Here is a 72,089-nt window from a genome sequence, read left to right on the forward strand (position 1 = left end):
TCAAGTCCCTGTACATCTTTGTGCTCCCTGGGTGCATTGCTAATTTGGAGTTTTGAGCGGCATCGAGGACTTCTTTCCTCAGCTCATGGAGGTTTGGGATGCACAAGCGGCCATGGTACCGCAAACCTCCATCGGAGCCAACTCTCCATTCTGACTCTTCACTACCATCGGCTCTTTTTTTCATCCCCATTAGTAATTCATCCTCTCCTTGGGCTTCAATGATCCAATTGTCGATTAATAGCTGAATGCGAAAGTGGGCAACGGTCTCATATGGCTCCTCTGTTAGCTTCAATTTGAAGTCCCGCACAAATTCTACCATGTTCACTCCTTCACCATCAACAGGGTTGCGGACTCTAGGGATTTCTCGTCAACTAATAGGTTGGCTTTGCCCGGGTTATAAGACACCTCGAATTTGAAGTCTTTTAGCATCTCCATCAAACGACGCTATCTCATGTTTAGGTCCCTTTGGGTGAAGATATATTTGAGACTTTTGTGGTCACAAAAGAGCTCGAATTCCTCGCTATAGAGGTAATGTCTCCACAACATCAATTCAAAGATGACTGCTGCCAATTCCAAGTCATGAGAGGGATAGTTTTCCTCGTGTTTTCTCAGTTACCGCGAGGCATAGGCGATAACTCTATCCTTTTGCATGAGTATGCATCCTAAACCGACCTCAGAGACATCGGTGTAAATGGTGTACTTAACCCCTTGCTCAGGTGATATGAGTATTGGTGTGAACGTCAACTTGTCCTTCAGCTCTTTAAAACCCGCCTCCGACTTCTCGTTCTAGAAAAACATGACATCTTTCCGAGTGAGTTGAGACAAAGGCTGGACTATTTTTGAGAAGTCCTTAATGAATCTGTTGTAGTAACCCACGAGCCTGAGGAAGTTTCTTACTTTTGAAATTGAGCCAAGTTGTTTCTAATTATATACTGCCGCCACCTTGGCGAGGTTTACGACTATGCCTTCCTTTGAGACTACATGCCTCAAAAACTTGACCTCTTCCTTCCAAAAATCACATTTTAGGAATTGCGCAAATAGTTGATTTCGCCTGAGTGTACTAAAAATTTCTCGTAAGTATTCTTCATGGTCTTCCTGACACTTTGAGTACACTAGGATGTCGTCGATGAATACAATAACAAATATGAATAGGTAGGGCCTAAAGATTCTGTTCATAAGGTCCATGAATACTGCTGGCTCGTTCGTGAATCCAAACAGCATGACCAGGAATTCATAATGTCTAAACCTAGTTCTAAAGGTTATCTTTTACACATCCTCCTTCCTGACCCATAACTGATGATATCCGAACTGTAAGTCTATTTTGGTGAAATATTTGGCCCCTTTTAACTGATTGAACATATTGTCTATCCTAAGTAAAGAATACTTGTTCTTAATTGTGACCTGGTTTAACCTGCGGTAGTCCATGCATAGTCACAGCGTTCTATCCTTCTTTTTCACGAACAGCACAGGAGCTCCCCACGGCGAGACGCTCGGCTGAATGAAGCCAAACTCTAGTAAATCATCGATCTAAGTTCTTAATTCCTCCATTTCACATGGGGGCATGTAGTATATTGGTAGGGAGATAGGTGTCACGCCTAGTGTGAGGTCGATAGTGAAATCGATCTCACTTTGTGGAGGCAGTCCGGGTATCGGCCTGAACAAATCTACGAACTCTCGAACCACAGGCGTGTTAGTTAGTGAGGGACCGTCGTACCCATCCAGCAGAGAAGCATAACAGTGAATTCGAAGTGGGTGGCGGACCTGAACCGGGAATGTGAAGGAGGCGCCCTCGATCTCGTGGATTGTGACTAATCAGGTCTCCAATCGATCTCTGCCATCACCGCAGTTAACCAATCCATGCCAAGGATAACATCATAATGGAAAAAAAATTTCGCGATCAAATCAATGTGCACCTCCCTACTTCCCAAGTCTATGGGGTAGTCATGACAAATCTCGGAAGCATCATAGAAGGTCCCTACTGCAGCGATAATCCTAATCCTCGACATAGGGGTGGTGTCCAACTTCAGATACTTAACAATTGCACATGATATCAAGGAGGCAGTGGACTCGGTGTCCACTAAGAGGAATATGGGAGTACTTTGTATGTGGGTTGTGACCTCGAACACAAATGGCACTGCGACGGCAGCATCAGTACCCTCTGCATACATTGTATGCACTCGTGCTTGCTGCGCACGGTTTGGTGACGTAATCATGGGCCATTGAGGCGGCCACTTCAGATGCATAGGAGGCGATGAAATTGTTGTGCAGGTTCCACTACTTGTAGAGGAGGGGTAGCAATCGCCTCCTGGGGTGGGCGGTTCATTCACTGAGGGGGCATGTAGTCACTATATCTCATCTTTGTGAAACAAAAAGGGGCAATGTGGCCCACCTTCTTACAATAAGTACATACATGGTCGGACCTTACTTGGAAAGCTGGTGGAGCCATGAGTCTTGGAGGCGAGTCCATCCTAAGCCTTTTGCCTAGGAGTGTCGAGGGTTGAGCCTCAGCCCTATGCCTTGGGCCCAATTGCAGGTGGACCTAAGAAACACTTTCCCCATTCTGCTCAGATCGCAGGAACATCTCAACTAAGTCAGCGTAAGTGCGAATGTTGGTGCAACACATTTTCGTGCAGACGCCTGCTCGCAGCCCCTCAGAGAAACGTCACATTTTTGCGTGCTCATCCGCCACTATTTACGGCGCATACCTTGATAGCGTTGTGAAGCAGTTCTTGTACTCCGCCACTAACATCCCTCTCTATTGTAGGTGGAGGAACTCGCTCTCCTTCTCGTTGTGATAAGTGAGCAGATAATACTTATTCAAAAAGCATGTTTCAAACTCCTCCCATGTCTATACGAACCCAGTGGGGAGGTCATCAATATGTTTTGCCTTGTCATGTATTGAGGCATGCACAATTATTCATTCAATCCCTGAAACGCAAACTTTAACACACAATTTAGCAAAATTGGAACCATTTCATTTATAATGTATTGTTCCTTACAGTTAACACTTTCTATTACAAAGGAAAAGAACACCTATATGTGGAGCTAGGGTCCCTATACTATTTCTATCCAATGCACTCCGGCTAAACTAGGTTCCTAATGATCCTCTGATTTGGGTGAAGGAGGTGGTGCTTCGTTCCCTTGGACGCAGCACAAAACCCGCTTCATTGTCCGATACATCTCCTCATTACAACGGTTTTGGGTCTCCTTCAGTGCGGCTAGGTCTGAGTGGACTTCAATAAGTCCACTACGGACTTCTGTCAAACCTTCATCAAGCTTACCCAAGCGTTACTCCACATTGGATTGGGCCTGGTATTCCTCGTCTTCACTCTCACCTTCTCCTTCTGTTTCTTCTTCTCCCTCGAAGTGGATGTCTTCTTCCTGCCCTACCAGCTTCATTCGCTCTAGCGTTCGCTGGTTTATCGCTTAGTACGTTATGAGGCCGGATGTGGCCACTTGCAGTTGGCATTGCCTTGTGATCTTGAAGGCTAGGCGGCCAAACGGCAAAGTCATCTCTTGCATGGTGGAGACGGGCTTCGGCATCTAGCTAAGGATGATGGACGGGAGGCAAATGTTGTTCTCCCGTCCGAAGTAGTATAGTACCTCCACCATGTAACGGGTGAGTTCTATTTGATTACCTGCTTGTGGGTAAACATTAAAAGTGAAGACATGATGTAACATTCGGAACACCAGAAGCATCTTGGAGGTACGCAAGCTGTTATCCGACTCCTAGGGCATGTATCCCTAGCAGACGAAACTCGTGTGCTCATCTCGGTAATGCTTCCTTGCGGGATCCTTTTCTGTAATGATCACTTCGTCATGCCGACACCTATTGCGCGAGATATGAAGACCACGTCTACATTGTGGACATGTGTCCACTGTGACCTTGAAACTCATTGGGTTGTTGCATGACTCTCGGATGGCGGAGTAGAACTGCCACACCATCTCCTTGTTGGGTTGCTCGATAGGGTGCAGGATCGGGTCCCACCCTAGCATTGTCATCTATTCACGAGCTGTGTTATTGATGAACACGTCGTCATCAACCCTTGCCTCGAAGTATAACCTCCACCCCAAGAGCTCGGGCACGCCCTTGGTGCATTGCGCACTTCCTACCGATGTGGAGGCCCCCGACACCCCCTTTTTCTTTGGTCATGGCCTTTGACTTGTTCTCACCTCTTTGGCGGGGCCCCTCTTCTTGCCCATCAATGGTAACACGATGGGGAGGAGGAAGAAGGAGGAAATGACAGAGATGAGGGTTGTCATATGGTCTCTAAGGTTGGAGCTCAAAGAGAAATTTGGAAGAGGAATCTATTTGGCTTGGAGGAAGGATGTTCGACCTTTACGATTTGATCGAGGGACGGTAGGTAAGGAGATTTGAGGAGAAGAGGAGTGAAAAAAGATTTTCGGGTTTTAGGGAGTGTCGGATGAAGAGGGAAAAGCGTGGAAGTGACGGAAAAATGAAGGGATTGGGGTTTTAAAACACCCTAGCCCGAGTATTCACCGTCGGGCTCGGTGTAACCGACTAACTCTCGATGCGACCAAGTAGGTCTTGACCTAATTTCCTTTGGAGGGTGCTTGGTTGCTCGAGGTCTACTCAGTGCAACTGAGCCCCTCTGGACTCCACTCGGTGCAACCGAGTGGTGTTCAGTGCAACCGAGTCTCTCTGGACTCCACTCGGTGCAACCGAGTAATGCTTAATGCAACCGAGTAAGCTTAGACTGGATTTCTTCTAAGGGGTGCTTAGTTGCTCAAGGTCTACTCGGCACAACCAAGCCCCTCTGGACACCCCCCCCCCCCCCCCTTAACCTAATCACAGTACCCGCCGCATGACCCCCCTTAGGGGCAATTTTGATCGCTCCCTACCAAGAGTAGTCGAATGACCTAAAGCTTTTAATTCCTAAGTAGTAATCTCGTCTAAGTACATTTTCGGGGAGTTTGCCCTAGGGTCTCTTGTCGCTAAGTTTTAGAATCCTATTTATATCGGCGTATTCATTATATTTAATCCTTAGCTCACAGTCCAGTTTGATCGTATAACCCACTCTGATACCAACTTGTAATGCCTCGAACTTCGGGAGGCGAGCCATACTCGACTCCCAAGGTCCCGAGTGTCACTCATGCTTTTATGAGAATGAAAGTATTAGTACATTTAACCTGGTATCGCAGTGGACATATAATCAAGATAGACAGTGCAATATACACTAAAATAAATAATCCAAAACATCCTAATTAATATAAACAAAAAGCTGTATTTATTCAAAGTACATGGCGGAAGCAGAGCGGTATATAAACATACTGTCTTAAAAAAAATGTGCCAATCGTAAGATCTTGTCAATTGTCCGATGACGTCCTACATCGGCCCTCCCAATGTCTGGAAGTATAAAAGCTCCTCCTCTTAGTCTACATATGCCTCCTCCAATGCGTCACACTCCAGGGTACCTGCATCTAAGATAGGGTCTGGTTGGTGTTTTAAAACACCGTCCCGGATTAGGAGTGAGTGATCAGCTCAGTGGTTCTATTAACATCAAGTTACACATATTATCAAATTTCACAAGCACAATTAATAATAAAGCATCTTAACACCTAGTTCTTAAGTACTCTTATTAATGTATGTGCATTCTGTTATGAGATAATACATGTCCTCACGTTCCAACACTCTTATAAGCGTCACTGACACCTCATTCGCTAATGTTAACACTCCCTCAACAAGCGACCACAACGCCTAAGTTGCCACAACTTATGCTAATACAATGTGATGAATGTTCATGTTAGTCGAGTATTTAGTTAAGTTCGTTCAACCAGGAGGATTGGGGAAGCTGAAACACCTCCATTTTATCGATGGCCCTATCCAAATCACTTCGCCCAGGCCAGCAGTAGCAGCCTCGTACCTATGATCCTTGATCTATATGGGTTCGTCACTCATAGGTGAACTCATACGATAGGAAATTTTATGAAATGGATTACTCGAAATCACTATGTGAAGACCCGTCACCCCAGCATAGGCCGACAACACAGGCACAGTATCTCATACCACTATGCCTGGCTCCCAAGTCTCAAGGATCGTGCCACTAAAGGTTAATAGTAGGCCCTTCAAGGATATAGGGTGCCTTAGATTCAAGCAGGAATGATCATAAATGGTGAACACACATGATTGGTCGGCCGTTACGCTAATTTGGTTGACTTAAACTAATTCCGGCGTAATCGGCATCAGGTGTAGGCATCCCGTATATTCTGACTACTGCCAATTATCCGTGTTCGGCCCAGATCAATCAGACTAGTCTAGAGTGGCCAATACAATTAGGCCGCCCTCGTGGATTCGCGGTTTGTCGGCCAACCTGACTACTCATATGGTCTTGGTCACACAGTATACTTCATACATTACTTGTTGCAAGAACATGAAAGGAATACATAACAGTAAATCAGGGAGGTTCTACTTGATTTGGGCATTTTATCGAACATGCGGGAGTGATGCCCAAATCATCGCAATTCGCATGAGGTAAGGCAAAATTAAGTGCAAATGTAGGGGAATGATATGAAGCATGAATATAAATTTTTTGAAATTTTGACTTATCCTAGTATGCAAATTAGATGTTCGGGCTACATTGCGCAGAATTTACAATTTAAGAAAGGCAATCAATTAAACGAGTACACAGTAGTTAGCATGTGATCATCTATTCACTACATAAACCATTAATTGTGACATGAGTTTGATAATTGACAACCTACGGGTAATGGTCCACACCTTGGAGTGATACATCGAATTTTGGGCTCGCTCCTAGGGCGGCATTGTAAGATCTCATGCATTTGATTCTAAAAGTCAAATCTTCATGAAAGGGTTTGCTAATTACCTCTAATCATTGCCAAAGAGATTCCGACAATGCGGATGCGTTGCTGGCTAGTGGCAGCAGGGTGGATCTTCCACACCAGCTCCTCTCCCACACTTTCTCCCTTCTCTTCTCTTTCGTGCAATAGAAATTCGTATGGGAATGAGAGGGGTGATAAATGAGGCTATATAGTGCCAGAAAGGTGCACAATAGCCCTAGTTCTCCTTTTTCTATTAAACTTGCCTTGTGAGAGGTTGATTTTGATTACAGGGTCCCTTCAGGGGCCACTGGCTTATCCGGGTCAGGGGAAAGGTGCCCCACTATAGGATTTATGGTTTATCAAGATCAGGCGAAAATCAGACACATCGATCAATCATGGGACCCCACTTGCGATGGACGGTCACCGATGATCGATCGGGGCTGCGGCTATATGGATACAAGTGTAAACATGTTCCCAACTCGTACCTCGAGTTTGGTTGTGATCAGACGGTCGAACGATCACAACTTCACAATAAAGTGTTGAGTCTATTTCACTTAAATTTTCAATTTCAGTATAGGAGATTTACACGTTTCAAGTACTTAACTTCTGGCCCAAGTTGAATAAGTCTGGTTTGTCGTCCACGATAGGCGTCAAGCCCAGTGAGACAAACGTTTTCTTATAGTTTTGGGCCTTATGGATCTCTAACGGACGGTCTAGGTCCAGTTTGATAGATCCTCGGCAGAGTGTTGGAAAACTCTCAAATTTGGACGGCAACAAGGGGCGGCAAAATCATCCATTTCGGACTCCCTATTGACGACCAGCAACCATCTACTTCGGGCCACAAAATGACATGCAACAGCTGCCAGACTAGGACCATTTTGGGTGTGTAAGATAAAATGAAATAAAAACTGCCCAATCAGGCCCAAATCGGACCAGTTTGACATGCATTAACAGGCTCAAATATACCAATTTGCACGTGCTCAGAAACCGACCAGTTAATGCAACCTTTATCTACACAAAACTGTTGAAATGCAAGACCTTTTGAAATGGGGCGTTAATATACCATGTGTAGACCAAAAAAAAAAAAGACGGGCAAAGCTAGAGACGAATGCAATTAACGGTGAGGTTTTTTTTGGGAGAGGACATGCGATTATCACATGTGGCAAGTGTGGTATTAGTTCATGTGATGAATGAGAACAGAACAATATGTTTTCACGTAAATTGAACTAGAGAGAAGCTCTCCTAGACTTTATTCCACTTTCTTATAAAGAGATGCCATCCTAGTTTTATTGCATCTTGTAGTGGACCATCCCAATTTTCATTAATTCCCATGTATAAATGGTTTAATCAAACAATGAGCTGCTTTGTCATGCATAAATGGTAATACAAACAACGATCCACTATGGCACGTCCTAACAACACTTTTTCTTGCATCTAAATACCATCTCATACCCATGATATCAGCTCTTTAGACCACTGAATCAAGGCTCCACTCCCCGCAACTTGAACAAACCACCACCATACCATGCGACCTCAGCTTACTGGGCCACCACATCATTGCCCCGCTATTGCCACTTGTATAAGCTAAACACCTGAAGGTACCAGGCAACCTTTCCCCAGAGCATTGTACAATGCCTCTGTACAAAGAGGCACCTGAAGAGAGAGATGAAGGCATAATAAATTGATAAATAAATAAACACCACAATCATATCATCTTAGCCTTATCCCACCCAGTTGGGTCAGATACCTGTTCCACCATTCCACTCTATCAAGGGCTACAACTTGAGTTAGACCACAGGTCACCGAGTTTTTTCCTATGCGTTTTATTAGAGCCAATATGAAAAAAAAAAAAAAGAAAAAAAAAAAAGAAAGAAAGACAAACAAACAAACAGCAACCATGATCTTATCTTAGAAAACCCTATCCCAATGCTTCTGAGTTAATAAATACATGGTTTCGAAACAAGAAGCATAATTTCATAGAAACACTTCTTGCCTTTTTACCTTTTGTTTTTTTCTCTTTTCCATTTTAATGAGAGAAACTGGTTTCCCGGGCATAATTCTGCAGCTTCTTGACGCCCAGTTGCAGATCTGTACACGGGGAATTGCAGGATGATGAAAAATGCTCAGGTAATCAGCACAACTCAATGAATATATGCCCTGGTCCAAAAATAAGGCCAGTCCCTTATCATCTGGGCCACATGCATGATGAAAATGGACACCAGAGAAAAAATGCATCAACCACTGGTCTACATTCAAAGTACATGAATGGCCCACCTGATTTCTTGCTGATGGTATGTTACTGCCTGATGAAAAGACAGGTCTTGTGCAAGTGTGCCATGCCAAGACATGGCCCTTTAATTGCCTCTTCCTGGAGGAAGATTGCTACTTATCATTCTTGCATCCCTCAAGGAAGATTTCTTGAAATCTGTCGGAATAAATGGTGTACTATGGCTGTGGAAACTATTTCCTATCCTCCCTTCTCCATACATATGACAACAGATTTGAAAGCATGATTGATGGCTCAAAGCTGATCAGATTGAAAGCAAGATTGATGGCCCACAGCCAATCAGATTGAAAGCAAGATTAATATGTTACTCATATAGGCAAAGAATACTAAAAAAACAAAATGGAATTTTACAAAAGATTAGTACCATTTCCTCAACTCAGACTGCTAAATGGCCCACACAGGTTCCAAGGGAGCCAAACCTCTGATGAAAACCTGCCCTTTTTCATAGCACTTACGATGGATTTCCCAAGCTCAAATTGCTATTTGGTGGGCCCTGATCGAATTCATACCTGCTCTTGCTTCTCTTCATCTTGGCTTTGAACCTCGACTTAGTAATGAGTGTCTGCACAGTGTTTACAAAGTTGCCCACTGCCATTACTAGCAGTAGGATCCCGCATACTATCACCTGCAGCATAATCAAAGAACATTGTCATGCATACAAGTAAAACATGTTGGAAGAGATCTTTGGAAATACAGGTATGCTAGAAATACAGTTATAATATAAAAAGGATATGACAGAATTTGAAAGTTCTTGGAGTTTTTCATCTTTATTCTTTTTCCTCTTTTCTTGCCTGCCACTCGGAGACGACGACATCAACAAATGCTATCTTCAGCAGCAACAGTCCAATGTATGCTTCAAAACCCTGAAATTAAGTTCAAACACCAAGACGTGTGACTACAAGTCATGTTTCCAGAGTAACTTAATCTGTCCTGAGAGTATACTAACTGCTTCCCATGTATCTTAACAAAGTCAAATACTTCCTTTCTTTTAAAAAAAAAATAAATTCTAGCTGTTGTATAAGCCTTAATAAATGAGCGTTTGCCATTGTTGTCATGTGTGATTGCATATGTGAATATTCGATCATGTATGCCATATGCCATTTTTTTAGAAGGATTGCATATATCTAGGAAAGTATGCGATGGCATCATTTTTTGTGCAATAAGTATGCAATGGCATACTCCATAAGCGATGGCATACTTTGCAAGTTGTGCCCTTTTTTTTTTTTTTTTTTTTTGGTAAATTGTAAATTGTATTTGTAAATTAAGTCGTAACTTGTAACTTATAAGTTGTTCAAGTTATCATTTATTAATACAAATTTTATGTTCAATTTTTTTAATAATTAATTCTTTTTTAATGTAACATGTTACTTGTTTTGTTAAATTTTATGTAAATATAATATAACTAATTAAATATATAAATTATTTCAAACTACAATGAAATAGGTAAAAGAACCCAATCCAATCACTTGTAGTAATTATGCATAGTTATTCCTAATTTTTTATATTTTTTCCTTTTTTTACGGTTTTTTTTTTTCAAAAAAAAGAAAAGAAAAAGAAAGAAGCCAGAGCAATATGCGATTGCATATGCAAGTATGGGATAGCATATGTGAACAGCAGACACCATATGCGTTTTGACAACATTGGTATTTGCCAAGCCCACACGCTGTTTTTCCAAATAATTTGTGTTTCTATGAAAACATATACAGAATAATGTTCACCTGCAACCAAAGTATTAGAAAATGGTTAGCTAACGTATAGAATAATGTTTACCTGCAACCAAGGTATTAAAAACAGTTATGTAACGTAATAACGGTGGTGCCGATCATGCAATATGGGGTCCATAACACCCAATAAAAAATGGCCCATAACGGGTGGATAGAGGGCCGTATCGAACCAATATGAGCCCATAACAAGCCGAAATGGGGCCAACACATTTTTTTCCTTCACAAAATTTTCGATCATAACAGGGTCGGCTGCAATGGCCATTATGGTCCATACAGTTACGGCCACAAGGCTGGCTGTTATGGCCACCATTACTGTTATTGAATACCTTGCCTGCAACCCTTCACATGGCAACTTGCCATGCATGCCCGATAGAGATTCAGGCTGGAAGGAGATTTGAAACTGACAATCTGTGGCTAACATGCATGGCCAGCTACCATGCAATGGATGGCAGGAGAAAATTCCTCAACACAGGCATGACTTCTATGAGGATCGGAATCAGTGAAACAGCAGAGAACTGATTCTAACCCTAACCATTGTTCAGTTCAAATAATTCTAACCGTGACCATTGTTCTGTTCAAATAACTGCAGAAGAGTTACGGGTTTCATGAGATGTGGGAGTTCATTCGCACATTGAATCTTGTTCCAAGGCAGGTTTTAGAACTGCATACGACTGCTTTATTTTTTTTTCTTAATTGCTGCACAGAGCAAACAAGTAGTTTGAACATTAATCACCTGCAAGATGAAAAGGATGGGGCATAAAAGCCACAATTGACCCTCTACACCAGAAGTTTCTCCCCACACAACATCCATCCGCCTTGCCTGCAGATATCAAATGAGATAGCATGCACAGAAAATAAGAACTCCATGGATTTTATCATATATAGGGATTAAGTTCCACAAATAGATGGTAGCAAAGAGAGTTTAGACATGGTAAACCATAAGTGACAAAAACAAACAGAGGACAGGCATATCCAAGAGACTTGAACAGGAATCCGAAACCTAGAGCAATGAATTCAGATTCCTTCAAGTTTATGCATTAATCACCCAATTCCTAACATGTAGGGTAGTGAATCCTACCCATAGATGGTCCTCTTTTGCCCTCTTTTGAAAAAAAGAACCAATCAGGTGATCCTAACAGATCAATTTTCCCAGTTGAACTTTGACCATTGACAATATTCATCTTTTATCATCCATTCAAAGGCCACTGATTAGATGGACAGTATTATCCAACCGTCGTCTTTTTCAATTGTAGGCCTTTCCACCACTCCACATGCAATGAGGAGTTCATGCATGAGCCATGAGTAGGCCTGAAGCAAATACATGATCCAAGTATGACCCACACTAACAGGAATTCCACTTTGAAGGAAATGGTTATTATTGCTGCCTACCAAGTGGGTCCCAACCAAAGAAAAGCCAAGAAGAATAGTAATTTCAGAATGCGACAAATTCATTGGTACAGCAAATAATTGTTAAGTACCTTTCCCAATGCAATACGAGTATACAGTCTTTGGCGCTGGTATCTGTTCTGTAGAAGCATTGCAACACCTTGCATCATAGCCCATCCCAAAAATAGCTGCACCCCTCTCTGTGAAGAACGGCAAGGGGTTAGATCAAGGGGAGAAAAAAAAAAAAAAAAACGTAATAATATGATGGCAAAGAAACAACCTGCTTGTGGGCACAATCAGGTTGCCCTTTAATCTCCCATGTGAGACTGACAAGTGCCATCAGCATAGCACAATAGTGATGGTATATCCACCTGAGGAAGCAGAACCATCATAATATTTTGTGAGTATGCACATCAGGCAGAAATTAAAAGAACGCTACAGTAGTCAAGATGCTACAGAGACGCCTAGAGAAATTTCTGCCATATAAGATGTTCTATTAAAGCAAGAAGTAGCCAAAAAAAAAAAAAAAAACACAGCACAGGGCTACCAGGACAATCTAAACTCTAACCAAACACGGGTAGACTTTATGTAAGGATATCTGAACAGAAACATCCATGCTGTCATCTGCAATCCAGATCACATGCCTGTGTTTATGTTTGTTTCACCTACATGGCATTACTTGTACTTCCTTCTTGTAGGGCTTCAGCAACTTTGTGGATTGAAACCAAATTTCATAATTTTTCAAATGCCTAGGTGCAGACATATTCCACATGGTTGTATGAGCCTGACATTTCTTGGTATATCAAACACAGTGGCAAGGCAAACCACAGTTACCTGGATCACAGGTCACTTCGGTACATGGTTCGGGAATGGATACATTGTGCACAGCTTCCTCATATATGTTGTACATTAGGGGTAGAATAATGTGGGTCACTCCAATCAATGTTGTCAATGGCAAAAGCGATCTTGTGTGACACCCAAGGGGGTTGTGTGCTTCTTGCATAATCAAATATGTGATGATGGCATAGACCCCCAATTTTGTATTTTCATTTTTGAGGAAAAAAAAAAAGAAATTTTATGTAAAAATACAAGTGAAGGGATTTTATTTTTTTTTTGGTACTAGACTATGACAAGTCAACTAACAACTAGTCAAATGAGTGCATATACTAAAAAATATGGGAAAAAAAACAATAGATGAATTTTATTGATGCCATTTAAAGAGAGTGCGAGTAATAGTGTGTGAGAGAGAGTATGAGACTAAGAGAGTTAAGAGACTAGAGAGATTGAGAGATGAGAGTATTACAGTGAGTTTGTGTGTGTGTGTGTGTGTGTGTGTGTGTGTGTGTGTGTGTGAGAGAGAGAGAGAGAGAGAGATGTGAAAATAGGGGGCTAGGAGTGCCTATTTTTAGGCAAAAAATGAGAGAAAATGAAGAAGAAGAAAAAGATGTCCCAACAGTTAGAAATCTAACTGTTGGGAGGTTATGCCGTTGCATATTGTGTATACGATGGCACAACCACATAACTATGGCTTATGTGGTCGCATACTTCTCTGTGCGACCACATAAGCACCAACAACACAATAATCGCATATGCCACCTGGCATAAGCAATCCACTGGTCCAAAATGGCATATGCGATCGGATATGACAACACTAACTCCAATACATTCACTGAGTGTATGCAATATAGTTTTACATATGAATGATTGAATTCATATTGTAATGTATACATAAAATCATGAATAAAATTTATCGAACTTTTTGGGAAACATTGGGGAAATGGTTGAATTTTCCAATGAAAGCTCAGGGATTGTTAAAAAAGACCTTAATACACAATTTTAAATCATAACATCTCAAAAAAGAAGTGCACATAATAGGTTTCCTTTTTATAGAGTCCTAAGCTATGCGTTGTCTGACTGAACTATGCAATTATGTTCAAATTGAATGCATAACATTTTTAAATGTATCTAATTCATTCAAAAGGAAAAAAGAAGTAAAAATAATAAAATAAAAAAACATATCTATCAATTGAAAAACCATAATGTCTATTTTTTATCCACTCCGTTCATCCATTTTCCCATATTATTTTAGACCATAATCCCAAAAATTAGACAAATTCAAATCTCATGTGGACCACACCACAAGAAAGTAGTGGTAATTGAATGCCCACCATTAAAAACTTCTCGGGGCGACAAAAGTTTTGAATGAAGCTGATATTTGTCTTTTCACTTCCATCCAGGTCTCTGTGACTTAATCAATAGGTTGGATGGCAAATAACCATTACAGTGGGCCCTAGGAAAATTTTAATGGTGACCCTTCAATTACAATTGTTTTCTTATTGTGTGGTCCACTTGAGACTTAGATTTGCCTCATTTTTGGGATCATGCCCTAAAATAATATAGAAAATTATATTAATAGCATGGATATAACACATACATCATGTTGAGGCCCGCAGAGCACTGTCCAATAGCGAGGTGTTGCTGGTAGCATCAATAGGCAATCCACGTCCATCATGGGGAGCAAATTAGGTGAGACCCTGTATCCACAGAGGTGGATGGGACCCTAATTTTGGGGCCCATTGTGATGTATGTGACTACATCCATGTTGTCCATCTGTATTGAAAGCTCATTTTAGGGCATGATTTAAAAAAATTTTGAAGTAGTTCCAAATCCCAGATGGACCTAGTGTTTCAAATAGCGCCCGTAGCGTACGCTACGTAGCGTAGCGTGGCCGTAGCTAGAGCTGGGCATCGGTCCTGATCGGATCGGATTACGTCCAACCCGATCAGATCCGAAATCTCAAAAGCATGACCCGAACCTGATCCGACCCGAGACCCAATCCGGGTCACCGGACTCGGACAGATCCGATGCATGGTTGGCCCGACCCGAACCGAGGCCGATTCGGTCAGGGAAACTGAGTCGGATCGGGTTGGGTAAGATTCGGATCCTATGAACTTTAATTCAACTATTTCATGTGGTGTGGTCCACTTCAGTCTTTAATATACCAACTTTTTGTGCCCATGGTATAAAATAAAATTTCAAAATGGATAAACGGCTTAGATAAAATACATACATCAAGGTGCGCCCCACATGGCTCTGGAAGACTTTAAATTTAACGTATACGTGTTTTTATTGGATTTTGAGTTTTGATGTGCACGGTCACTGCACGAAATGGCAGTAGGCCAGTAGCTTGCTTTTCAAAAAAGCAAAACGTCCGAATTTTTTATCAACGTTTGCGAGTTTTGTGGGTCTTATTATGGGGTATGTGTTATAACCAAACCGTCCATTCATTTGGCGAGCTCTTCTTAAGGCTTGAGATGAAAAATAAGACGGATTTAACTATCAAGTGGACCACACAAATTATTTAACGGTAAAAATCATTCTCTGTTGTTATTTGTGGTGTGGTCCAGATGATCTTTGGATATTGTTTATTTTTTGGATAATTCTCTATAACTTTCTTTAAAAATATATGAACGGTTTAGATATAATAAATACATAACTGTGGGGCCCATATCACTTTGATCTCATTTGAACCGTTCGTACAACTCGGAGCTCGAGGGGCGCCCGTAGCTCGAGGAGAGCCAGACGCCAGTACGGCGGTACCTTACCAGAAGCGAACTGGCTACTCCCTTTGCCACCTGCCACTGGCTGGTGGTCGGTGCTCTGTGGGCCCCACCATGATGTATGTGTTTCATCCATGCCTTCCATCTATTTTTATAGATTATTTTATTTATGAGAAAAAAAATGAGGGCTATCGAAATCTCTAGTGGACCACATTATAGGAAACAATGTTGAATGAACGTTGACCATTAAAAACGTTTTAGAGGCCATAAAAGTTTTTGATCAAGCTGATATTTATTGTTTCCCTTTATCTGGGTCCTTATGACCTAATCAACAGATTAGATGTCAAATAAACAGTACAGTGGGCCTTAGGAGGATTATAATGGTGGATATCCAATCATTATTGTTTTCCTGTGGTGTGGTCCACCTGAGATTTATATCTCCATCATTTTTTTTGTATAAAGCCCTATAATGATCTGTAAAATTGATGAACGGAATGAATGAAACACATACATCTCCGGATCGGGTCGAATCGGATCCAACCAGATCGGATTACGGATCGGGTCGGTTCGGAACAAGGCTTATCCGGATCCAACCCGAAAACATTTCGGATCTAGCTTATGCTACCCGATCCTGACCGATTCTGACCATCGGTTCTGTTCGAATCGGGTCAGATCGGGTCTAATCGGGTCAGATCCTCCGCTTCGGGTATGAAATGCCCAGCTCTAGCCGTAGCGCTACGTAGCGTCCCAAATAGCGTATATCCCCTATAGCGTACGCTACAGGGGTCGTTGCGTATGCTACAGCTATATAGCGCGTAGCGTCCATAGCATAAGCTACAATGTAATTTTTTACTATTTTATTTTTTTATTATTTTTTTCACGTTTTCCTTGTTTCTAATGTTGAGGAATGTGACACTTGTATTATACTTGATACTTTTAACCTATGGGATTTTTATTTCTTTTCATAATTGTGACTTGTGGTTTCAATTAGACATTATTAATTAAAGTGGTTTGCTTAGAAAGTTGTTGATGTGATAATTATTTGATTTGGCTTACATATGTGGATTGACTTTTGATAAATGATAACTAATAACTTGTTTGAACATGCTTATAATTGATAAAATGAATCATCTTTTAGGCAATTTTATATTTTTTTTCATTTTTTTTTTCACTATCTATTATATTTGTCCTATTTTTAAATTAAAAAATAGAAGTATCATGTAGCTTACGCTACACGCTATAGAGGGTTAAGCGCTATGCATCACGCTACCGCTATTTAAAACACAGGATGGACCATAGAACATGAAATAATGGTGATTGACCATTAAAAACTTATTGTGGGCCACAAAAGCTTTGGACCATTAAGATTTGAGCTGGCTTCATTTTTGGGCTTATGCCTTAAAATGAGCTTTCAAAATGTTTGGACAGTGTGGATTTAAGACACACATCACTATGAGCCCCACAATCAGGGGTCCCACCTACCACGGTAGATTTGGGGTCTCACCTAATCCACTCCCGTCCTAGTGGGGGTAATAACCATTCCGCACGCGACGAACATCAATGTGGGTGGGACCCTGACTGTGAGCCCCACCATGATGTATGTGTTGTATCCACATCGTCCATCCATTTGGAGAGAACATTTTTACGGCATGAATCAAAGAATGATGCCAATCCAAATCTGAAGTGGCATGAGTTAAAGAATGACACCAATCCAAATCTCAAGTGGACCCCACCACAAAAAACAGTGGGGACAATGATGCTCACCGTTGAAACTAGAAACCATTTCTGGGGGACCCACCATGATATTTATTTAAGATCCAACCTGTTCATATGTAAAGACAGATATGGACAAAGGAAAAACACAAATATCAGCTTAATCGAAAACTCCCGTGGCCCTCCAAAGTTTTTAATGGTAGGCGTTCAGTCCCCACTATTTTCTGTGGTTGGGTCCACTTGAGCTTTCGATTTGCCTCATTATGTCTCATGACCTAAAATGATCTCTCCAAATGGATGGACAGAGATATACAATGCATACATCAAGGTGGGCCCCACCGTAAGGGTCGAATCGAGTCACACGGAATCCACTCTCCCTTTAAGGGGCGCGGATTAGGTGTTACCCGGGTAACAACTAAGTGGGTGTTACCCTTACTGTAGGGCCAGCCTTGATGATATGTTGTATATCCACTCCATCCATTCGTTTTTCCAGCCCATTTTAGGACATGGTCCCAAACATTAAGCACATCCAAATCTCAGGTGGACCACACCACATGAAACGGTGATGATTGAAAGCTCACCAGTGAAAATTTCTAAAGGCCCACTGTAAGTAGATCCGTAATGTTTATTTATCATCGAACCCATTAAGAAGGTCAACCATAACTAGATGAAGAGAAAATACAAAGATTAGTTTGACCCAAAACTTTTGTGGCCTACAAAATGCTTTTAATGGTCATTCACCTATTTTTCCAGTGGTGTGATCCACCCGAGATTTGGATATGCTTAAATTTTGGCATAACACCCTTTGATGATCTGAGAAAACGGATGGGCGGCATGGATATGAACCACATTCATCAAGATGGGCCCCACACGGTAAGGGTAACACCCACTAAGTTGTTACCTACGTAACAGCTAATCCACTACCTAACTTAAGACCGAGAGAGAGAGTGAGAGAATCAAAAGACTCTCTTTGCTGTTAAAGACGGGCCTGCGACCGCAACCCCAACCCTAACCTTCGCATGAAATCCAACACAAAATTCACAAAAATCTCCTAAAATTCCTTTTTTTGGCAAATCCCAAACCAAATCCCCATAATCCTCGGCGGAAATTTTGATTCCTTCCAAAACAATTATCTTCGAAGAAAAAAAAGGGGGGGGGGGGGTTTACAGTTTTTCTTACATCATCCGGCGATGTCAACCACTGCCCACCAAATCCAGTCAAAAGCAGCTCCCTTAGGAAGATCACAAAGGTAAGAGAATTTTTCCCTATATTTTTTTGGAATTTCAAGGAAGGGATGTTGCCTAATTTCGTTGCGCACCTATTTTATCAGCATCAATGATATCAGTATCAAATCAAGGTCAAAATCTGCAATATTAGGCATTATCAGCTAATATAGTGTCTAAAATTGACAACATCTCACAATATCTACCGATGAGTATCAATTTTTTAGTATTTTTCTATACTTTCAGGCGGGTTCGCATCACTAGCTACAGATAATGATAACATCAACCTATAGTATCAATATTGCGAACAGTGATTATTATAGAACCTACATGCAATGCTTATATATGCATGCCGCTAAATAAATCAAAGTATAAATCTCTATATCGTATATATAAATTTGCATTACAGCTTAATCACCAATAAGAGCAAAGAAACCTAATTTTGGAACTAAAAATAGTGATCCAGATTGCAAATGACACATTATCTAGTTAAACTCATCTTTGGTTGTGCAATAAAACATGTCTAACCTAACACCTGGTTGGTTTTATTTACTCGAGACTTCTTAGAAATGAACACAAATTAGTTACACATAAACTACAAAGTGAATACTATGAGTGTCTAGTAAGGCAACTAATGCGGGGGAATCTTCACACCAAGCTCGAGTGGGGTGGCCCGTGGGATGCAGAGGCACACTCGGGCTGGGCGGCCCACAGAACTCATGTATTTAGGGCTCGTGTGAGGCGGGTGGCTCGTGTGAGGCGAAACTCGTGGATTTGCAGCCCACGAGGGGGTGGAACCCATGGATTTGAGGCCCACAAGGAGGGTTCAACCAAGGACCTAACCCATGGATTTGGGGCCTGGGCTATGAGATAGAGGGATTAATTCACCATGCTCTATCAGTTCAAGCTTTAAGAGCAAGTGGTTAATTGTGGGCCCACGAGGGGGTGGAACCCATGGATTTGGGGCCCACAAGGAGGGTTCAACCAAGGACCTAACCCATGGATTTGGGGCCAAGGCTATGAGACAAAGGGATTAATTCACCATGCTCTATCAGTTCAAGCTTTAAGAGCAAGTGGTTAATTGTCCTGCATCAGCAGCTTTTACTGATTTTACCTTGTAATGTGTTTTAGGTTGAAGAGTCTACATGTACAAGCAATACCTAGACTCGTACAAACCCCATGCAGGATGGAAACTGAATGTGCTTGTAGCAAGGGCTTACAATTTCAAGGTATTAGCTTATGAAGGGTATGTATGTGAGATTGTTGTACAGATATGATTAAAATTATATCTATTATGCTTTTCAATGGCTAATAGATCATCGTCATCTTCTAAACCTTGTCCCAATTAATTGCCGGCTACATGAATCATATTCTACCATTCTACTATATCTAGGGTCGTACCTTCAGTTAGACCATATGTCATCAAGTCTTTTATTACTATCTCTAATCCATATACATCCTTTTGGGCCTCCCCCCTGCCCTTATAGAGACTTCGACTTCTACCAACTCACTCCTAACCAATGCAGTTCTTCACCTTCGCCCTCAAATCTTATTACCTATTGGTGCTGCCCAAAAGTTCCCTCAAATGTATTCATTTGTAACTCTATACTTCCTCATCTTGCTACTCATTATCTCAAGTCTCAACATCCTCATTTCAACTACACTCATCCTGTGAACATGTTGTTCCCTAACTTCCCAACATTTTGTCCCCTTAAGTATGGTTGGTCTTATCGCTATCCTATAAAATTCCCCTTTCAGTTTGAGTAGTATGCAACGATCACATAAAATTCCAGAGGCACATCTCCATTTTTTCCATCTAGCTTGAATTATATGGGCAACATCCTTCCCAGTGCCTGTTTGGTAAAACTTATTTTTATCACTTATCACTAAAATGGGCTATTTTCAGTGATTTTTCCCGATTCAGAGTGTTTGGTAATTTTTATTTTTTATTTTTTTATTTTTATTATTATCATCTTTTTTTAAGCACTTAATTTGGATTTTCATTGAAAAAATAAGCTTCTTTAAAAAATAAAAAAATAAAAAAATAAAAAATAATAATAATTTAACTTAACATTTAACACCGAAAGTGGTAAGTGATTTTGGGTTAAATTTTTTTCTAAATGATAACTTTGCCCTTTGTCTAACTTCTACTGCAAGCTTCAAAGGGCTAATTGCATAGGTAGAAGCCGTGTTGACATGGAAAAGTTCTTTGGCCCCCCTCATGATGTATGTGTTATATCCACACTGTCCATCCATTTTGCTAGATCATTTGAAGGCATGAGCCAAAAAAAAAAAAAGAGGCAAACCCAAAGCTTAGGTCAACTACACCACATAAACCTACAGGGATAATGACGCCCACCATTGAAACCTTCCTAGCATGGCGTGCCACTGTGCCATAAAGGCCATTACAAAAAATGACATGTAACCGCCCGTTGTTAACAGTCCATTACATCCCTTGTAAAGGCCATAACAACCCCATAATGGTCTGTTACAAGGCAAATATGGATTTTTCAAACTTTTTTTTTTTTTTTCAATGTTATTGAGCAAATACAGGTTTTTCGGATTTTTTTTTTCAATAAGAAAAAAAAAAAAAAAACAAAGAGACTGTAATGGCCGTTACGACCCGTATCGTAAAGGTAACAGGAGTAGCTGTTACAGCCACTATTATCGTTACAAAATACCTTGCTTTCTAGGGCCCACCGTCATGTATATTTGCCATCAAATCTTTTTCATAAGGTCAAATAAACATGGATGAAGAGAAAACACAAATATTAGCTCGAACCAAAACTTGTGGCCCCCAAGAAGTTTTCAATGGTAGGCGTTCAATCCCCACTATTTTTTGTAGTATGGGCCACTTAAGCTTTCGATTTGCCTCATTTTTTGGTTCATGCCCTAAAATGCCCTAACAAAATGGATGGACGGTGTGCATATAACACATACATCATGATGGGGCCCATAGAACTTTGCCATGTCAACAATTTGAGTAAAATGGAGAGGATGAGATGTTACCAAGTAATGCATTAGTGGGTGTTTCCCTGAACATGGGGCCCACCTCGATGTATTTGATGTATATCCAAGCTATCCATCATTTTTTCCATATCATTCTAGGGCATGGTCCTACAAATGAAGCAGATCCAAACTCAAGTGGACCATGCCCTAGGAAACAACGGTGTTGAACGCCTACCTTAACTTCTTGGTGGTCACTGTAATGTTTATGGTGTGGACATAACATACATCATGGTGGGGTCCACAAATTTCCCACATCATCATAGACTGACCTAGGTACCCGTTCTACACTACGCAATCCAGTAGCAGTTTAGCTGTTACTGGATAACACGTTAGTGGGTGTTGGCCTAACCATGGGGCCTACCTCAATGTATGTACTGTAAGTAGATCCAAATCTCAAGTGGACCACACCATAAGAAAATGTGGTGACTGAACGCCAACCATTAAAAACTTCTTGGGGACCACTGTAATGTTTATTTGCCATCCAACCTGTTAATTAGGTCACATTGACTTGGGTGAAGGGAAAACACAAATATAAGCTTCATCCAAAAGTTTTGGTTGAACACCCATCATTAAAAACTTCTTGGGGGCAACAAAAGTTTTGGATGAAGCTGATATTTGTGTTTTCCCTTCATCCAGGTCTGTGTGACCTAATCAATGGTTGGATGGCAAATAAACATTACGGTGGACCCTAGGAAGTTTTAAATGGTATACCACTGTTTTCTTATGGTGTGGTCCACCTGAGATTTGGATTTACATCATTTTTGGGCTCAAACCCTAAAATAAGTTGGCAAAATGTGGGGACGACATGGATTTAACATAGATATCAAGGTGGGCCATGTCATTTTTTTGGGATGGCCTAGACACTGTATGCAATCCTGAGGCGGATTACATGTTGGGAACAACAAGGTATTCTGTATCGGTACTAGTTGGCGTAACGGTGCCCACCGATACCAATACGGATACGGGGGCGTAACGGCCTGTAATTGTGCAAATTTTTTTTTTAATTTTTTTTCCCAAAAAAATATGAAAAAATATGGATTAAATCCGAAATATTACAAACATTCCAAATATGCATTCATTTATAATTTGGAACATGTTTATGGTGTAATGGTCCACTCTTTGGTGAGAAGTTGTATCGATCTGCCTAATGAATTTATGAACCTGACAACCAAGTATTGGCTATAGATCTTTTATATTTAATTATCTAACTATATAATATCAATATAAATTAATTAGAATGAATCTAATACCAAAATATCTCATATTTCAAATTTGTAGGTACTGGTATATTACATACCATGTGACTTGTGTACGTTTTACTTCAATATACAATCTAGGGACTTTTATGCCCTATTATGTAATTCATATAACTAACAAATTAATATAATTCTTCACAATAAATCTTAAGAAAAAAATTTGAAATTATATTCAAGTAAATATAGTGTTGTCGATTTAGAGCTGATTTAGTGAATCATTCGATACCCCAAATCAACGTTAAATTCATGCAATCTATTGGCACTTATCTCACTAATGGATTGGTGGATATTTATTGAACAATGAAGAATGAAAAATATCAAATGATCATATTTCAAAAAAACAAGTGTTTGCAAATTAACGGTGAGAATCATTTAAACAATTTAATTTTGGAATTGTGACTTGGCAACAATAGTGCCATAATTTAATTTATTAATTTTGAGTTAATTTATGCCTCATGGACAATTTTTACGGCCATGTACATAGGGCCCACCATGATGCATGTATTGTATATCAATGACATCCATCTGTTTTATCAAATCATTTTAAGGCATGGTCCAAAAATGAGGTAGATCCAGATCTAAGGTGGACCACTAGTGGGTGAGGCCTTGAAATTGGGGTCCACCTTGATGTATTTGTATATCTGTGCCGTCAATCTATTTTGCCAATTCATTTTAAAGCATGATCCAAAAAATCAGGTAGATTTAAATCTTAGGTGGACCACTAGTGAATGACGCACTGAACATAGGACCCACCTTGATGCATTTGTTGTATATCCATGTTGTCCATCCTTTTTGCCAACTCATTTTAAGGCATGGTCCAAAAATGAGGTAGATCCAGATCTAAGGTGGACCACTAGTGGGTGAGGCCTTGAAATTGGGGTCCACCTTGATGTATTTGTATATCTGTGCCGTCAATCTATTTTGCCAATTCATTTTAAAGCATGATCCAAAAAATCAGGTAGATTTAAATCTTAGGTGGACCACTAGTGAATGACGCACTGAACATAGGACCCACCTTGATGCATTTGTTGTATATCCATGCTGTCCATCCTTTTTGCCAACTCATTTCAAGGCATGGTCCAAAAAATAAGGCAAATCCAAATCTTTGGTGGACCACACAATAGGGATTGAATTCCCACAATTAAAACTTATATTATTAGTATTATTATTATTATTTGTTAATATTATTTTTTAAGTTGCGACTTGTGTTTTCCTTGATCCATGTCCATGCAACCTTATCAACAGTTTTAATGGTAAATAAACATTACAATGGGTCATAATGGGTTTTTAACAGTGAGCATTCAATCCTACCGTGCGGTCCACTTGAGATCCAGATCTACTTCATTTTAGGGACCATGCCTTGAAATGATCAAGAAAAACTGATGGGTAGCATGGATATATAATATAACACATAAATCAAGGTAGACCACATGCACAAAAACAATGCAAGTGCACAGTGGACATTCAATCCTACTGTGCGGTCCACTTAAGATCTGGATCTGCTTCCTTTTAGAGACTATGCCTTGAAATGATCAGAAAAAGCTGATGGATGGCACGGATTTATAATACAACACATAAATCAAGGTGGGCCACATGCACTAAGTGGCATGCGCCGCAGACTACCGATAAAGTAAGGTGCGTGGCTGTAAAACAGCCACGCCGGGCGCGGATTAGCTGCCTACAGGTTGAGTAGCGAGACACGCTACTGAAGTGACGTCACCAAGTTCCGTGGGCCCCACCATAATGTATGTTTTATATCCACACCTTCCATCAATTTGTAGAGATCATTTTAGGGCAATATCCAAAGCTGTAGTGGACCCCAACACAGAAAACTGTGGGGACAATGACGCCCACCATTAAAAACTTCTGAAGGCCACGAAAGTTTTAGATCAAGCTGATATCTGTGTTTTACCTTATTTCATGTCTTTTTTAACTTTTGAACGGGTTGAATTTCAAATAAAAATTATGGTGGGCCATAGGATAGTTTCAACAGTGGGAATCACTCTCCCCACTACATCTTTTTATCTGCCTCATTCATTGGCTCACGTCCTAAATAATATCTCAAAATGGATGGACGGTGTGGATACAACACATACATCATAATGGGGCCCACGGAACTTGGTGATGTCACTTCAGTAGCCGACTCGCTACTAACTTGTCAGTATCTAACCCGCTTCTGGCCATGCCCCCTTTTCATTTTTTTTGAGACTGCGACAGAGGGAGAGAGAAATGAGAGGGAAAAATAAATATAAAAATAAAAATAATGAGAATGAAAGAAAGGGAAAACGAGAGAGAAGGAGAAAACGAGAGGGAAAAAGAAAGAGGGTGGAGAGGGAGTTGCACCAGAGGGGAAAGAAGAAGAAGAAGCAGGAGGAGCTGCAGCAGCACCGCGATGAATTGCAGCAGCGCCACGGAGAAGAAGAAGAAGAGGAAGAGGAAGAAGAAGAAGAAGAAGAAGCGAGAATAAGGTTAGTTTTTTTTTTTTTTTTTTACGTTTTTTTCTTTTCTTTTCTTTTGTTTTCTTTTCTTTTCCTTTTTTTTTTTCGTTTTTTCTTTTAGGGTTACTGCCCGTAACAACTGTTACGGGCTCGTAACGGCCGTTATGCCTTGTAACGACCGTTATGGCCCTGTAACGGTCGTTTCGGTTCCGTTTTCTACACCTCTTCGTTTCAGCCCTGTATCGCGTAACGGTAACCATCGTTACCGTTACGTATCGGCCATTACGGCCAAAACGTAACCGATTTGGTATATCCTGGGGAACAAGGTATCTCATATCAGTATCGGTTGGCGTAACGGTGCCCTCTGATACCGATACGGATACGGGGGCATAACGGCCTGTAACGGTGCAAAAAAAAATTTTGCCAAAAAAAGAAGAAAAAATATGGATTAAATCCCAAATATTCTAAGCATTCCAAATATGCATTCATTTATAAATTGGAACATGTTTATGGTGGTGTAACGGTCCACTCTTTGGTGAGAAGTTGTTTCGGACTGTCGGATGAATTTATGAACCAGACAATCTGGATTTGACTGCAAAACTCATATATTTAATTTTCTAACTATCTACCATCAATGATAGATATATTAGAATGAATGTAATATGAAAATATCTTACATGTATAGGTGTTTGCAATTATTTTTCATAATTCATAAAAAAAAAATATAAAATGACAATAATAATCTGTAAAATGAACATTAACATGTTCTGTTATGATTGACACATCATATTCTACCATTAAAACATCAAAACATTCAATAAAAAAATAATTTTTCGAATTAAAAAAAAAAAGGGCTGAAATAGTGCGTAAATAGAAAAAAATTATAAAAAATATAAAATGATAACAACAATCTGTAAAATGGACATTAATATCTTATATTATAATTAACACATCATATTCTACCATTAAAATAGCAAAACATTAAATAAAAAGTATAAATACGTATTTTTGAGAAATTTCTGGAAAATGACACAGAGCTTCAAATCAAGGAAATCCTTAATATAAGTTTTTTTTTTTTTTTTTCTTTTTTGCAATATCAAGCTAAGAGTGGTCGAAAATAGCAATAGAATGACTTAGTAAGAGTTTAGAAGAAAAAAGTTTCAAAAAATGTGAAAAAGCATACCTTAAAAAGCACAAAAAAGAAAAAGAAAAAAAGAGGCCATTTTTTTACCGTTACGCCCCGTAACGGCCGTAATGGGGCAGTAACGGTCATTACGCCCTGTAACGGCCGTTACGGCAACAGAATCGCCGGGGGGGGGGGGTGACCGTTACGGCCCCGTATCGCGTAACGGCCACGGCGGCCGATACGCCCGTATCGTAACGGATATGGGACACTCTGGTTGGGAATGGCATACACACGTAGGTAGGTTATGTATATGATGGTGTTTTATAGGCTCCACCATGATGTATGTGTTTTATACATGCCATCCATCCATTTTGCCTACTTTAGGGCATGAGACCAAAAAGAGGCCGATCCAAATCTCAAGTGTACTACAACACAGGAAAAGTGGTGATTGAACACCCACCATTAAAAACTTCCTAGGGCCCACTGTAATGACTATTTTCTGTCCAAACTGTTGAGTAGGTCACACAGATATGGATGAGGGAAAAATACAAACAACAGCTTGATCCAAAAACTTTTGTGGCCCCGAGAAGTTTTTAATGGTAGGCGTTCAATTACCACTATTGCTTGTGGTGTGGTCCACCTGAGATTTGGATCTACCTCAGTTTTGGGCTCATGCCCTACATTAAGCTAGTAAAATGGTGGGACAACATGGGTTTCACATATACAACAAGGTGGGCCGCCTCATTTTTAGACAGGTTTTCCTATGTGTCTTGGATTCGACCCATTCAGCATTACTTTTAACAATGGTGGAATTAATTCTCAACAAATATGATGCTCCACCTAAGTATGGGTCACAACACAACAAGGGGAGTTATATGCACCATCCGAGTATGGGTCATATCTCAAATTTTGTTTGTATAGGTGGGCCCATTGGTTTCATGATCAATAATACTGTCAACATGGGGCCCAATGTGGATGGACCATGAAAATGATAATGATAAATAAATATTAGATGATCTTAAACTTCATATCAGCCTTTATCAGTTAAATATGAGATGTTGTATTTCTCTTATTAGCTGTCCAATTCGAGGACACTAATAGAAGGGTTATGATTATTCTATTAAGAAGAACATAGTACATGGTCCATCACTCGAAGGATTATGTTTGAGAGATGTATGTGAATTGGCCATATGTGTGTCAAATTTGGTGGCATAGCAATAACACGCTTTGTCTCATACTCTACATAAGATAGAACTTGAGACAACAGATTTTTGTGAAAAAAGTACTTAATTTCCAATATCAGGACTTTTTTCAGACAAATTGCCAAATGGATTTTTCATTACTTATAATTTCTAAAATTCAACACTTTTAAGTTCTCAAAATTCAGCAATTTAAGTAATTTTTAGACTTTATTTTACAGTTTAACAAACAGCACCTCAATCTCTCCAATCTCTTGAATTATTGACCCAAGGTATCGAAAGTGGTCAATTTGGGAAACTTCTCAATCAACAATCTGAATTAATTCCTCGCTTTCACTCCTATTGTTACTAAAATTGCACTCTATATACCCCAAAATTTAGTCCGACAAATTTTAAATCCTTTACGCCCTAACTCATCCTGTCAATCAAATCTATGTTATCTGCAAACAATATACATTGTGATCTCTTCCTGTAAATGCCTTGTCGACTCCTCCATTGCCAATGTGAAAAGGTACGGACCTACAGGCTCAATGCCAACCTTGCTCCTGTTACTGCTCCCTCATACACATCATTAATCATGTTTTTTTTTTTTTTTTTTTTGGGGGAGGAGAGAGAGAGAGAGAGAGAGAGAGAGAGAGAGAGAGAGGAATGACTGGAGATGCAAGTGGATCATGACAATAGTTCCATCACCCACTAATCAAGAACACATTGTCTTGCACTATCAAGACAAGATTAGTATCTGAAAGTTAATACCAGTTCAGCTCATAGAAAATTCTTGTCAGTTATAAAGCAATCACAAAGCACTCAATGTATAGTGTAGAGGGGTGAAAGTATCAATGTTCCTTTTTTTTGCAGATTGGTGCATGTCAATGCCCTTCCCCCACCCCCAAACCCAATTAAATGGTGCCTTTTCTTTTGGTTAGTTGTAGTAGAACCAACCTTGTGAATGTTACACAGTACCATCCAACTCAGCAAAGGCTCAACAACCAAGTCCAATTGGGGGGGGGGGGGGGGGGGGCGGTCATGTGCCACAACATGTCTCCATTAGAGAATTCAATACTAAAGAGGCAGTTCGAAGAGCAAGTTGAATAAAGTTCAACACCAAGAGTATTTATAGCTTATTACCATGAACGAATATCACTTCCATTTACTCTCAATATGTTCTCCCTCAAAGCCAAACTCGTGTAGAGAAATAAGAGCCAGGCCTGAAAAATGGTAATTTCAAATCTAAATTTACAAAGATCTTCTGTTAGACTACCACTGCCAGCAAGAGATTTAATTGCAAGCATTGAGCTGCAGTAGCAGACATTTGTTACCTGGTACAGTTGAACTGGTAAGACTGGAAAGCATCCATTCCAGATCCAAGATCTAAGCAGTAGTAGTGTTGATGGCAAAAGCAGAAAGAGAAAGGCTGTTCTATCCTGCACCACAAGAGACGGTGCTGCTCATCAACATACTGTATTTATTCAAAATAACTACTGTGGCGAGGTATAACAAGTGCATAGGCAATCTATTTGGCTTTAAACCATTCACTTCGACAGTCTGTGACAAAACTGCAGCAGGTGTGAATAAGAGAGAAGCTTCGATGGTAATCAAAAATGAAATAAATAAATAAAATAAAATAAAAACAGTAAGCATTTACACCCAAACCTACATTTGAGCTGACAAGTCAGAGCACTCTCAAAGATTCTTTACATGCTCGCACATGCACAGGATTTGAAATTAAATACAGAATGCTTAGTCAATCTCAACTGGTAACATTTGGGAGATGTTTTTCTCAACGGCATACAGTCAATCTCAACTGATAATGTTGGGAGATATTGTCATATGGATATTGAAAAAAATAAAGCTCTCATGCCTTGTCAAAAGATAATTATCAAGTAGCTGATTCCTATACTCTTGAAACAGCATTTCCAGGGGGAGAAGCAACATTTTTTAAGAAAACGGACAGCTGATAAGGGCGCAAGTTCCTTCTTTAAATGGCTAACTTTTGGAAAACAGATATTCATATGATGCAAACAGAGGAGATAATGTCCAATCATAAGTTTTGCTAGTCTATGCACCCCGGACTGAACTCAGGACTCACTTTATGCTTGAGTTCCTTAAAATTCCAAAAAAAAACAAAAAAAAAAATAATAATAATAATAATAAATAAAATAAAATAAACAGAAATTAATAAGAGATTTAAAAACATAAAAATATGAAAAGACTAAACACATTTTTTCTTGATGATAAGTTCTTTTAAAAGCAAATTCACCTTGACAACATTCATATAAGAGTTGAGCCAGCTGGGTTGAGTTTTGAAACCACTACAAGCTATATTCTAAACCCCAGAATTTTCACGTTGTAATGCAGCAGTCAAGCTAAAGATGTGAATTCTACTTCACCACTGATTTTAGAGAAGTAAACAACTCCATAAGGTGCCATCCTGAATCATAAATATAAAAGCAAGGGCTTAGATGCCATTTGAAATTGTTATTGAATGTGAATGCAGACTGTTATATGGCCCATTCTTTGGCCCATCTAGCTTTAGGATATAATGGATATTTAAGCTTTTGTTATTAATGGCATTCTTATAGATATTGAAAACCATGTGAAAAGACTTGGGAGAGGTGGGGGCGTATGTACATTCCCTCTCTCATTCTTCCTCTCCTTTCTTCTCTTTTACTTCTTTTCTTTCCTCCTTTCTCAATCCATCCACATGGTATTAATCTCTTCCTTCTCCTTCAACGTTTCTTCTCTTTTCTTTTTCATATTATTGTCTTGCAGTGAAAATCTAAGGTTATTGGGGCTGATCTACTCGAATCTCTCTCAACACTGTATGGTGGGCTGTGTAATCATGTCCCGTGAATGTGTGTGAGGCCCACTGTCATATACATCCATCGTGGTGGACAAAAGTGGGGCATCGTGTGTCTATGGTCAGATTTGAGATCGAAAATGTGTTAAAGGTAAGCATTGCAAGGATTAAAGAATCAATATATGTGTGAAGGTGTTGAAACAAGAAGTTCCATCAAGTGATCGTGTTCATTGATATATCAGTTTTTGAAATATGCGTGGGGTAAGTTAAAGTTATTTGTTCCTCCTTGGGTGTTTGATTTTTCATTAATCAATGGATGTTAAGAATGAAGCCAATAGTCTTTTGTCTCCTTCTGAGTCAATAAAATTTCATATTACATCAACTAAACTCAGTGGGGACAAATTACTTACAGTGCACCACATCAATTGAGGTATTCCTTAGGAGTAAAGGAAATTAAAATATTTGACTTCCCCGAAAACTAACGGAAGTTCAATAGACTAAGAAGATTGGGAGGCAGAGGATCCCCAAATTAGAGCTTTATTATGGATAGTATGGAGCCTCGAATTAGTGCAGATTTTATTGTTTTGAAGACAACAACGGAAATCTAGGATAACTAATGCAAGTGCATTTTCATACCGGGCTCGAGTGGGGTGGCAAGTAGGATGCAGGGGCACACTCGGGGTGGGCGGCCCGTGTGAGGCGGGTGGCTCGTGTGAAGCGGAACCCATGTGAAGTGGGACCCACAAGGGGGGTTCAATCGAGGTCCAACCCATGAGATGTGGGGCCTGGGCTATGAGATAAAAGGACTGATTCGCCATGCTCTATCAATTTGAGCTTTTAGAACAAGTGGTTAATTGTCCTGCATCAAAGTGGTATAAGAGCGAGAGGTCTTGTGTTCGAGACTCCTCACCAAGGGTGATTAATGCGGGGGCATTTTTGCACCGGGCTCGAGTGGGGTGGCTTGGGGGATGCAGTTGCACACTTGGAGGTGGGGGGCGGCCCATGTGAGGCGGGTGACTAGTGTGAGGCGGGCCCCACCCATGTGAAGCGGGTGGCTCATGTGAATCGTAACCCATGTGAAGTGGGGCCCACAAAGGGGGTTCGGCTGAGGTCCTAACCCATGGGATGTGGGGCCTATGCTATAACATAAAGGGATTGATTCGCCATGCTCTATCAGTTCGAGCTTTTAGAGCATGTGGTTAATTGTCCTGCATCAATAACCTAAAGGAGATGTATTTATGGGGAAAAGAACTTAACTAGGATCTACGAGTTACTTTAGAGTATTTTTGCTCTTCAACAAGAAGATAAGAGTGTTGGAGAGTATTATTCTACCCAAGCAAGGATTTCAGAGGAACTAAATGTATATTGGCCCCTATCTACAGATTATGAGACTATGCGACAGTAGAGAAAGGAATTTCGGGTTGCCAAATTCCTTTTCGGTCTCGTTCTTGGCTCTAGCCTATCCAAGCTTAGATTCTTGACGATAGCAAAATCCCATCTACCACTAAAGCTTTTGCTCGTGTTCAATGTGAGGTCAGTGTAAAGAGTTCATCTTCATCAAATCGTTCTGCATTTGTCTATATTTGGTAGAGAAAATGGGGGGAATCGTGGTGGTGATCGTGGTCGTGGTGTCCATTTTGGTCATAGAGATACAGGGGAAGGTCGTTTTAGAGGCCAAAATAATTAGGGAGGCCATGGTACAGATTTCAGTGGTAGCCACAGCCATGGCTGTGGCAATTGAGAGTGCATTCACTATAGTCTTTGTAACCATACAACAAGCACATGATAGAATCCTACCAGTAAGTCTGCCTAGGCAAATCAAGATTGTTCCTCTGATGATGGCACTGAGAGTAGTCTTCAAGCTTATCTCCTCCACCTCTAAGCCTAGTACTTCAAGTGATATAGTTGCATTGTCCAGAGAAGAATATGCCAGACTTCTAAAGGATCTCTCTGCCCATGCATCATCATCATCATCCATAGCTACCCCCGCATAGTCAACTATCGTTTGTCTTACATCATTTGCTAGTGTACCTAGGTCAATTGAATAGATCTATAATCCGATACATTTCCCTAAACTAATCTTTGAAAGAAAAAAATAATAATGAAATTTTCAGAAAATGCCCAAAATGGCTTGAAAATACACACACAAAAAAAAGTTGTAAAAAAAATTATATATGTGATGCATGTGTAAAATTCGTAGATCTATAGTCTTAACATTGTTTATATGCACCATTACAACAATTACTTATATATATATATATATATATATATAGTATTCAGTGTTCGAGTTGTCGATATCGCTACAAGTTTCGTTGGCTGGGGATAATATCGCCGATAACAGGAAATGTGGGAAAAAAATGAGGAAACATGGAGAAAATTGTGGAATTTTTTTCAATTAAACTTTCGGAGATGTTTAAATACACATATTTGCATATTTATGAATAAAAAAATTGGTAAAAAAAAATGCATATATGATACGTTTCCATTTAACGAGGGCCTAAAACACGTTGTCGTAAGAAATCACTTTAATAATAAATCTCTTTAAACCAATTGACAAGCAAACAAACATGTACAGGGGAAGGTCATTTTAGAGGCCAAGATAATTAGGGAGGCCATGGTACAGATTTTAGTGGTAGCCATGGCCATGGCTATGGCAATTGACAGTGCACTCACTGTGGTCTCTGAAACCGCTCAACAAGCACATGTTATAATCCTACCGGTAAGTCTGCCTAGGCAAATCAAGATTGTTCCTCTAATGATGGCACCAAGGGTAGTCTTCAAGCTTATCTCCTCCACCTCTAAGCCTAGTACTTCAGGTGATATAGTAAAACTGTCCAAAGAAGAATATGCCAGACTTCTGAAGGATCTCTCTACCCATGCATCATCATCATCATCCATAACTACCACCGCACAATCAACTATCATTTGCTAGTGTACCTAGATCAATTGAATAGATCAATAATTTGAAACATTTCCCTAAACTAATTTTTGAAAAAAAAAAAAAAAATGAATTTTTCATAAAATGCCCAAAAATGGCTTAAAAATACAAAAAAAAAAAAAAAAAAAAAAAAAGTTCAAAAAAAAATTATATAAGCGATGCATATGTAAAATCTGTAGATCTATAGTATTAACAATGTTTATATGCACCATTACAACAATTACTTGCTTTATACATTTGTAGTATTCAGTGTTCGAGTTGTTGGGATTGTTACAAGTTTCACTGGCTGGGGATAAAGAAACAATATTGTTATCACCGATAATATCGCCGATAACAAGAAATGTGGGAGAAACATGAGGAAACATGGAGAAAATGGTGGATTTTGTTTTTTTTTTTTTTCAATTAAACTTTAGGAGATGTTTAAATACACATATTTGCATATTTAGGAATAAAAAATTTGTAAAAGAAAATGCATACATAATACCTTTCCATTTAATGGGGGCCTAAAACACGTTGCCATAAGAAATCATTTTAATAATAAATCTCATTAAACCAATTGACAAGCAAACAAACATGTACAATCATCCAAACATTATACATCAATGCATACATAAGCATATAAACACAACACACATGCATCATGCATGATGATCCAACCATCCATCCATCCCGTCCAATCATCCAAACATCCATCCCATCTATCCATCCATCCATCCTTTCTATCTGTCCATCCAACCGTCCTTCCATCCAAACACCATCTACGCATCCCACCTATCCATCCAAACATCCTTCCATCAATCCATGCAACCATCCAACCACCCCATCCATCCATCCAACCCATCCAACCATCCAAACAATCCATTCAATCCCATCCAACCATCCATCCACCCCTCCCAACCAATCATCCAACCATCCATCCAACCATCCCATCCAACCAATCCATCCAACCATCCCATCCAACCATCCGTCCAACTGTCTAATGATCTCATCCATCTATCAATCCCATCCAATCATCCAAACATCCATCCCATTTATCCATCCATGTAACCATCCCATCCAATCATCCAAACATCCATCCATCCATCCCATCTATCTCTCCATCCAATCATTTAAAAATCCATCCATCCATCCTATCTATCTATCCATCCAATCATTTAAAAATCCATCCATCCCATCTATCCATCCATCCAATCATCCAACCATCCCATTAAATCATCCAATCATCCAATCATCCATCCATCCAATCATCCAACCATCCCATTAAATCATCCAATCATCCAATCATCCATCCATCCAATCAACAAACCAACCATCCCATCATCCATCCCATCCAATCATCCAAACATCCAGTCATCCATCTCATCTATCCATCCATCCATCCATTCCTCCATCCATCCAACTGTCCATCCTTCTATCCATCCTATTATCTATCCAACCATCCCATCCTACTATCCATCCAACCATCCATCCTACTATCTAACCATCCAACCATCCAACCATTTATCCAACCCATTCAATCATCCAAATATCCATCCATCCATCCCATCTACCCATTCAAACATCCATCCATCCCATCTATATATCCAACCATCCAATCCTATCTACTTTGTATATTTTTTAATAAGGTTTTCTTTGGAATGCAATTTTTTTCATGTAAAATGGTGGTGATGCATTCTTAGTAAATAGTGTAGAACTCATAGTTTGAAATAACTTGAAAGATAAATTAATTGTTAAGTCTTTATGCTAAGTGGGGGTGAACCGTTCTTATTAATGGTTGAAAACTCACACTTTAAAACATAACTTAAAAGTTAAGTGGAAGTTCTTTTTTGTGTGAAGTGGTGGTTAACCATTTTTATTAATGGTACAAAACTCACATTTTCAACAGAACTTAAAAGTAAAGTTAAAAACAAAAAGCCCTTAAACGAAGGCCCTCTTTCAAAACCCTAACTCGGCCGCCGCCAAGGTATTCAAAATTGGTTACGTAACAATAATGGTCATAACCATTATGCGTTATGGGGTCGAAATGGTCGTAACAGAAAAAACAAGCTGTAATGGTCCCGTAACGGCCCCGTAACGGTCCTATAACGGTTTTTTCAAAAAACAAAAAAGGGCTGTAAATCCAATACGGGGCCCGTAACGGCCATTACGGCTTGTATCATAACAGTAATTGTGGTGGTCATTACCGTTTTGGAACACCTTGGCCGCCACAAGCACCCTTCCATACTAACTCTTTCCTATAAACATGGACTTGCCAAAATCGACTTCCCCAAGTAAGATCTGAAGTTGGATTGTCGATATCTAGGCTGTTAATTTTTTCTTTTTCTTGAGTTTCTTTTCTTTTTTATTTCTTATTTATTTTTCTTCTTCTTTTTTTTTCTTTTTTTTTCCCTTTTTTTTTTTTTCGAAGAGCCGTCTATTGATAATTGCATCGATAACCAGCTAAAAGTCCTAATATTTATCAATTAAATATCAATTTAATCGGCAAGAAGAGGTAGTTAGCTATAATTCCGAATAGGTATGTAGGCGATTTTATCGCGATAAATTCTAATCATCGTTTTCGACTACATATCGCTAATATTATCTAAAAAATCAAAAGAGAAATGAAAAAATAGGGTTTCGATGTCGCTAAGCTGGTGACACTGAAATTATCGATGATATTATCGACAATTCATCGATAATGGGAACATTGGCAGTATTAACATTGTTTTCATGCATCATTACAACAATTACTTTAAAAAAAAAAAAAAATGTAAAAATCTCCAAATTGAACACAAACCAAGTATGACTTGATTGATTTGGGGTAATCATGTTGATTCAACATATGACTGCAATAAAATTAAACAAAAAAGGTAAGCTTTTTACTAATTTGTTTATTTCCCCAAATTGGCAACCAGCCATTCAATCCTTTGATTTAAGCTCAAAATACTTGTTTTGATCCTCAAAACAAAAAAGTAATTTCTTTAGTAATTTGATTATTTCCCCAAATTGACAACCCAACGTTCAATCCTTTGATTTGAGCTCAAAATACTTGTTTTAATCTTCGAACCAAATGTAGATCAGGTTGAAAATGGCATAGAACAATTGTTGAGCAAAAAAAAAAAATGAAACGAGAAAGAAAAATGAACAATGACAGCCGGCTTTGCGTTCTTATGCCCATATCGGTCTTGCCGATATGCATATGACATATCGGTGTCAATACGGCCCATATCAACTAATACGAATAATGTCGAACTGATATAGTTCACTTCTTTTTTAAACACGGGCCAGTAATGACCCATATCATGTATCGTACCAAGCCAATATGGATATGATATAGTCATATCAGCCGATACGATACCGAAATTCATACGTAATGTTTGCAAACCTCCATGGCTAATGTATCTTGGTCACAATGTTCTCTTCTTCCAAAACATGCATATTCGCTAGGTTAGCAACTTGGTAGTAGTAAACCTGCACCTCCAAAATTCTCCTTTAATGCACATCAATCTCTCTTGATTATTTATCCTAAAAAACATGAGGATGCAAAAGGCTCAAAACAAAATCTGCAAATTCCTTGCATATCGTCATTGCTTTAGTGCTAAACTAGCAGGTGTTGAGATAAAGAAGTTTTAAGAGGATATATTTATATGATTAAAGATATGTGTGAGTGAGCAATAACAAATTTGTGGACCACTATCAAAGAGATAAGTGAGTTCCCAATTTTTGTATGCTTGAGTGTTTTAAATAGCTTATGCTATGTAGGTGTAGCTTACACTACATAGCTTAGGTTAGCCTTAGCGCTATGTACTTACGCTATGTAGCGTAGCTTGGCCTTAACGCTATGCAGCTTACGAAAATAGCTCAAGTCGTGTGCATGCTAATTTGCATACACTATATGCTACATAACCTATGTTACATGCAACTAAGCTTATACTAAAAATTATTTTTCAATAAAATATTAAAATAATTAATGTTTTCAATGATTTCTGACATTTTTCTATCTTCAATAAAAATTAGTTAAATCTTTTTAACGATTTTAGTAAACCAAACAAGTAATTGTGTTAAATTAGTTCTTTTGCCCTTTCTTTATTTTTATACTTAATCTTTGGCCTATATTTTCCTTCAATTTTAGGTTGAGTTTGGTTGCACCAAATATCATGAAATTTCATTATTAATCAGTAATTTGGTGCAAAATATCATGAAAGTTAATGATATTTGGTGCAACAAAGCACAACCTTAGTTAAAGATCTAGAAGTAGCAACTAGCTTACGCAACATGCTATGTAGCTTACGCCTCACGCTTTAGAGGAGTGAATGCTACGCTACACACTATTCGCTAATAAAACATTAGTAGGCTTGCACTAGGGGTTGGAATTGAGCCTGTACTTTTTTGCATTGGTTATGGACAAGTTAAGCCATTTGCAGGAAGAAATCCTATAGTGTATGTCGTTTGCAAATGACATAGTTTTGATTGACAAAACGAGGGAGAGAGTAAACACAAAGCTAGATTTATGCAGAGGTGCTTTAGAATCTAGAGGATTTTAAAATAGTTGGACTAGAAATTAATAAAGATTGCTGACAAAGAAGTTTCCAAAAATGACCACTTTCAATATCTTGGGTCAATAATTCATGAGAGTGGGGACATCAACAAGGATGTTGCCCATAGAATTCAAGCGGGGTGGAAGAAATGAAGATGAGCCTCTAGGACAAAATGTAGGCAGTCAAGGAACAACGTATCCATAGGATGAGTGTAACTGAAATGAGGTTGTTGAGATGGATGAGTGGCAAGATAAGGAATGCTAGAATTAAAAATGAATGCTTACGAGAGAATTTAGGAATGGAACAAATAGGTAAAAATATGAGGAAAACTAGACTTGGATGGTTAGGTTATGTGCAATAGAGACCACCATTTAGGAGCGAGTTTGTACAAGTTGAAGGCTAAAAGTGATGAGAACATCACGTCACGTACACCCTTATGCACGTATCAGAGGAGGAAGCGGGCTGCACCGATTTCCCTGTGGCTAGGCGAGTACCCGTGATCATGCTGAAGACCCCATGTGCATGTGCGAGCATCTGGAAGACCCCACACTGGCAAGATGCACATGGGCTACTTTATGGAGTGATCTAGACCATTGGATCGCAGGGACGCGACAATCTGGCCATTAGATCGCATGGATCACATGCTCGGGCCATCAATCATTGATCGTCCACATCAATTTTAGACTTTATCATATTTTAGGATTTAGTTTTTTATTATTTTATATTTGGACGCATTATAAGTGTTTTAGTTGATTTTATTTAGACTATGGTTATTTTCATTAAAGTTCACAAGACGGGGATTTTTGCAAACTCATGTGCGGACTCAGATGGCCCATGGTTACAAACCTAGGAAACCTGTAGATCTCATACCTATGTCTGTGTCTCATAGGCCATCAGAGTCCGCACATGAGTTTGCACGTCATATACATGAGTTGCATAGTGAGGTCAAGAAGCAAATTAATGTAAGTAATGAAAAATACAAAGCGTTTGCTGATTCTCATCGCAGGTTTCATGAATTCCAAGTAGGAGATTATGTCATGGTTCACATGAGGCCTGAACAGTTCCCACATGGGGCCGTTAAAAAGTTACAAGTGCGTAGCGCAGGACTATACAAAATAATGCAGAAACTGGGTCTTAATGCGTATGTAGTAGACCTTCCACCTACCATGGGAATTAGTTATACTTTTAATGTGGAAGATCTAATAAAATTCAAAGGTCCTGTTACTTCACTTTTTGATCAATCTACAGACCCTCTCACATACCATGACCTAGTCCCAAATCCATGGCCCTTACCTGACCAATCATCCGAGCCATTACCACCTTTACCTTCCTTGCCTGCTCAAAGTGAACAGATAGAAGACATAGTGGATAAGCAAGCAATTTCCACTTGACATGGAGGATTTCAGAAATTCCTTGTCAAGTGGAAGCACAGGCCGATCTCCAACAGTACATGGATTATAGAGGATGAGCTACAGCATTTAGATCCAGATATTTTGGAGCGCTACAAGAGTTTTAGTCCGCCAGAGGCGAACTCTTCTCAACCGAGGAGAGTTGATGAAGACATCAAATCACGTATACCCCTACATACGTATCAAAGGAGGGAGCGGGCTGCGACGATTCCCCTGTGGCTAGGCGAGTACCTATGATCGTGCTGAAAACCCCATGTGCATGTGCGAGCATCTGAAAGACCACACACTGGGAAGATGCACATGAGCTACTTTATAGAGTGATCCAGACCGTTGGATTGGAGGGACATGACGATCGGGCTATTGGATCGCATGGATCACATGATCAGGCCATCAATCGTTGATCATCCACATCAGTTTTAGACTTTATCATATTTTAGGATTTAGTTTTTTATTATTTTATATTTGGACGCATTAGAAGTGTTTTAGTTGATTTTATTTAGACTAGGGTTATTTTCGTTAAAGTTCACAAGACGGGTATTTTTGTAATTTTTAAAACTTCTTGGATCTATAAAAAGATGAGGGCGTGTGACCTCTCCCTCATTAAATTTCGTGATAAAAAAGAGAAAAGCTCTTCTTTCTTTTCCTATCTTCATGTGATTTAAAGATAGTTCCATGCGATTTGGAAGGAAGATTGGTGCGAGGCTAATCTTCATCAACGGAGGTGCGAGGTTTCTATCTATCCCCACATTATCTTCTCTTTTCTTCCACATCCAGGTATTTTCTTCAAATTCTTAATTCTCGCATCCCAAATCTTCTTCTCCCAAACCCAACTTTTTCATACTCATCCACAATCCAAACCCTAACCGACCTAAACCCATCCTCCCACGCCACACGTGTGACCGTACGACCACGTGTGTGAAACCCACCTGCCCCTTTTGGTTTCCCGCCATCATTATATCAAACCGATTTCTTCCATTTCCGAAACCCTAACCCTAAACCTAAATTTTATAAATTTCCTACTTTCCCAAATTACCAAAACCCTAATTTTCACCCTAGGTTGTATTAAGTTTCCGATTTTGAAATAGACTATATCCTATGCTAATTGGATGTTCCTACATCCATTAGATCCTAGTTTCTTTTTATTTAATGATCTTGAGTTACGATGTTGGTAGCTTAGGCTAGGATTATGCATGGTTTTCTTTTGATTTTCATGATATTTGTGATAATTATAGCGATGCTTGTATTTTTTTATTAAATATTTTAATTCGACTATTTGATCTCACATGTTACTCAATTCATGTATCGGCCTACATTAAAAAGGGAAGCCCCAATACACATGGCCAAGCCATCTAAGTCTACTTTCCCTCATCAATGATAGTTGCGTTCCTTGACTACCTAGCATTCTGTCCCATAAAGCAACACTGGTCTTATAGTTGTTCTATAAGATCTCCCTTTCAATTTGATCAGTATGTGGTGATCACATAAATCTCTTGAGGCACATCTCCACTTCATCCAGCTCTAATTCTATGACTCCCTTTCAGTTTGATTGGTATGCGATGATCACATAAATCTCCAGAGGCACATCTCCACTTCATCCAGCTCTAATTCTACGAGCAACGTCCCTCTCAATCTCTCTATTCTCATGAATTACTGACCCAAGATATTGAAACTGATCACTTTGGGGTACTTGGTCATCAATCTTAATCAATTCCTCGGTTCCACTCCCATTGTTACTAAAATTGCCTGATCAGCGCTACAATGTAAAAGAAGGGAAAAAAATTTGCAGTGGAAGCAATATACATGGTGTCACAAAAACAAAATAAAACTGAAAGTGGTAGAATGAGAACTGCCTGGTTGTTCTCCAAAATATGACTATATGTCTCTCTGATGGCCTTCATAAATTAGCTAGTGCCGTAAAACCAACAAACTAGTTTGGAGAAAGCCTCCTAAACATAAACCACTCCTTAATTAAAGACACATCCTCATGCTCAAGAGACAATAACGTATTTATATATATTTTTTTGTACTGAGAAAAGAAAACCGAAAAGGCTTCTCAAAAGATCAGACACTAGAATTTCAACATTGGCCAGAAAACATGGTAGAAACTGTAGAGATCTAATTCGAGTATGGTAAATACACTCAGCCAATTGTTGATAAAAATATGAGATAAAGATCCAAAAGAAGTTGAAGGACAACATTATTGCTCAATACAATACACATTGTGAACGACAAGAGACCATTGGCCTTCAGCTCTCGAAGGATGTTGCTCCTAGTGGTTACTACATTCCAGCCAGTAATGGCGATGTCAGAAGTAACTTCATCATAGAACCAGAGGTTGGGTAACCCCCATATACATCCCACATGCCAACCTAAGTTGTGCAGAAGGTGGGTCTCCCGGCACAGATGATCATGCTAAGAACAGGTTGTGTCACTCAAGCCACACATGTACGTTGAATCACTGCTACCAAGATTTTTAACCACGCAGTCCATGTGCATGGGTGGCCAGTCTGATGGCTAGACCAGATCATCTGCATGCTAACACAGCTCGATGTCCAGCGTAAAAGGTATGTGTGGAGAAAGTGTATGTGAGGCCAGTAGACCTCGAGAAAACCAATATTCCCATTTCATTATAAATTAGCCTACGACATGAATCTATGAGTATAATAATAAAATTCCCCATGGTATGGCAACTATGCTCTGCAATAATCCTAAAGGATAAAATCAGAGGTCCTAGAAGAAGGTGAGAAGAAGTCATTCCCAACCCTAATAATAAAGGTATTGCAAATCCCAAGGAGACATCACTAACAACTCATAATTAAATGGTCTTGATATCAGCATGTACAGTATGTTTCACCAACTGGCTGCCACAAGCTACCATTACCGGCCATGTGGAAGAACAAACACTCACAGAACATTTAAGCCCATTAAGCCAAATGGTCCACTAAAATTTTCTAACACCAAGATCAAAAACTTTATTTACCTGATTTAAAAAGAATATATGTTGACAATGGCAACAATGACAAATTTGCCCCAGAAAATAACACAAAAAGGGATAGTCAATAAAAGAAGTTACCATTTCAATTAATTATAACTCCAATATCTACAATTTCCTAAAATTTCCTCTTTAGATGAGATGTTTGACTTGTGCACTGAAATTTTGCAACATAAACAATCCTGTTATGCTGTTATCTATGGTAAGAGTATTTGGTAAGAAAAATCCATCTATATGACTCTTGATTTTCTACATCAAAGTAACAACCCACCTATGCGTGTTTGAATTCCTGGTCTAAACAGGACTTTCTTAAACATGAATGGCACTCATTGACATTTCCAAAAAGAGGAGTTACATGATATGTGACACCCATTTCTTTGCACAGCATACATGGGTTCACAATTGTGACAGTGGACCCGTTGTTTGCAATTGAAACCATTGCTCCATTTCACCCAACCACGAATGGACCATGTGCCAAAATTTTCTCATATTGGATGACCATCTCTAATGTTAGAACTTTTTTTTCAATCGAATGTGGACTGTTCTTAACCTCATAAGCCACAAATTGGAAGACTGCAATAGTCCCATTAAGGAGATTCGAGCATTGCCGATCAATGATGGGGCCCACCACAGCAATCATCCAGATCACTGAACCATGGGCCCAATTGCTTGCCAGAACAGAAAAATCATATGTATTGAGCAATGATGCCCGTTGCAGCAAAAGGTTTAAAATGGCTGTATCGGGTACCGTGGTTCGCCATCAATATGGCCTTGGGTCACCCCATATCGCCACATTTCAGGCTATTCGAAGCAGATATGAACCGATACAGCCGTACAGTTCATGGACGATACTAGTACAATCTGGCAATACATACCAGTTTCAGACGATACTTTAAACTTTTGCAAATTCATATTTATATGCAAGCGTATCTACAATCGAAACATATTCCACATGAAACTCCAATGCAATGAAGTAAATCAGTTCAACTGAAAACTCAATTTTTCACAGATAAACACAACAATTGTTTATAATGCCATAAAAACCAAACCATGCAACTCCGATAATCTATACTTGAAATTATTTTCTCGAGTACTAATTAAAAAATATACGTCTTTTTCCAAGAACAACAAAAAAGAAAAAAAACGAACAAACGAAAAAGAAAAAGAAATTGAGATGTAACAAACATACCTTGCAACTATTATACTCTTCTTTCACTTTCAACCGAACATCTTTCCTAGTGGCGCGTACATTGATGGGACCAAGGAACATTTTCAAGAAGCTACCTGAGCATCATGCGCACATTAGCCACAAACAGAGTTACTAACAGGAAAAAACAAACGACATGTATGAATTTACAAAAAGATACCATGCGATTTGCTCGGAAGAAGCAAAGACACATCGCCGTCACTGATGATACATCTTGCCTTGTATAGTTCGTCATCCAACTTCACAAAATAACTTTTTTTTAAAATTAGAGAATTCAAAGAGAGATAGAGAGGGATGTAACCCAAAAAAAAAAAAGGAAAGTACAGGTACCTTTTCCGCGTCCCTTTGATCGATGGACCCCCTTTTAATGGCGGATACGATGGAGGATTGGAGCCTCTGGATGCTGGAATCGAGAGCGAGCGCGCGCTGACGGAGGGATTGCTCCTCGTTCCACGTTTGGGAAATCAAAGAAGAAGCTGAATCCTGCAACTCCTTAGCGAGCTCTACGACTCGGCCGCATTCCTCTCGAAGATTCCTCTCGGGATTCTGAGATCTCTGTCCGGCCGAGGACCCCATCTAGGGCAGGATTCGAACTGGCAAAATTGACAGTGAAATGAAAAAAAGACCTCCTCTTTTAAATCTAAAAACTTTTCTAGGGTTTCTTCTCCTTACGATCTTCTTCCACAAGCGGAATGAACAGAAATTTCCTTCCTTATGCTTTGGTTTTGTTGATATCTCACTCTCTCTACGTCTGCGTCGTAACGTAACCCGGCAGAAGATGAACGCTGCAAGGTGTGAGTTTCGCAAGCCCACGCGCGGCTCGCAAATCTCTGCATGCATCTCTACACGTAGGACCTGGCCTGCCACGTGTGGGAACTTTGATAACGGTGCATACCACAACATAAGATCGCGAGCTGCAAGGGCGCGGATTAGAGTGATCGCGGTAACGGCTTGCTGGATGAGACCTAACAGTGGGGCCCACCTTAAATGTATGTATGTGTTGTATATCCACGCCGTCCATCCGTTTTTCCAGCTCATTTTACGGCACGAGCACAGTGCCTAACCAGATCCAATATCAAGTGGACCACACCATAGGAAACAGTTGTGATTGAACGCCCATAAAAACTTTTTAATAATCAATCACCACCGTTTCTTGTGTTGTGGTCCACCTAATATTTCCATCTGCGAAAAACGGATGGACATCCAGGAAGCTGTTACCCCGACCTCACCTGAACCGCGCCCAAGCTGCAACCAATGTAATTTTGAATATCTCAAATTACTCGGATGGGTCACTAATCAGTGGTTTTAAAAACATGTAGACGATATAATGGGTAAACCTTCCTGATTTGAGTGGGGGTTACCTGATAAACCGTTCAGATGTTTTGTGTAAGTGTGACGTTCGTACAAGTGATGCGCGTAGAGAGGGCTACTTGCACCAGTGGCGGGCCTCAAAAGGTGGACGAGAAACAAATTTCTAAATCAGATGCATACCTAACTGTATTTATCATCCCTCCCTGTGTTCACCTGCTTCCAGAACGCCATGATTTGGCATGCATGATTGATTTGGGCAATGTATCAGGTGGGCCTGCCATGAATAAAAGCTAAACTCAAAAATCAGGCGGTTCTGGTTAATGACGTATGCACGCTTCAAGTTTGTGTTGAATGTGAGCCGTTCGTCATTTTTCTAATTGTCCTTTCTTCTCTCATAAGTGTAGCCCACCAGATTAGTTGACTAGACTGATTGCGTGGCGGAGTCACTTTCATAGTGTTGATTAAATGATGGATGGACAGGATCTCTTGTACTATGATATTTGGTGCGTCTGTGAGAGAAGCCGCTACAACTTTTCAGTCGCTTGACCATCTCTGGCACGTCTCGTACTACGCGTACGTTCAAAGCGGTCTTATCTCCATATCTCAGTTGCAATGCCGATTCGATTAGGGTTGTAGTTTTCCACGTTCGTCGCTTCCGTGGATCCATGACTATGGTCCTAATACGAAGTATGTGTCTTAAATCCAGGCTGTTCATCCGTTTTTAAAGCTTATTTTAGAGCATGATCCAAAAAATTAAACAATCCAAATTTCATGTGGATCACACCACAGGAAACAATGGTGATTGAATATTCACCATTAAATTTTTTAAGGGGCCACCGGATTGTTTATTTTCCATCCAACCTGTTTATAACATCACAAAAACCAGGATGAAGGGACCACATAAATATCCGCTTGATTTAGAACCTTTATAACCACGTCAATCACCACTATTTCTTATTGAATGGTCTACCTGAGATCGGGTATGCTTCATTTTTTATGTCGTGCCTTGACAAATAGGTGGACGGCGTGGATGTAAGACACATACATAACGGTAGGCGCATGGTCAAGGATCCACTGAAGCTGCGTCCGTTTACCACCTTTCAAATACAGAGCCTGTGACTCGTAGGCCATAGAAGTGGCACGCGCGGAGAGAGATGCAAACGGACGCCACCCGGAGGGGAGCGGATTAGATGAGACCACGGATCCACCGAGGTGGGTGGGACCCCTTACTGTGGGTCCACTGTGACGCATGTGACTACATCCATGCAGTCCATCTGTATTGAAAGGCATGATTAAGAAAAAAAAAAAAAAGTGAAGCAGATGCAAATCCCAAATGACCCGTTGTACAGGAAACAATGGCGGTTGACTATTAAAAATCTCTTGTGGGCCACCAAAGCTTTGTATCAAGATTATATTTGTGTGGTCGTTTCATCTGTGTTTGTGGCCTTATGAACAGGTTGGATGACAAATAAACATTTCGGTGAAATTCATAAGGTTTTTAATGGTGAGGATTCAATCACAACTGTTTTCTGTAGTGGGGTCCACTTAAGACTTGAGTTAGCTTCTTCTTTTTTTTTCGTGCCCTAAAATAATCTGTCAAAATGGTTAGACGGTGTGGATTTAAGTCACATACATCACTGTAAACCCCACATTCAGTGTCCCGCCCACCTCGATTGATCCGGGGTCTCACCTGTTCTGCTCCCGGACGCGGATTTCCTTCGAGGGCCTTTCGTTCCGGCGCTGGAAACGGTGGTGAGGCTTGCCCATACGTTTGTGAGAAACCTATCCCTCCATCCGTTTCATGAGCTTGTTTTTGGACTTGGAGACAGAAATGAAAAGAATTCAATACTCAAGTGGGCTGAAAGCGTGAGCATTGATCTTCCACGGTTAAAATATTTGTGGGGGCCACCGAAGTTTTGAATCATAATAGTATTTTGTGTTCTCAGTTCATCTCATTAGGAATGATATCATGAACGGTATGGATGGCATGTAAACATCATTATCAACTCCAAGGAGGGTTCAACGGTAAGAATATTCCTACCCACTTTTTACTTTCGTGCGACCGATTAACTCTCAAGTCCTTCTAAATATTGGTCTCAGGTCTTGAAACGAGATAAAAATAGTAGATGGACAGGTTAGATTTCTCACAAACATCACAGTAGGCCTCACGTAAATCCGCGTCCTTCCGCTCCCCGCCCCACCCGGAGCGGGTGCTGATTGGGTACTACCCCATCACCTGGCTACAGACGGACGGTCCTGTCAGAGGATATGTGGGGCTCATCTTGATGTATATACATTATCCATACCATCCGTCTATTTTGAGTAATCATTTTAAGGCACGAGCCCAAAAATCAAGTAGATTTAACCCTCAAGTGGACCACACCACATGCAGCAGCAGAGATTGAAGTTCCACCATTGAAAATTTTATAAGCCTCGCCGTGTTGTTTATTTGCCCTCCAACGTGATGAAAAGGTAACATATATTTGTACAAAAGTAAAACATAAATATCTGCTTTATATAAAACTTATATGCCACTTGAAGCTTTCAAAGGTAAGCTTTCCTCGTGGTGCGGCCTACATGAGCTTTACCTCCTCTTTGATCATGTCATGAAATGACCTTTCAAAATGAATTAATATCGTGGGCTCCACGCCTTGTCGCTGACGAGAACGCCGTCTCTAGCTATATCCTGGTGGAGTAATACCCGATCCATGCCCCGAGCCAATGATGAGGGTGGGACCCACCTCGATGTACGCATTATATCTCCACATTGTACATCCGTTTTTTTCATATTTTCGGGCATCTTTTGAAAAACGAAGCAAATACAAAGATCAGGTGTACCACACCAGAAGAGAAAGTGATTACTGGCCGTTGAAAACTTTTTGCAGACCACAAAGGCTTCAAACCAAGCTGATATTTGTGTTTTCCTAATGGCGAGCACTCAATGGCCACAGTTTCCTCTGTTGTGATCCACCAAAAATTTGTACCTGCTTTATTATTAGGAGGTTGCTCTAAATAATCCGGCAAAATGGATAAAGGATGTAGGTATATTATGAATTGTTATCCCCATTATATGATCCAATATATGTGATAGTTGCAAGGTGAGCTCACCGATGGACTTGCTCAAAAATAGGAAGATGTAAACAATGAGGGAACTAATAATGACTGTGGACCCTCCGATGCGTAAGCCAAGTTGGTAACTCGAATTAAATGTTTGAGCTTGGGTTTGTTTGCTTATCTCCCTTCGATTATAGTAAAGGTACTTATAGGGTCCTTAGGCGGTTTCCGATACTTGCATATCCTTTTGAGATTCATTGAAAAGTTCTCATTTAGATGGGAATCTGCCTCCAAAAATACCATCGAGCCTCCTCGATCGGCGTGATTTTCAAGTAGGATCGCTGCGAATCTTTCCTTTCTTTGTTCGAAGTTGTCACGCCTTAAACTCGGAAACCGGGCTCACAAAATTCTCGATCACTGAATCCGATGCTGACAGCCTCCATAATACCCCATTCTTGGCTTCCGGGGCGCATACGCTAGATTCCGATCCTGAGATCCTACAAGGAGGATTTTCCAACGTACGTTTGTCTCATAAGAAGCATAACCACAAGTTTACCCAAATCATAAAGACAACATCATCATCACATATCCACTAATATATACATTTGAATACAATTCTGAAAGGGAAATACATATATCGAAAATCAAAGCTCCAGAAGTCAATTGCACGCTCCAAGCTCAACGCTGCTGCAACCTAATGCTGCACGCATCTATCGTGCATAAACTTATAGAAAAGCTTAGAGGGTAGTGTAATTGTGTGCACAAGATAAGTGCTAAGTATTTAATACAATGCCTTAATCATACAATATTGGAATTACTGGCAAGATCATGAATCATATGATATCAGAGTAAGTGGAAATACTGCAAGTCTATAAATCATACAATATCAAAGTATGCAATACAAATCAGCTATGCAAATGAGGAGTCATAGAGAGTCAAATATCAGATGCCGAGAATATAATGCAATATGTAAATCCTTCTAAGTCTGTCTAAGTCATATAAGTGCAGAAATATAGTAACTCAATATGTCATATGCCGTGGATGTAATGAGATATGCGTTGCGAATGGAATGACCACGTTGGAGTGTGAAGTCGGGATGATGGTACGTAGTATCGCAGACTATGGGGTCCATCACAAGGGACTTCTATCTAAACTAGTCTCATACCTAATTTGGATAGTCAAACCCAATGTGGTAATGTCATGCCCCAAACTAGGAAATCGGATTCATAGGAATTTCGATCGCCAAATCCGGTCTCCGAGTTTGGGGCGTGACAACCGCATTCTCAGCTCCTAGCGTCCATACGCTAGATTCCGATCCTGAGATCCTACAAGGAGGATTTTTTTATACATTCAACTCGTAATAAGTATAACCACAAGATTACCCAATTCACAAAGGCAACATCATCATCACATATCCACTAATATAATCATTTGAGTACAATGCTGAAAGGGAAATACATAAATCGAAAATCAAGCTCCAGAAGACCGCTGCACGCTCCAAGTTCAACACTGCTGCAACCTAACATCACCTGCACGCATCTATCGTGCATAAGCTTATAGAAAGCTTAGAGGGTGGTGTAAGTGTGTGCATAAGGTAAGTACCAGGTATTCAACGCAATATCATAATCATACAATGTCGAAATAGGCGCAAGGTCATGAATTATATGTTATCAGAGTAAGCGAAAAACTGATAAGTCCATGATTCAAGCAATATCAGAATATGCAATACATATCAACTATACAAATGAGGAGTCATAAAGAATCAAATGTCAGGTGCTATATTTAAACCATATAAATGCAGACACACAGGTAACCCAAAATGTCATATGCCACGAATGTAATGTAATATGCGGTGCGAATGGAATGACCATGCTGGAGTATGAAGTCGGGATGATAGTACGTAGTATCGCAGGCTATGGGGTCCATCACAATGGACTTCTATCCAAACCAGTCCCATACCTAAATTTGGATAGTCAGATTCAATGTGGTAAACTCCTAATCTCAGGTTAGTCGCGCGCCCCAACTGAAATCCTGGCCATTGCGAAGGTACACGTAACAAATAGTTGCGCACCACCAGCCCGAGTGGATCGTGAATGAATGAATATGCAACTCCTGCTCAATAAGTTCACATATTCATCTCTGGGATCATCACCGAGGTTTAGTACACTCCAAATGGCAATGCCGCTCTCCCAGCCGCATAGTCCAAGTGAGCGTAAGAAAACTCACTATCCACCTGGCCAATAGTTTGCCAATATATATTCGGCACGTCGATAGCGAACCCATTCACAAGCTGGTCAAACTCAGCCTAGCAATGTCCCCTACACTCGAGCGGGTAAGGCCACACCCCCTCCCAACTGACCATAACACAGTGGGAGACGCGACCTCCTGGTATTCAGCACTCGGGCGCTCATGTATCCACTCGGTCTCGACGTTGGGGTGTCCTCTAGTACCAAGAAGGTTTAGAAATTTTCACTCAAGGCCATCTATGACAGCCCGATGCTAGAACCAATTTTTGGTGTCCCGTCTAGCCATCCATGACATGCCTGTGGAGGCTACGGCCCTGATGTCGCTAGGGCGTACAGTAGTCATATCACAAAATGCGTGATGCATGAATCATACAATCCAGTCATGCATCAATCCTGCGCATGTCGTGCGCTCATGTGAGATAACCTCCGCCTATCAGGGAGTCTCATACCATTCTACCCAATGACATATGTAATGGTCAATCACATCTCATAACAAACATGCAGATGATGCGTATGGGCATGTATCATGATGCTATGCTGTCACATACTCATAATCGGTATCCACGATCGGCCTCGACAATATGGACATTTAACTAACATTGCCCTCAAGGAATGACCCACATAGAGCTAAACATATAATGGGCCCACGGCCCCACACAAAGGCCTAGTATACAATACAATGGGCCTTGCTCAAGGCCACATGTACACAACAGGTGAGCCCTGCTCATGGGTCTCAAATACATGACAAGTGGGCCCTACGCATGGGTCTCGAATACATCAAATGGGTCATGCCTCATGGGCCTATTACATATCACAATGGGCCTTACCTATGGACCTTAAATACATCACAATGGGCCCCATCACATAGACCTCCTACTCATTACATTAGGTCTTAAACACGGGCTGCATATACATTACACAGGCTGAATACACATCTCATTGGGCCTCAACTACGGGTCGTATATACATCATATAGGTCTCAACAATCGAAATCGGCCTTAACAATCGGATTCGACACTCGGAACCGGCCTCGATACTCGACCTCAAAATTAGAATCGGCCTCAACGAATCGGCTTATATAATCGGTATCGATGAGAATGGGTCTAACTAGGCCTAAGGGAAGGTCACCATGTGGGCGTTTAACCATCATTACCCAAAAATGTGGACATTCAACCAACACTGCTCCCAAGTAGTGGTCCACATAGAGTCAAACATAAGGTGGGCCCAAATATCCAATAAGTGGCCTCAAATAGTCATCACAGGTGGGCCTTACACACGCAGCACATGGGCCTACACATCACGGCGAGTCGATACGTTGGGCCGCACCATTGGCCTAATATACGCATCACGGTGGGTCGCATCATTGGGCCCCACCAATGGGCCTCATATCCAACAAGTGGGCCGCATCAATGAGCCGCACTAATGGGGCTTATACACATCAAGTCGGGCCTCGATAACTGGGCCGGAAACATATCACAATGGGCCACGACATACGGGTCGAAAATACGTCACAATGGGCCTCAACCCATGAGCCGAAAATACATCTCAGTGGGCCTTACCAAATGAGCCATAAACACATCCTAATGGGCCTCAACCATGGGCCTCTAACATATCATAACGGGCCATAACCATGGGCCTCAAACATATCATAACGGCTTTAACCATGGGCCTCAATATACATCGCAATGGCCCGCAACCCATGGGCTTCACATACATCATGTGGGCCGCGATACACGGGCCTCAAATACATCCCAATGGGCCCCAACACCTGGACTGGGTATACATCATATTGGGCCTCGAACATGGGCCATATATACATCGCATTGGGCCTTACCATCTGGGCTTAAATACGTACATCACGTGTGGGCCACATGAATGGACGATGTGAATATACAACATATATATCATGATGAGTCTCACTATGATATGGGTCTCCCAGGAAGGTGGAGGGTTTGTAAATCACGATGAGAGCTAGGATTACATCTAAAATCATTTCAATAGTTGCAGGTGTAACATGTGCATCACTGTACACAATAACTCTATGGGGGTACATGGCTCACTAATGGTAATCATTATTGTCCAAATTTTGCTCATGTGAATCAACACCTTCCAGACATTACCCAGCACCATCCAAACACTCTGGACGGTGTGGATACGAAACATACATCGAGGTGGGGTCCGTAGCACGGCCCAAGCACTATTCGGCACCGTCCAAGCATGCCCAGCACCGTCTAGATCATCTGGACATTGTGGATACAAAACAAATACTATGTGGGTCGCAGAACATATACATGTATATATGTATAATAATAATAATAATAATAATAATAATAATAATAATAATAATACTATCATTATATCTGACCAGCGCCCAGCCCTGGACGGGCGGCCTGGATACAAAATATATACATCACGTGGGCTCAAAATATATCATATCGGGCCCCAAATATATCAAATCGGCCTCATCAAATGGGCCCCTATTAAATGGGTCATACCAATGGGCCGTACCAACTACATACTTCAACCATTATTAGAGATTATTTTAGAGCATTATATATATAAAAAATCGTATCCAAGGATCATCTGGACCATGCCACAGATGGCAGTGGTGAGGTTGATTTCTACTGTTGAATCCTAGTGGCCTCATCGTAGTACTTATTTTCCATCCAATCTGTCCATAAGGTCATAAAGACTTGAATTTACAGGAAAAACAAATATCATATTTGTCCAACCTTGTAATCCAAAGGTTTTTAATGGTGGACATTCAATCCAAGACTGCTTCTATAGTGTGGTCCACGTGATCATAAATCTGTCTTATTTTTTGAACTCAAGCCTTAAATGAGCTTCAAATGGTTGGATGGCTTGGATGTAACACATACATCATGGTGGGTCCCACAGACCCTGCTGATGTCAACAGCAGTGGGACCCATTGTCCCCCTTAAGAATGGGTGGACGGCATGTATAAAACACATACCCCTTCCACCGTCCGTGGACGGTGGGAATAAAACACATACATCATTGTGGGTCCCACGTGGGGCCCATCATAATGTTTACTTTCAATCCAACCTGTTGGTAAGGTCACACGGACCTGGATGAAAAGGAAAAACAAATTTCGTAATGATCCAAAGCTTCTGTGAACCCAAAATGGGTTTTAATGGCTGTCATTCAATCACCATTGTTTCCTATGATGTGGGCCACCTAAGCCACGTGTATGGCTGAAATTTGGAGGGTGACCCACTGCCCTAAGGGCCTACAAAATGAACGGCGTGGATATTGAAAACGCATCACGGTGGGGCCCACGGCTGCGACCTGTGGTCCCTGCCCATCCGCCCACGGTCAGCACAGCACGCTGCTGCGTCCTTGGGTTGTCAGCGACAGTAGCGCCTGCTGCTGTTGCATTATATATATATATTTGAAAAACAGAAATTTTACGATTTTTCGTATGTGAGGCCTGTATCAAGTGAATCCACTCCAACCATTGGATCCCAGGAGTCGAGACGAACCAAACAAGCCCAATATTTAATATATTTCGGTGTATAAAACCATCAGGGTGGGTTTCAACGGTAAAAACCACCATTTGCTATGCTATGGCCCACCAGAAGCTCGGATTGACTCCATTTTTTGGCTCAACGCCTAAAATGTGTTGGGGGAGTGGAATAGATGGTGTGGATTTGACCGATACATCAAGGTGGGGCCTGCATAGGGGGCCCTTCCCAAAAGCCTTAAAACCCTTCCCTTTTTCTTTTTCTTTTTCTTTTGCAGAGAGTGCACCTCACTTTCTGTTCACTCTTCAGTGAAGACGTCCAGGGACGCTGGACGGACCGTGTACCCACATTAATCAAGGTGAGTCCCACGTAGACGTGGCCACCCTACACGGCAGGGATGAAATACATCAATCATGGTGGGGTCCACACGGACCAAGCCGATATTTGTTATTTCCCTCCATCTTAGCTGGCCCAAAACAGGCAGCAAGACGGGCCCCATTCGTTGGACGTCCAGAAAATTTGGACAGTCCAGATTATCGATCAAGTGGGCCATACACACATATCATCATATCATAAAAAGAAATAAAGAGAGGAGAGAGAGAGAGAGAGAGAGAGAGAGATAGAGAAAGAGGGATCTAACCATAGAAGACACCCACCTTAGATCTTCTTGGACTTTTTCTTCCATCAAGGCATGTTAAAGATCTAATGGATGGACTTCAACGGTTGAGATAGACTTAGGATGGTGGAGATGGGAGATGGGAAGGTAGGTCACACTAGCTCTCTCATGGGGAGCTTGGACGTGGGTTGCTTGGGGGGAAAATGAGAGAGAGAATGAAAGAGAGAGAAATGATGGGAGAGGAGTAATGAGGTGTGTAAGAGATGGGATGGAAAGGTTGACTTTGGGGATGGTGTAGTGTACTTGGGGGATGGGATAGTGTACTTGACTTGATGGGGTACTTTGACAAGTGAAGTGATTGATGTGATGGGTTCTCTATGGACTGCAACGCGCGATGTTTTTCCTCGAACTGAATGCGGGTCTACATCTCTTGGCTCTGGTATCGTCTAGGCGCATGAAACGCGGCATTAAAATCGCAACGATGGCGCGGTCGCAATGATATAAGTCTCAGATTAAGCCGACTCAGATCTATAGGATATGATTTAGGATCGCGCGCAAATGCCGATAATAGATTGCGGATTGTCGAAATTCAATCAGGAGGACCATGGAAGCTTACGAAACAGTACGGGCTAGGATACGAGTCTTACAGGTAAACTCCTGATCTCAGGTTAGTCGCGCGCCCCAACCGAAATTCTGACCATTGCGAAAGTACACGTAACAAATAGTTACGCACCACCAGCCCGAGTGGATAGTGAATGAATGAATGAATGAGTATGCAACTCTTACTCAATAAGTCCATATAACAATACTGTAATCTCTAGGATCATCACCGGGGTCTAGTACACTTCAAACTGGCTACCGCCCCTACAGGCCACGTAGCCCAACGAGTGGAAAAGACTTCACTACCCGCCTGCCAGTAGTATACCAATGCCTACCTGGCTCGTCGATAGCGGACCCATTTAAGAGTTGGTCAGACTCAGCCTAGATATGCCTACTCCCTTAGGCAGGTAAGGCCACACCCCCTCCCAATCGACCACGACATAGTGGGAGACACGACCTCCTAGTATTCGGCACTCGGGCGCTCATGTATCCACTCGGTCTCGACGTTAGGGCGTCCTCTGGTACCAAGAGAGTTTAAAAATTTTCACTCAGGGCCATCTATAGCGGTCCGATGTTAGAACAGATTTTCAGTGTCCCATCTGGCCATCCACGATATGCCCATGGAGGCTATGACCCTGATGTCGCTAGGGCGTATAGTAATCACAACACATAATGCCAGATGCATGAGTCATACAATCCAGTCATGCATCAATTCTGCACATACCGTACACTCATGTGAGACAATTTTCGCCTATCAGGGAGTCTCATAACAACCTGCCCAATGACATATGCAATGGTCAACCACATCTCATAACAAACATACAGATGATGCGTATAAGCATGTATCATGATGTTATGCTGTCATATACTCATAATCGGTATCGACAACCGGCATCGACAATTGGCCTCGACAATGTGGACATTGAACCAACATTGCCTCCAAGTAATGGCCCGCATAGAGCTTAACATATAGTGGACCCATGACCTCACACAAGGGCCTAATATACAACACCATAGGCCTCGCCCAAGAGTTTAATATACATTACGATGGGCCTCTCAGATGGGCCTAATATATAACACAACTGGCTCTATCGCCTGGCCCTCAAATGCACCACAATGGGCCTCATCACATAGACCTCACATACATTACATAGGCCTCAAATGCATAGAGCTTAACATATAGTGAACCCATGACCTCACACAAGGGCCTAATATATAACACCATGGGCCTCGCCCAAGAGTTTAATATACATTACGATGGGCCTCTCAGATGGGCCTAATATATAACACAACAGGCTCTATCGCCTGGCCCTCAAATGCACCACAATGGGCCTCATCACATAGACCTCACATACATTACATAGGCCTCAAATGCATCAAGCAGAGGCCGAATGCTCATCAGAATGGGTCTCAAATACAGGCCGCATATACATCACAATGGGCCTCAACAATCGGCCTTGATAATCAAAATCAGCCTTAATAATCAGAATCGGCCTTGATACTAATCGAAATCGGCCTCAACAATTAGAATCGACATTCGGTCACGATAATTGGCCTCAATCGCTAATCGATCAATCGGCCACGACAATCAGAGTTGATCGATAATCGGCCTTGATACTCGAAATCGACAATCGGTCACGATAATCAGCCTCGATCGCTAATTGGTCAATCGGCCATGACAAACGGAATCGGCCTCATCAAACGGAACCGGCCTCGACCATCAAAATTGGCCTCAACAATGGAATAGGCCTCGACAAACGGAATCAGCCTCAACAAATAGAATTAGCCTCGACCAAACAGAATCGACCTCGACAAACAGAATTGACCTCGACTAAACGGAATTAGCCTCGATAATCGGCTCCAATGATCGATAATTGGCACCGATAATCAGCATGTAAACAAGGTGGGGTCCATAGAGGAATAGTTGTTCAACCATAATATAAGGATCGGCCCTCGGCCAGGGTTATATCAAATCTGATAGTGCGAAACCATCCATTTATGGCGAATGGGGCCCACTTATTTGGGTTAACCGACAAGAGAATTATGAGAATGGACCTAACAAGGCCTAAGGGAAGGTCACAATGTGGACATCCAACCATCATTGCCCATCAATGTGGCCATTTAACCAACATTGCTCCCAAGGAGTGGCCTACATAGGGCAAACATATAGTGGGCCCATGGCTTCACATACAATCATGATGGGCCTCAATTACGTCACGTCGGCCTCGTCATATGGGCCAACATACATCACATCGGGCCTCAAATACACAATAGGTGGGCCTTGCACCTGGGCCTCAAATATATCATATGAGCCTCATCGCACGGGCCTCAATACTAGGCCTCATATATCAAGTAGGCCTCATTACATGGGCCTAACAATACAAATAGTGGGCCCCACCCATGAGCAAAAATACATCATGATGGGCCGCACCAATGGGCTTCATGTATATCAAATCGGGCAGTACCAATGAGCCTCATGTATATCAAATTGGGTCCTGCCAATGGGCCTCATGTATATTAAATCGGGCTGCGCCAATGGGCCTCATGTATATCAAATCGGGCTGCTTTACATAGGCTTCAAATACATCATATTGGGTATCAACAAATGGGCCGCAATTACATCATATTGGGCCTCAACATATGGGTCATATATGCATCACACTAGGCCTTGGCACATGGGCTATAAATACATCACGTGGGCCCTGCACATCCCAAATGGGCCACAAATACATCTCATTGGGCCTCATCAAATGGGCCTCACAGCAGGTAGGTTTGCACCTTTCAAATGGGCCCACCAGATGAATAGCATGGATGCTTAACACATAAATTAAGAGGGCCGCACGTCCAGCGAACTAGACGGCGTGGCTAAAACATACATCAAGGTAGGCTCCCACCGTGGATGGACGGTGTGCAGATACAACACATACATCTGGTGGGTCACACCGTCCCACGTATAGGGACAGTGTAGATAAAACACTTACACTAGGACCCTAACGTCCACGTACTGGACGGTGGAGTACAACACATATATCATGTGGGACTCACGGAACTTGCTGACGTGATAAAGCAGCAATGCTGCATGTGGGTCTAAATGAACGGTTGGGATATAACATATCCCTCACGTGGAGCCTACAGAACTTTGCTGACGTCAGCCACAACAGCAAACTGCTGTGGGACCCAAGGAGCTTGATGACATCACATATATAACAGTTATATAGCTGGTGTAAGCGTACACCAGCCAGTCCACTCACAGCTGGTGGGTCCCAAAGAAATGGACGGCGTTGATGAAGCACATGCATCTCGGTGGATCCCGCATGATGGACAGCTTAGATAAAACACTTGCCTTAAGATCCAGACCGACAGGCTTGCTGAGGTCAATCCAGTAGCTATGTGGACGGTTAGATATGCAGATACATCACGATTGGAGTCCCACCGTCCCAACCATGGACGGTGTGGATAAAACATAAATATCAAGATGCAGGGTGGGTCCCACTTGAAATTTAGATCTATCTCATGCTCTTTATAATGCCATAAAATGATCTCTACAGATGGCTGGATGGTATGGATTTAACACGGTCCTCATGGTGCGTCCCACAAGACTGTCCAGGAACGGACGGTGGAGCAGCAGCTGCTGCTGCGTGGGACTCACATCAGATGAACGGTTTGGACATAAAACATATCTCATGGGTGGGTCCCACCGTCCAAATGGACAGTGGAGATAAAATACATGAATCAAGGTGGGTCCACGTGGTGGCCCGCCAGAGCTTTGGATCTGATTCAGTCCCACCGTCTAGACAATGGACAGTGCAGAGGTAAGATACATATATCAACAGTGGGGTCCATAAGGCTTGGTGACGTTACACCAGCCAATCCCTTTCCAGGCTGGTGGGTCCCACGTGGTGGTCAGCCAGCTGGAGGGATCCAGCTGATATTAGTGTTTTCTCTTCGTCCATATGGATGGCGTATATGAAACATATGCAAGGTGGGGCCCACAAACTTGCTGACATTAATACATCAGCTATATAGCTGGTGTGTGATAACTAGCCAATCCAGCCCCTCTAATAGGTGGGTCCCACGCTGCATCAAGCTGGTATTTATGTTTCCCTTCATCTGGGCCGTCCAGATGGACTGGCGGTAAGGTGGACCATACAATCACCATCATCATCATTAAAGGAAGAAAGTGAGAGAGAAATAGAGAGAGAGAGAGAGAAACGTGAAGGGGAGGGACCCCGCCTCTATTAGGCCCTCCCATATACAATGCATAAATCAAGTGGGTCCCACGTACAAGTGGGTCCTTAAAACGAAAATCAACGGTGGATCACCCACCTATCGGCCTCCTCCATAGCTCCTTAAACTCCTATGCTCCTTGGCTTGCCTTTTGATGGAGGTTGATAAAGAATGAAGGGTTGAGATGGGAGATGAGAGAGTGAGACAGTGGGCCACACTTATTTGCTCTTGGAAATGCTTGGACGTTGGAATTTTCTCTTGGGAATTGCTTGGAATGAGAGAGAAATGAGAGAGAGATGAGTGATGTAGGGAGAGAGTGATGGGTGTGTAAGAAGAGGGATGGGCTTGGTTGAATTTTGGGTGAGAGAGGGATGGGTGGAGAGAGAGAGTTGACTTTGCATAAGGTTGTGTAAGAGAGGGATGGGTTGGGTTGCTTTGTACTTGATTGATTTGATTTGATTGATTAATTTGATGGGTGGTAGAGATTCTCTTGGAATTCGTAACACACGGCATTTTCCTCGAACTGAACGTTGGCCCACATCTCCTGGCTCGGGTATTGCCTCAGCGTGCGAGACGCAGTGTAGGAACCGCGGCAACGGCGCGGTCGCACTAATACAAGTTTCGGGTCGAGCCGACTTTGGTATGCAGGACTCGGCTTAGGATCATGCGCAAACGTCGGATACAGGTCGAGAGTTATCGGAATTCGACCGAGAGGACCGCGAAAGCCTACGAAACGATACAGTTTAGGATACGGGTCTCACAGAAGTGGGATTCTCTTCGGGTTTCTCATTCTGCCTTTGGTCATGATCGATTTAGTTAACTCGGAAGGTGATCCCCCACCAAGCTTTGTCCTTAAGCAACTCAGCTCGAGACCGACTCAGGGCCCATCTCTTGTTGGGAGAGTCACTTCCGAGCTTTATGCCCTATCAGCTCAAGACAAAAGCTCATCCTGGTACTCTAGTTGACTCAGCTTTGAGATAATTTTTTTTTGTGGTCAGTTACACTTCCCATGCAGTGGATTAGTTTGGTTTTACCCATAACAGTTGCCCTCCACTTTCGAGCTCATTCTGCATGTGTTCGGGAAGTAAGATCCTAAAGTAGTCCGAAAGTGTAGGAATCAAAATTCAAATTTCAAGTAGCCCAGTCTTTTTCAAATTTTAAATCGAGCCCAGGTTTGTCGTTTGCTGGAAAAGGTGAGAGCTGAAAAGTCAATGCCCGATGCGGAATTTGAAAATGCATGATTATTATCGCAAGATATAAGGAGACATGCATTAATGGCAAGTCGTCGTTTAGAATCTAGATGAATCATGAGTCGACAACTGTCACTCGGAGCAACATGTTTTTACTCGGAGGAGTTCTATGTCACCACATGGAGCAATGTATCTATCGAAGTGTTACCTCAGACTCTCGTGCTGACACATGGTACCATACAATAGTAAATGCGTGGTTAGGGGAGCTCTATAAATACTATGGTCCTTCCTTCTATTCATTTTGTTTGATTTGTGAAGCATAAGCTCATGCTCATGTTTCTCACGAGTCCTCGAATAGATCAGAATGCCATCGATGAACACCACAACAAACTGGTCAAGATACGGACGGAAGACCTCGTTCATCAACTGCATGAACACTGCGGGCGCATTGGTCAGTCCAAAGGACATGACCTGGAACTCAAAATGACCATAGCGTGTCCTGAAAGCTATTTTCGGGATATCCTTATCTCAAACCTGAACCTGATGATAACCGAACCGCAAGTCTATCTTCGAAAAGAATTGTCTCCTGCAGCTGATCAAACAAATCATCGATCCTCGGAAGCGGGTACTTGTTCTTGATTGTGACCTTGTTGAGCTCGCGGTAATCTACGCAAAGCCTCAACGAGCCATCCTTCTTCTTCATGAAGAGTACTGACGCTCCCCACGGTGAACTGCTCGGACGGATAAAGCCTAACTCGCACAACTCGTCCAACTGCTTCTGTAGTTCCCGTAACTCCAACGGTGCCATACGATTCGGGGCCTTTGAAATAGGCGCGGTACCAGGCACGAGATCAATCTGGAACTCAGTGTGTCGACGAGGTGGTAACCCCGGAATCTCCTAAAACACATCGGGAAAACCACAAACGACCGGCAGCTGGTCGATACACAAAGCGACTGACTCCTCAACGGCACACGATAACAGGCAAGAAAGCTGCTCTCCTTTGGGCTCGGCAACAAACTGAAACTCTGGCATGCCGGGTATACAGAACGTGATTGTCCTCGTGGAGCGGTTTAATATGGTATGGTACTCGGCGAGCCAATCCATGCCCAGGATAACATCAAAATCGGACATCGGCAATACGAATAGGTCCGCAGGTAAAAAGATATCCCTAATCAGAACGGGGCAGGATGAGTAAAATCGGTCTAATACTGCAGTCTTCCCTAAGGGTGTCAATACTAACAAACCCTCATGGGCAGACTCCATCGGCAAACCGGTCGATCGACAGAAATCAGCGGCCACAAAGGAATGTGATGCACCAGAGTCAAACAATACACGTGCAATGCATGTAGAAACAGAGAGAGTACTCTCGACGACCCCTCTTGATGACTGAGGGTCCTGCCGTGCGGCATAAAATCTGCCCTGGGCCTGCTGGGGAGGTGCAGGTCCCCTCTGAGGTCTCTGCTGATGCTGCTGCCGCTGTGGCGGCCTGATCTGCTACCTCTGCTGCTATGGGGGAGGCCCTGAAGGCTGGTGCTGTGGTCGCTGCTGCTGTTGTGGTGGCTGTCGCAGAGGTGGATGTGGTGCCCTCGGCTGCTGCTACTGCGGATGGGGACACTCGTGCACCCGATGTCCTGTCCTACCGAATCCAAAGCAGGTGCCTGTGAACGGTCCAGAAGGTGGTGCTGGGGGTGCCAGTGGTGCTCGAAATGCTGGGCGGATCGTGCGTCGCTGCTGTGAACAATGCTGCTGGTGGGAACTACTAGAGGGCGCCATCCTCTTCTGATCTCCCCTCTGGTCACGAGCTCTCTACAAACTGGCCCAATCTGACTCATAAATCTGTGCCCTCTCCATGATCTACTCAAATGTCGGAAGCATGTGTCTGATCACACGACTCCTGAGGGCAGGACATAAACCGTTCTCAAAACGGCGGGCGTTCCGCCCCTCATCATCAACAAGATAGGTCACGAATCTCGACAACGCGATGAAACGTACCTCATACTGGGACACCGTCATGTCACCCTGGACCATGTCTCAAACTCTAGTGGGCACTGCTGTCGCACATGCTCGGGAAAGAACTTTCGGTCAAACCGGTCTACAAAGTCCTCCTAGGTCCACTCGAAATCGGCCACTACATATCGGGCTATAGATGCCCACCAATGCTGAGCCTCACCCTGGAGAAGGAATACAGCTAATGAGATTCGCTGTTGGGTAGTACATCTCATGGTGTTGAATATTTTCTCTACCTCGGAGCATCATATTTCCGCTGCAGTAGGGTCAAGCTCGCCCCGGAAACGCGGAGGATCGTGATGTCGGAAGTCCTTGAGAAGGGCGCTCACACGCTCCTACTCGGCCTCGGCTGGTGTAACAGTGGGACGCCTACTCTGCCCCTGAAGAATAACGGTCATCGCCTGAAGCATCTGCTGTACCTGGGTGGCACTCACGGGTACGGTCGGATCCACACTAGTCTCAGGTAAAGGAGTAGCATCCTCGGGCTGGAAATCAGGAATATATGGTGGTGGAGCAGGAGTCACAGGTGGTAGAGTGAGAGCCGCAGGTGGTGGAGCGGGAGTCACAGGTGGTGGAGCGGGATTCGTTCGGGTCGATCGTCTAGCCATTATGTCCTATAAGAAGGAACAAGGGCCTATCAACCTTGAGAATTCTCGAAGGCATAAACGTTTAGGGCATATGTCAGAAATCGTTAAGTTATTCGGACTCGGAACCTATCCACTCTAAGTTCATAGCAGATATGAGATGTGATCCTTAGGTATTCCCAAGTTATGCTCTGATACCAACTTTTGTCACGCCTCAAACTCGGAAAACGGGCTCACAAAATTCCCGATCGCCAAATCGGGTGCCGACAGCCTCCGTAGTACCCCATTCTCGGCTCCCAGCGCCCATACGCTAGATTCCGATCCTGTGATCCTACAAGGAGGATTTTCGGTATGAATTTTTTTTTTTTTTGTGATGGAGCATAACCACAACATAACCAAGTCACAAAATAACATCACCACATATCCACTATATCAAAAACTTTAAGTATAATGCGTAAGAAAGGGAAATACAATATAATGAGAGTAACAGAAACTCCAGAAGCCCGGCTGCACGTTCCGAGCTCAACGCTGCTGCAACCTAACGCCACCTGCACGCATCTATCGTGCATAAGCTTATAGAAAGCTTAGAGGGTGGTGAAAGTATGTGTAAGGCGAGTGCCAAGTGTATAATATCAGAGTAATGCGGAAATATGCGGTAAGTCCATGAATGCTATTAGCTGTACCAAAGCTATATGATGCAAGGCATGAATGTTATCGGCCATACCAAGGCCATGCGATGCGAGGCTTATGTAGCTAAATGTCATATGCGAGATGTAAAGCAAGCGTGTCAGTACTCATCAAGTACACATATCAATACAGTTCCTCTCTGGATATCACCAGGGTCTAATACACTCACACTGACTGCCTCCTCCCTAGTTGCACAGTCAAGCAAGTGGAAGAGACCACACTATCCGCCTGACCAGTAGTCTGCCAATACCTACCCGGCTCGTCGATAGTGGACTCATTTGCAAGCTGGTCAAACTCAGCTAGCTTATAGCCCCCTCACTCGAGCGGATAAGGCCACACCCCATTCCAACCGACCACGACACGTGGGAGACGTAGCCTACTGGTATTCGGCACTCGGGCGCTCGTGTATCCACTCGATCTAGACGTTGGAGCATCTCCTGGTACCAAAAAGGTTCTGAGATTTTCACCCAAGGACATCCTAAGTGCCCACAATGCTAGAGTCAATATTTTCGGTATCCGATACGACCATTCACGATGTGCCTGTGGAGGCCACGACCTTGATGTCGCTACGGCGTTCAGTGATCAAGTTACACATATGCGGAATGCATGAGTCACATCGTCAAATCATGAAGTAATCCTGTGCGTACCACACACTCATGTGGGGGCACCTCATCTCATAAGGAGTCCCGTAAATGCCTCAGCCCAACGGCTTATGCTATGATCAAACATTTCTCATATCAAGCATACATATGATGCGTATGGCCATGTATCATGGAGCTATACTAAGCATGTTATAAAGTGATGAATTATCCCTACAATGCAGATGGGCCTAGATGGCCTACACACAACAAGTACGGCCTATCAATGGGCCCTAGAGAGAGTCGTAATGCGGACATTTAATCAACATTATACTTGTAATGTGGACGTCAAACCAACATTGCTCCCAAGGCATAGCCTGCCACAAACCATGGAGAAATCACGCATTACAATGGACCCTAAGGACAACTCATTGGGCCTTAGGTACATCAAATGGGCCATATCACATGGGCCTTACATTCATCAAATGGGCTGCATTAATAGGCCTCACCAATGGCCTCATGTACATTGCAATGGGCCATAACCCATGGGCCTTAGAATACATCAAAATGGGCCTAATCACATGGGCTTTATGTATCTCAAATGGACCACACCAATTGGGCCCCATGCATACCAAATGGGCCACACCCAAATATAAGTGGAACTAGTGATTTTTCCACCATTAAGGTTCCCAAAGCCCACCCTAACATTTATTTTCTATCCAATCCGGTCATAAGGTCACAACCTGGATTAAGAGGAAAACACATTTCCTATTAATCCAAACTTTTGTGACAACAAAGGATTTCAATGGCAGGGACTCAATCCCCACTACTATTTGCAATGTGGTCCACTTGATCCTAAATCTGCCTCATTCTTCAGCTCATGCCCAAAAATGAGCTTTCCAAATGGTTGGGAGGCTTGGATGCAACACATGCATCATGATGGATCCCATAGGTGGATGGATCCGACTCATTCTTTAGCTCATGCCTAATAATGAGCTTGCAAAATGGATTGACGATTTGGATGCAACACATGCATCAGGGTGGACCCCATATAGATGGACAACATGAATAAAGCACACATGTGTTAGGGGGTTTCCCACCGTCTGCTTGGATGGTATGAAGAAAATGCATACATTATAGTGGGCTCCACCGTCCGCCTGACGGTGGGAGACAAACACATACATCACTATGGGTCCCATGTGGGGCCCACCATAATGGTTATTTACAATCCAATCTGTCCATGAGGTCACGCGACCTGGACGCTGAAGAAAAACAAATTTCATCTTGATCCAAAACTTATGTGGACCCAAAAATGGGTTTCAATGGCAAACAATTCAACCCCATTGTTTCCTCTGATGTGGGCCACCTGAGTCTTGGATGGAGCTGAAATTTGGAGGGGGCCCACTGATAGAGGTGGCCCACCATATGAACGGGTTGGATGACAAATATACATTAGGGTGGGGCCCACGGCTAGGGCCGTGGGTCTGTTGTTGTCCGCCCGCCAGCAGCAGGCGCTGCCTGCATCTCTGACAGCAGCAACGTCTGCTGCATGTTTTTTTTTTTTGAAATCTGTTTCTTTGAGGTTTTTCAGGTGTGGGGCCGGCATCGGAAGCATCCGCCCCACCCAATGGGTTTTATACTCAATAAGGAATCCATCAAGCCCAATATTGGGCATCCTTCAGAGTGTAGAAAAATTTAAGTGTATTTAAATGGTGAAAATTATTGTTTTCAAAAGTATGGCCCGCCAGAAAATTGGATTGGCCCTATTTTTCGGCTCAACGCCTAAAATGAGTTAGGGAATGGTATGGACGGCTTGGATTAAAAACATACACCAAGGTGGGGCCTTCCCAAGTGGTCCACCCAAAAGCTTGTAAATCTAAGCTAATATTTGTGTTTTCTTTCTAGGGACGCTGGACAGTCTTGGTATAATACATGCATAAGGTGGCTTTGCTCCAGTGGACCACCAAATGGATGCATGGTATGGATAAAACATACATTAAGGTGGGGTCCATCCAAGCGGGCCACACATGCATCATCACAAAAAGGGAGAGAGAGAGAGAGAGAGACAGAGAGAGGGGGACATGCGTGATGGAGGGACCCCAACACTATGGGCCCTCCCTTGAAATCGATCATACATCAAGTGGGTCCCATTGCATGTGGGCCCATCAAATTGAAAATCAACGATGGAGATCTTTTCTCCACCAAAATGAAAGGTCTAGATGACCCTATTTATGCAAGAAAATAAACATCATGATGAGGTCCATGGAAAATGGCCCCATCATGGAATGATCATGAGGATCAAGGTGGGCCATCGGCCACACCTAGGGTCCAAAGTGAGATCCATACCATCAATCGGTAGGCCTCACTTGGCCCTTCATATAAAAATAATGGAATCTAAACCTATAGAAGCACCCATCATTCGATCTTCTCAGTCTGTTGGAACGCCGGTCTCCCTGTGCTTCACTTTAATGGTGGAAGATGGGAAATGAATGGCTAGGATGAGGGATTTTGGGATGGGAAAGTGGGCCACCAAAAATCACTTTTCTCTCATATGGAAGAGCTTGGACGTGAGCACTTCTTTTGCTTGGGATTTGTGGCTTGGGAAAAGAGGGAGAGAGAGAGTTGTAAGGAGAGAGTGATGGATGTGAGTGATGGGTGAGGTGATGGTGTACTTGACATGTATGGGTGTGTAAGAGAGAGGGTGAGAGAGAGAGAGTTGACTTGGTGGTTACTTAACTTGTGGAGAAAGAAAGCATGGGTGCTCTTGTACTTGACATGAGGTGATGGATGGGATTGATTGATGGAATTGATTTGACATGTTGTAGAGATTCTCTTAGAATTGTAAATGCGCGGCGTTTTCTTCGAAATAAATGCCGGCTCACATCTCTTAGCCAGGGTATCAGATCAGTGCACGAGTCACTGCGTTGGAACCGCAGTTACGGTGCAGTCGCAATGGTATAAGTCTCGGATTAAGCTGACTCAAATCTACGGGATTTGACTTACGGTCGCACGCAAACGTCAATTATATGTCGCAGGTTGCTGGAATTCGATGGGAAGGATCGCGGCAGTTGATGGAACAGTACGGACTAGCATATGGGTCTTACAGAGTCCGTGTCTCAGGAGCCTATCTCTTCACCTAAGGTGGAACCACCATTAGGGTGAAACCACGCACTAAGGAGGCCTCCTCACAATAAGTTGATCTGGTCTCCTCGTCTTCTAAGGGTATGGTAATTACGACCAATATTTTTGTATCTAGGTTGAGGATGACTAACTTCCTAGCTCTTAAGTCTAAGTATATGACTCCCAGCTCAATGGGGCTCTAACTCCCCCAAGCTAGTGAAGTTCCTAGTTGACCTCCCATGAGGGAGGTTGCCCTATATCTAATATTTTTCTCTTATGATCTTTACTTACCAATCCATACTGGGTTAAGTACTCTACTACCTTAGAATTGCTTTGAGGTAGTTGAACCCTAATATGTGACAAGTTGTCTTTGGGTGTTGCATTCTCTGGTAGTAGATTAGCAATTTTGAGCTCACAGTGGATGAACTCATCCTCTTGTACCAGACCAAGAGCAGCCCTAACTTCATGGCTAGTATTACTTTTCTTCATGGTAGGGCAAGGGTCAAGCCATTATCACTAACAACCCGTCCTCCAACAAAGGCTAGAAGAACAAGTGGTTTTTTACAACCAGAGAGTGGGAGGCTCATATGGCAGAGCTATAGGGCTTACAAGTCTGCATCCTCACCTCGTTCGCCCTCCCAGGTCGAAACATATATCGAGTCGTTGCTCTTAAAATTTGAATTTTGATGTACTTCCTCTTCAAGTGCTGATGTATAATTCTTTTTCTTTTATAGCTTTCCCAAGATCCCAACCCAGCCTATCCGTGCCAGATCAAGATTACTCATGAGTGACCTGTGGCCCAGTGGGACTGTAGAAGGTTGTTACTCCGCAGCTCCTACAATAGTTCAGTTTTTCCATAATAGGTAAATTCCCAACCTAAGTTGGTTCTTGGTTACTGATTTTGTAGCTTTCCCAAGATCCCAACCCAACCTTTCTGCCTTCTATCCGTGCCAGATCAAGATTACTCATGAGTGACCTGTGGCTCAGTGGGACTGTAGAAGGTTGTTACTCCATAGCTCCTACAATAGTTCGATTTTTCCATAATAGGTAAATTCCTAAAGTAAGTTGGTTCTTGGTTACTGATTTTGTAGACAAGCACTCTTGTGTTGACTTTTCCCTATTGTGATTACAGTAATGTCAGATCACCCTTAGTCTTAGAAGAGGAAGTTTTGATTGCAGGTTGAGTTAGATACGCTGAGGAGTGTGGGGAAAAGGGTGACCCCCTTAGCTCCTTCTCTTGCTGCCCTCCTTAAGACTATCGCCCTTACCTTCAACCCTCCGACGAACGAGGCACCTTCTGATGATGTCCCTACAACAAGTCAGAGTGGGCTTGGAGGGGATGTTATCATTGCACCTCTTAACATTCGTCTACTTAAAGTGGTTAAGCTAGATGTACCCCCCCCCCCGAGGGAACCCTGATTGAAGAGGGTTAGGGCACTAGGAGTGCCTCCAGCCATTATAGATCGGGCCATGAAGAGGTCACCATAGGGGGGCCTCATCCTCTTCAATCATGAGGCATCTAGTCATGCTCCTGAATTGGGGGTAGGGCCATGTGCCCAAAGAGGAGGTGAATTATTTGTTATCTCTGCATCCAGAGTAGTTTTTCTCAGTGATGGCAAGCTCGGTCACCAAGGTATGTAAGTAATCCGGAGATGTAGATTCTATTTTATTTTCTTCTGCCGACCTTGGTCTTCTTTTTCCTTTTTTTTTTTAACGGGAGGCCCTTAAGATAATCTCCCTACGATAAATTTCTCTCTACTTGATGGTTCAAGGTTAAGGAGATGGACTGGCTGCATAACGCTGCTCAAATCGACCTCGAGGAGAAGGACCAAGAGCTAGCGTCGACTAGGGCGACTCTAGGAGAGCTTCGGGACATCCTTCGTATATTAGAAGAGGGACGAGAGGTAAAACTATCTTAGCTAGCGGAGGAACTTTAGTGGAGTGCCACGATGCTGGCCAAAGGGGCCAAAATAGAGGTTGAGGGGGTAAAGGCGAGGGCTAGGGTAGTTGACGCATAAGCTACTATCCCGACGAGGGAGGCTGTGGCGGTGGAGGCCTACAAAGCCTCTGAGGATCATTAGGCCTAGCTGGAGAGAGTTTTTAACATCAGCTTCGTTAGCTACTGAGAAGAGGCTGTCAAGCCCCAATTTTGAGAATTGACAGCTTCCGTGGTTCCCTGAATCTGGCACATGGCACCATACACCGAGTTCCAAGTTCGGCGCACCAAATGAAGATTTTTTTGGAGTGATTTTTTTAGAATAATAATACCTGAGCATATAAATCCGTGATCACAATACCAAGAAAATAGTCTTCACTATAGATTCAATCAAATTACAAATACAATGCTTTCCAAAAGATATAAAACTTAGATATCACCAAAGCATAGAATAGATAGAATGCATCCAAAATGCTAAGTCATCCAAGCTTCTCTTGCCTCGAAAAATGAGGAAAATGAAGGCTTAAGTTAAAAGCCCAGTGAGTACACTTGTGTGTGCGTAGTGTACAGGCATACAGTAACAATCAAAATATCGAAGTACACAAATTGAAGCATGGTGGCAATGTAATGTCATATGAAGCTGGGAGGGTAAGATGCAATGCAAAAGTATGCAGGGTGTATGGAGACATGCAAATCCTCATCTAAAAGTCTATATCACAATACAATTATCATCACTGAAAATCATCCGGGCCTAGTATCCAAAGCAACTCTAAAACTTGCTAAATAAAGGCCTCACGTACCCGCCTCATCAGTGGGTGGCCTATAGGCATGCCAATACCCACCTGGCATGCCGGTAGGGGACCTATTACAGGGGCTAGTCGAACCTAACCACATTCACTCCACATCTTCAGCTAGGCATGACCAAACCTCTTCTCACCCAATCGTGCTAGCGGGAGTTGAGCCTACAATAGTCTTCGGCACCTAGTGACCCATGGTACCTGCCCGGTCTTGACATGAGGCTTGAGGGTACCACTTGAGGTTTAAGGAATTTCACCCGGGGCTCTAGGACCCGGTATAAGGAACCCAAATTTACAGTGTTTAGAAATACCAATCACGATGTCATTGTGGTGGTTCATCAATACAACCACGGTGTTGTTGTGGCGTTCAATCCATCACGCAGAGATGATATGTGAAATGCCATGATAATCCACAAGCACACCATATAGTGTACTCAAGCAATGTTATGCATGTAAGACATATATATATACACACACACACACACGAGGCAACCCTAATACCAACCGAGCTCATCTACCAACCACCTCCAACTTCAATCCACATTCATTATGGAAAGGATATACGTACAACATCTGCACTAGGATAAATATAAATCACAATGTGGTATCAAGTGAGCTTTAGGGACTTCAATCAAGGGACCAAGATCGATATATTCGCTTTAGTCACTTTAACCCATAGATCAAGCCCATGCTCTCTTGGACTAGATAACATCCGTACATACTTTATGTAAACCATGCACCAACATCCTCTACCATATGCATATGATCTTCGCATGATCACACCATGCACTCTTCATTCATGATGCATGTACATGTGTATGTGCGTGCAGATGCAACATGTGCAAATATCCCAAGACTAGCCGAAAATTATCACAACGCCAACTAGGCAAAGATGTGGTCCAATGTGCACTCTACCTCATGATCATGGGGCTATGAGAGTGTTCACACCTTCCACGTCACAAGTGTGCACCAACCGCACAATAGCATAACTAGGATCAATCCATCACTTGGCATTAATCACATGGTCGGAACTGTATACATTGTCACTACAACAAGTTGTATATCAAACATGTGCAAGGGATACACACATACCATAACATGTATCAAATCCATATGTAAAGATCCATAGCTATTCGAAAGCTAGGCCGTATCACCAACATATTGATTCACAATTAGGGATTAAATGGTCCACCTCATTAGCCCCATAGTAAGTGGGTACAGAAGTGTCGCGCCACCATATTACGTTAGGTGTGCTTTCTATGACTCAAGGTAATACATATGGTGGTCCACGTAGTCCTTAAGTCCACTTGATCACCATCTTAGCATGTGAACATTAGTTAGAATTAGTACACATATACAATCATTGCACCCAGCCACACACACACATCATCATCACCAAATGTATCACATCGCATAATCACCGCACATGTACATGTGCCATCACCACATGCATAGTTTGATTGCAATTCAACACTTCAATATGTCTAGCTATTGTTCCAAACAGACTAAGGCCCAGTTCATCACCACACTTGAATGGACTAATTAGTGGGTCGCGACATCTTAACATTTTGGCTTATTGGGTGACCCATTTAATCACCACAATCGGTCCATTCAAGGGATCAATCATAACTCATTCACAAGGCCGAAATGCAGCTTGGCATATACATATTGCAAGGAGTCTCATGCACTTGCCAAGAGGCCCAAACATAGGCCTAATAGGTGTGCCACTAATGGGCCCACAAGGCATTTTCTTAAGGTGCACCACAGCTAGCGAGCCCCCCATTCTAATGCCATAAACACAATGAACACATCATTAGGGACCACAAAGTAGTCTCATACCATCAACAAGTTAGGTCCAATCAATGCACCTGACACACATCTCAAGTTCACATGCCTAAGAGGCTACGCAATTAGTATAGTTCATAAGTCCACATCATCTTGTGATCTCTCAATTATCATATGTTCCAATGGTCAAGTAGCCACACAAATGCCACTCTACTCACCATCATTAAAGATTTAAGATCACATGGTCACTTATTCTCACTACACCATAATTCACATAGTGTGG

The 72,089-nt window shown here is 41.9% G+C and overlaps 2 protein-coding genes and 1 long non-coding RNA gene across 8 annotated transcripts in view; all 3 read right to left on the reverse strand.

Moving 5' to 3' along the window:
* Positions 1-319, reverse strand: part of LOC131249619 (uncharacterized) — a 459-nt gene extending 140 nt beyond the window's left edge. The window contains exon 1 of the mRNA XM_058250412.1: positions 1-319. This exon is cut by the window's left edge and continues 140 nt beyond it. Within this exon, the coding sequence (XP_058106395.1) occupies positions 1-319 (319 nt within the window).
* Positions 320-8,018: 7,699 nt separating this feature from the next.
* LOC131248753 (uncharacterized) lies at positions 8,019-44,461 on the reverse strand. 6 transcript variants are annotated; one of them, XR_009172423.1, is made up of 13 exons: positions 43,913-44,459; positions 43,743-43,821; positions 43,565-43,659; positions 29,039-29,143; positions 28,848-28,927; positions 12,479-12,569; positions 12,291-12,398; positions 11,546-11,632; positions 9,880-9,951; positions 9,453-9,713; positions 9,076-9,328; positions 8,803-8,889; positions 8,019-8,454 (listed from the first exon to the last, which is right to left on the reverse strand). XR_009172423.1 is itself a non-coding variant. In XM_058249200.1 (11 exons), the coding sequence occupies exons 2-11, from the start codon at positions 44,156-44,158 to the stop codon at positions 9,540-9,542; spliced, it is 1,137 nt and encodes a 378-aa protein (XP_058105183.1). In that variant the 5' UTR covers positions 44,159-44,175; positions 44,255-44,459; the 3' UTR covers positions 9,338-9,539. The 6 variants fall into 6 exon arrangements, 3 of the variants coding, with proteins under 3 accessions (XP_058105183.1, XP_058105182.1, XP_058105184.1); XR_009172425.1 differs by lacking the exon at positions 9,076-9,328; XR_009172424.1 differs by lacking the exon at positions 9,076-9,328 and having other exon boundaries at positions 8,019-8,615.
* LOC131248754 (uncharacterized) lies at positions 12,713-17,849 on the reverse strand. Its single transcript, XR_009172426.1, has 2 exons — positions 17,053-17,849; positions 12,713-14,877 (listed from the first exon to the last, which is right to left on the reverse strand). It is a non-coding gene; the product is annotated as an uncharacterized LOC131248754 (long non-coding RNA).
* Positions 44,462-72,089: the final 27,628 nt, after the last annotated feature.

Source organism: Magnolia sinica, chromosome 6 (genome assembly GCF_029962835.1).
Source record: "Magnolia sinica isolate HGM2019 chromosome 6, MsV1, whole genome shotgun sequence".
Classification (NCBI taxonomy): domain Eukaryota; kingdom Viridiplantae; phylum Streptophyta; class Magnoliopsida; order Magnoliales; family Magnoliaceae; genus Magnolia; species Magnolia sinica.

Excerpts from the sequence above, each read along its gene's own strand:
- LOC131248753 (XM_058249200.1), bottom strand. The coding sequence starts at position 44,158 with ATGGGGTCCTCGGCCGGACAGAGATCTCAGAATCCCGAGAGGAATCTT. Across the intron at positions 43,822-43,912 it reads ATCAAAGGGACGCGGAAAAG|TTGGATGACGAACTATACAA; the intron begins GTACCTGTACTT and ends TATTTTGTGAAG. Across the intron at positions 29,144-43,564 it reads AAGAGTATAATAGTTGCAAG|GATAGAACAGCCTTTCTCTT; the intron begins GTATGTTTGTTA and ends CTTGTGGTGCAG.